Source organism: Sorex araneus, chromosome 8 (genome assembly GCF_027595985.1).
Source record: "Sorex araneus isolate mSorAra2 chromosome 8, mSorAra2.pri, whole genome shotgun sequence".
Classification (NCBI taxonomy): domain Eukaryota; kingdom Metazoa; phylum Chordata; class Mammalia; order Eulipotyphla; family Soricidae; genus Sorex; species Sorex araneus.
Genome location: NC_073309.1, coordinates 40,239,443 through 40,307,919, shown reverse-complemented (window position 1 = coordinate 40,307,919; position 68,477 = coordinate 40,239,443). Strand labels below are relative to the sequence as shown.

At 51.7% G+C, this 68,477-nt stretch overlaps 4 protein-coding genes across 6 annotated transcripts; 2 read left to right on the top strand and 2 right to left on the bottom strand.

Annotated features, from left to right (window-relative positions):
- Positions 1 to 26,752: 26,752 nt before the first annotated feature.
- On the top strand, positions 26,753 to 37,717 carry ATP4A (ATPase H+/K+ transporting subunit alpha). The gene is made up of 21 exons (XM_055145913.1): positions 26,753 to 26,775; positions 26,868 to 26,927; positions 27,193 to 27,396; positions 28,292 to 28,405; positions 28,639 to 28,891; positions 29,076 to 29,362; positions 30,138 to 30,336; positions 30,726 to 30,835; positions 30,915 to 31,049; positions 31,604 to 31,796; positions 32,365 to 32,540; positions 33,544 to 33,680; positions 33,764 to 33,914; positions 34,008 to 34,176; positions 34,282 to 34,436; positions 34,732 to 34,855; positions 35,279 to 35,424; positions 36,698 to 36,831; positions 37,169 to 37,230; positions 37,318 to 37,449; positions 37,627 to 37,717. Exons 1-21 carry the CDS (start codon positions 26,755 to 26,757, stop codon positions 37,653 to 37,655), a joined length of 2,991 nt encoding a protein of 996 aa, XP_055001888.1. The 5' UTR covers positions 26,753 to 26,754; the 3' UTR covers positions 37,656 to 37,717.
- Positions 37,718 to 40,574: 2,857 nt separating this feature from the next.
- On the bottom strand, positions 40,575 to 42,485 carry TMEM147 (transmembrane protein 147). Of its 2 annotated transcripts, XM_004600739.2 has the most exons (7): positions 42,264 to 42,485; positions 42,124 to 42,193; positions 41,515 to 41,574; positions 41,294 to 41,430; positions 41,061 to 41,145; positions 40,858 to 40,979; positions 40,575 to 40,768 (listed from the first exon to the last, which is right to left on the bottom strand). In XM_004600739.2, the coding sequence occupies exons 1-7, from the start codon at positions 42,338 to 42,340 to the stop codon at positions 40,645 to 40,647; spliced, it is 675 nt and encodes a 224-aa protein (XP_004600796.1). In that variant the 5' UTR covers positions 42,341 to 42,485; the 3' UTR covers positions 40,575 to 40,644. The 2 variants fall into 2 exon arrangements, with proteins under 2 accessions (XP_004600796.1, XP_055001511.1); XM_055145536.1 differs by lacking the exons at positions 42,124 to 42,193; positions 42,264 to 42,485 and adding an exon at positions 41,955 to 42,117.
- A 377-nt stretch (positions 42,486 to 42,862) lies between these two features.
- GAPDHS (glyceraldehyde-3-phosphate dehydrogenase, spermatogenic) lies at positions 42,863 to 53,118 on the bottom strand. Its single transcript, XM_004600741.2, has 11 exons — positions 53,052 to 53,118; positions 50,472 to 50,691; positions 49,466 to 49,562; positions 49,128 to 49,234; positions 45,671 to 45,761; positions 45,449 to 45,567; positions 45,025 to 45,106; positions 44,388 to 44,539; positions 44,065 to 44,227; positions 43,036 to 43,133; positions 42,863 to 42,935 (listed from the first exon to the last, which is right to left on the bottom strand). Exons 1-11 carry the CDS (start codon positions 53,116 to 53,118, stop codon positions 42,863 to 42,865), a joined length of 1,269 nt encoding a protein of 422 aa, XP_004600798.2.
- A 5,106-nt stretch (positions 53,119 to 58,224) lies between these two features.
- Positions 58,225 to 63,025, top strand: SBSN (suprabasin). 2 transcript variants are annotated; one of them, XM_004600742.2, is made up of 7 exons: positions 58,225 to 58,882; positions 59,207 to 59,543; positions 59,703 to 60,055; positions 60,206 to 60,505; positions 61,738 to 61,800; positions 61,897 to 61,941; positions 62,934 to 63,025. In XM_004600742.2, the coding sequence occupies exons 1-7, from the start codon at positions 58,226 to 58,228 to the stop codon at positions 62,955 to 62,957; spliced, it is 1,779 nt and encodes a 592-aa protein (XP_004600799.1). In that variant the 5' UTR covers position 58,225; the 3' UTR covers positions 62,958 to 63,025. The 2 variants fall into 2 exon arrangements, with proteins under 2 accessions (XP_004600799.1, XP_055002147.1); XM_055146172.1 differs by lacking the exons at positions 59,207 to 59,543; positions 59,703 to 60,055 and having other exon boundaries at positions 58,225 to 58,654; positions 60,260 to 60,505.
- Positions 63,026 to 68,477: the final 5,452 nt, after the last annotated feature.

Sequence of the window (68,477 nt, the reverse complement as noted above, 5' to 3'; positions counted from 1 at the left end):
ATCCAGCCTTGTAGCACCTTAGGGCAGTGCTGGAGACTTACGGAAAACCGTTGCCAGCGTCTAAGAGAAGAAGCACAGGAGAGAAGCAGAGGGCAGAAGGGTCAGAGTGTTATGAACTGTTTTTATGGGCTGGACCGATAGCACAGCGGGTAGGGCGTTTGCGTTGCACGAGACCGACCCGGTTCGATCCCCAGCATACCACATAGTGCCCCGAGCACCGCTACGAGTAATTTCTGAGTGCAGAGTCAGTAGTAACCCCTGTGCAATGCCGGGTGTAAGCAAAAAATAATAATAATAAAAAGTTTTTACCTTCCTGTGGAAGATGACACCTAAAATTCCGAGCGGAAGGAAAAATATAACTGCCAGGATGGTATAGATTTTATAATCACAGGCATAAAACTGCAGTTCTTCCGGTGACTGCTTCTCTTCTTCGGCCTGGGCCGGCGCTGCTGCTGCTGCAGGCGCTGCTGCTGCTGCAGGCGCTGCTGCTCCTGCAGGAGCTGCAGGCGCTGCAGGCGCTGCGCCCGCTGCGGGGGCGGCAGGTTTTCCTTTTGTGGTGGCATGTTTTGTGGTCGGCTTTGGGGCCATGATCTTTCCATCCAAGCCGAGGAAGACCCAGAATGTCCTGCAAACAGGACCGTGGCCCGACGACGTAGGGGTATTAACTGGAACCCAGAGGTCCCCGGAGGTCAAAGGCCAACTGCTCACAATGGCAAAACCAACACACAAGTTCTGATTGGCTGCCTACGAAAGGGGGTGTGGCATGCATCTCTTGGGGGGACTCCCTCTCCCCCGGCCCGGGTCCTCCAGGTGTAGGGACTTTGATCCTGTCCCCCTTGATCAGGACGAGTTGGAAATTCTAAAATTGAATTGGATCTTCCTCCTTTTGCAGTGAAAGCATCAGTACTAGGGATGCATCGCAAGAACTGTGGGCGGGACTCCCCCACTCTCCCCACCCCCCGAAAACCTGGCGATGAGGATAAGGGAAGGAAAATTCATCATGTCAGTAACTGATTGTAAAATGTTGAACAAAAAACATATAATTCAGTCCACATTGACAGGAGAGAGAGAGAGAGGGAGGGAGGGAGCGAGCGAGAGAGAGAGAGATATGAGAGAGAGAGAGATGAGAGGAGAGAATCATACTACATATTCCTCTACCTTAGTTGGTTAGTTCACTCCTTCAAATGCTTTGTCCCAAAACTCAGTGCATGAATTTCTCTTGAAAGTGATCCCATTCTGAAACATGAGCACAAAAATGTATAAATCTGTAACTGTACCCTCACGGTGATTCACTAATTAAAAAATAAATAAATAAATAAAAATGTATCTGGAAAAAAAAAAGTAAGTGATCCCACTCTGACATGGAGAGTATCATGCTAAGTGAAATGAGTCAGAAAGAGAGGGACAGATATAGAAGGACTGCACTCATTTGTGGAGTATCACTGTATCATTGTATTACTGCCACCCAGTTGCTCATTGATTTGCTTGAGCAGGCGCCAGTAACGTCTCCATTGTGAGACTTGTTGTTACTGTCTTTGGCCTATCGAATACGCCACGGGTAGCTTGCCAGGCTCTGCTGTGCAGGTGAGATACTCTCAGTAGCTTGCCAGGCTCTTTGAGAGGGACAGAGGAATCGAACCGGGGTTGGTCCCGTACAAGGTAAATGCCCTACCTGCTGTGCTATCGTTCAACATAACATGAGACTGACACCCAAGGACAGTAGACACAAGGGCCGGGAAGATTGCTCCATAGTTGGAAGCCTGCCTTATGAGTGGGGGGTAGAAGGCAGTTGGAATAGAAAAAGGATCACTAAGAAAATGAATGTTGGAGGGATCGGTCGGGGTGGGAGATGTGTGCTGAAAGTAGATAAAGGATCAAACATGATAACCTCTCAGTATCTGTATTGAAAACCATAATGCCCAAAAGTAAAGAGAGAGTATGGGGGAAATTGTCTGCCATGGAGGCAGTGGGAGGGTGGGAAAGGGGGCATATACTGGGGAGATTGGTGGTGGGGAATGTGCACTGGTGGAGGGATGGGTGTTTGATCATTATGTGATTGTAACTCAAACATGAAAGCTTGTAATTATATCTCACGGTGATTCAATAAAATAAAAAAAGAAAAAGGAAGTGATTACACTCCTTTTGTGTATGGTCAATGTGTACGCCAATGTGTATGGTCTCTTTAATCAATCTCATTACCTATGCTGTCTTGTTCTTGAATTCTTTCTTACTGGAAAGAACAGAATTTTTCTTTCAAAGATGAGAAACAAGCATTTGGATGGAGACCATTCTTATACATCTTTTGAAGCCACAAATATCTAAAATCTCACCCAAGTCTAGGTTCCATAAGTCCCTTGAGACTCAGGGTGGCAGGGGTTAAATCTCAGGTCAAGTGGACCAAGATGTGGCCTAATTTTGTGAGGACTAGCAAGAGAATTTCTTGCTCAAACAAGTTACTGTCATCTCCCTGAGTCTGATTTTCAGCAAACATTTGATCTTTCTGGTCCACTGCTGTTTAGGAGCCCACCCAGACTTACCTCTTTAGAAAAAATGATGCTTCTAGTGACCTTATCATTTAGGAATTCACAAGGATTTTAGAAGTTCTATGCCAGAAACTGGAGACAGAGACCAAAATAGTATCCAAAATTGGGTTATTTTGTTGTTATTATTATTGAGTTTTGTGTGTTTTTCAGAGAGGACTTCACAAAAGTGCTTTATGAGATATATGATTTCAGGCACTCTCTTCCACTCGATGTCTTATCTTTTTATTTTCTTGTTTTTTGAGTTCTTTTCCAGCCTAAAATGCAGTTCTTAAAAAAGCAGAAGTTTTTAAGCGCAAGAGGTAGTACAGGTAAGACTCTTGCCTTGCATGTGACTGACTCGGGTTGGACTCCTAGCACTGCATCTGCCCCGCTGAACCCAACAGGAGCGATTCAAGAATGATCCCTGAGCACAGAGCCAGGAGTAAGCCCTGAGCAAAGTCAAGTGTGGTTCAAAATCAAACCAAAACCAACAACTAAATGAAACAATACCAAATGCAAAAGTCTTAAATTTGAGGCGGGGGTTGGATCACATCTGGTGTACTCCTGGTTCTGTGCTTAGGGATCATTCCTGGTGAGGTTCAGGGGACCCTTTGCAGAGCTGGGGACTGAGCCCTACGTGCAAGGCAAGAACATTTCCCACTGTACTACTATCTCTCCAGCCCTAGAAGTTCTTAATTTTTAGGAAGCCTGACTTTCTCCTCCTCTTCCTTCCCCTCCTGCAAAATGTTTATTTAAAAAAATTTTCGGTATATGAACAGCGTTCCTCCACTTTGTAGACATTTTTAGTCTCAGCAAAATTTTGTAAATTTTGGTGCATAGATTTTGCATATATTTTGTCAGACTGTGTGATGCTAGGGATGGCATTCCTTTTTTTAAATTTTTAATTGAATCACGGTGGGACACACAGTTGCAGTTATTCATGCTTGGTTTCAGTCATATAATGTTCCAACGCCTGTCCCTTCACCAGTGCACATTTCCCACCATCAATATCCCAGTTTTGCCCCCAACCCCCACAGCAACCTACCTGTCCCTTCCTGAGGGACTTGTTCAACGTGGGTAATTGGGAGAGGGTGCGAGAGTGAAAAGGAGACAGACGCAAGGAGAAAGAGGCAGACACAGACAGACACAAGAATGGGAGCAAGTTCCAACTTTATTTCTCCTAAGCTAGTCTTTTATAATTGATTATATGAGGAAGTGGGCAGAATGGGAGAATAGCAAAGAATGCAAACGTTTAACGAAACTGGATGTGGGCCCTGGTGGCAGTTTCTCTGGGCATTGTTCTGCAACCTTTCCCAATAAGCGGTTGTTCCTAGCTACAGGTCAGTTTGTACTGACATATTGGTTCCCAGGCATAGGTTTCTGGCCGTTCCCAGGCCTGGGTTTCTGGCTATTCCCAGGCATCTACCTTTATGGCAGATACTTCTCTCTCTCTCTCTCTCTCTCTCTCTCTCTCTCTCTTTCTCTCTCCCTCTCTCTCTCTCTCTCTTTCACATTTTCCTTTTAGGCACTGTCATATTTCTTTAACTCCCATATAAGAGAGGCATTCTCTCGGAGAGCTTGGCAAGCTACCCAGAGTATCCTGCCCGCATGGATACAAGATCCCTGTGGCGTATTCAATATGACAAAAACAGTAACAACTCTCACAATGGGGACGTTACTAGTGCCCACTTGAGCAAATTGATGAACAACGGGATGACAGTGACAGTGATAAGAGAGGCATATGGTCATATTTTTTCCTTCAGAGTGATAATTTCCAACTAACATTATCATAGTGGTCACTACTGCATTCTCCCTCATGCTTCGTATCAGTCTTTCTACCATGAACCAGTCCAAGTATAGCATCCGTTAACTCCCACATAAAAGAGGCACGTGGTCATATTTATTTCTATCTAGTCTGTGTTTTGTTTGTATTTTGGGCCACACTCGTGGTGCTCAGGGTTACTCCTGGCTCTGTGTTCTGGAATCACTCCTGGCAGTACTCAGGGGGATATGCTGCTATGGGAATCAAACTGAAATTGATTGCATGTTGAATAAGTGTCTCAATTCTCTTACTATGTCCTGTCTCTGATAATTTCTTTTTTTATAAAATATTTTTCTTCCTCTTTTTTACTTTGGATATATTTTATTGCTATGTCATCACTTTTACTACTATTTTGTTTTGCAACATCTAATCAGCTATTAGTGTAGTTTATTTTTTGTTTTTATTTATTTATTTATTTTGATTTTTGGGTCATACCCGGTGATGCTCAGGGGTGACTTCTGGATCTGCACTCAGGAATCATTCCTGGCATGCTCAGGGGACCATGGGGTGCTAGGAATCTGACCCCGGTTGACCTCATGCAAGGCAAATGCCCTATCCGCTGTGCTATCGCTCCAGCCCTATTTTTTATTTTATTCATTGAAGTTTCCCTTCTATATGTAGAAGTGAAAGTTGGCTATCTTCAAAGTCTTTTTATTATCTCTGCTTCATTTTTAATAAACTTTATTTAAACACCATGGCTTACAAAATTGTTCATAATACTATTGTTTCAGGCATTCATTGTTCCAACACCATCTCACTATCAGGGTGACCTTTCACCCACCATTGTTCCCAGTTTCCCACCCATATCCCCATGCCTGCCCTCTTGGCAGGGACAAAATAATTTGTTTTATATTGCTTTTTACAACAAAATGCCAAATAGAATGACTAAAATAGTTTAGTAAAAGAAAATTTGTGAAAATTGTTATATCTCACAAAGGGGTTACTAAAGTCATTATCTAAAGGCTTACAGAGCTTCTTGTTGCTAGTTGAGCCATATGTATTATTGCTTATCAAGCTTAGTTGGCTTCTATGATACTTTCCCATCTAATTCATTGTGTTTCTATTGGGCTGTCCATATTGTGGAATTCCTTGGAGTTATTGCTCCAGGATCTGTAGAACTGGGACAATTTTTGGTGTACCCCACCACTGTCGAGGGCCCCCCTGAATTTTCAACCCAAAGACCGGTTTACTCATGAGTTCCATAGTCTTGGCTTGCATCTCTTCAGAGATTAGTCTTGACACTGTAAAGCTGGCCATTGTCTACGTGGTGACAATGTGGGATGTTGGTTTAGCTCTCTATTCAGTTTAAACATATGAAATGCAGTTATAGTAATTTTATTATTGCCAACTTCTTTTAATTCTGTGTAAACAAACAAAGAAAATCCAAATAAACACGATCTATCACTAAAGCAAGTGAATTAGCCCCTAGAGCAGGCAGAAAAGTAGGAAAGATTTATGGTAGAAAAAGGGGAGCTTTCAGGGGTGCCTTAAGTGAAACATGTTGTATGGAGAAGCTTCAAGCAGGTTAAATGTGGGACATCTTGTGTAAGAGGGTTAGGGATGCAGTTGGAACTTTCTCTGGTTGGTCTTAAGTTGGAAATGGGGACAAAAATTAGGGAAACTGTTAGGTACTAATCAAGTCCCAATTGTTGTGGCTTATTATTATAGAAGTAATTGGCTTCTTGGGCTGTCTCTAGAGATGTAATATGCCTTCTTACAGGAATTATTTGTAATAGGCTTGCTTAAGATATTTGTAGGGGGTTAGTTTTCTAGACATTTGTTAATAACCAGAGACTTTTTTGTTTTGCCTGTTTACAATATTATTAATAATGGTTTTTCATGAACGCTATTCCAACATCACACCCATTACCAGTCGACCTGTCTCCCTCCCCCAAAGATCCCCACACCTTCTTCCTCTCACCAACTTTTCCCCAACTCAGTGTATGTGTGTCAGTTTCTCCATTATGTTGCCTTTGGATCTTTGTTGCTGCCTCCCTGTGTATCTTTTAGTCCCACACATGAGAGAGATCATTCTGTATCTGTCCTTTTCGTTCAGCCTGACTTCACTCACCATAATATACTCTAGTTATATCCATATTGCTGCAAGTTGTGAGATGAGACTGTTTAATTTTCAAAAAGTTCTTTTATAATTCTGTTAAACTTGATTAACTTCTATGATATGTCTTCAAGTTCACTGATTTTTCTTCTTTCATTTTTAGTATGCTACTGGTGCTGGTTATTAGCCTAATTACAATATTCTCCTGTGTGGGGAATAAGAACCTCAAAGTCAAGATAGTCCCCTAAGTAAAGCAGGTCCAGTTTAGTTTACAGTTAGGGCAGCTACCATGAGCCCAGACAAGAATAGATAGAATACGAGACTACCATGACTTCAATGCTATCCTTTAAAGATGTTTGCAAATTGTTTACCACTTTGTGGATACAGCTATATAAATATCCCAGGCTTTTGTTCTTAATGTACCTGTTAAAGTAACCATGGCTGGGGCTGGAGTGATAGCACAGCGGGTAGGGCGTTTGCCTTGCACGCGGCCGACCCGGGTTCGAATCCCAGCATCCCATATGGTCCCCTGAGCACCGCCAGGGGTGATTCCTGAGTGCATGAGCCAGGAGTGACCCCTGTGCATCACCGGGTGTGACCCAAAAAGCAAAAAAAAATAATAAAGTAATCATGGCTCATGTGTGGGGAACTCGGGAGCAAGGGTGGGGAAGAAACTGTAATCAATAAATAGACAGTTTAGGGGCTGGAGAGGTAGTACAGCATGTAGGACACTTGTGTTGTATTATGGCCAAACCAGATTCGATCCCAGCATCCCATAAGTTCCCCGCCAGCATGGCAGAGCCTGGCAAGGTCCCCGTTGCATATTCGATATGTCAAAAACAGTAACAACACTCTCACAATGGAGATGTTACTGGTGCCCACTTGAGCAAATCGATGAGCAATGGGATGACAGTGATACAACGATACAGTGATAAAGGGCAATGCCTGTTATTAGTGTATTGAATTATGATTATTTTAATAACAATTAGTTATCAAACCATTTTACCAAGTTATTTCAATTATATTGTTTCTACTGTTTTTATTCTCTATGTATATGAATAAGCACTATGTATATTTTCTATAACTTTCATTTTTCCCTTAATTTCTTTTTTATTTTCTAATGGTACTGAATTTAAAATAAAATGTTTAATAGAAGTACTGATAGCAGCCAAAATTAATTGCTTTCTGATCTCAGAAGGGTTATTCTAAATTCCCATCAATAAGTATAATTATTGTTCTATACATTATGATGATATTAAGTTTAGATTAAGAAAATTTTACTTTCATCGGCAGACCAGCAGGAAAACCCAGATATGCGGGAATCCATGACTGAGATCTCCAAGCCTGCTCGGATTGGGACTGGGCCTCCTCCTCTCAGGTCCCCAGTTTTCCAGTAGCTTGGCAGTCACACCCACAAACTGCCCCTGGCGCCATGTAATCTCATCGATGGCCAAGACCCAGAGACTATAAACTAAAGCTCCTGGAAGAGAATGACACAGAATTTCCTGGACATTATATTATATCCATAACAAGCAATACAAAACAAATCATCTAGCTTTGTCTTTTCAGCAGGTTTGAGTGGTGGTGAGACTGGTGTCGAAATATTGAATGTAATCAAAGTAGAGAGAGAGTAGGGGGAAATTGCCACACAAGCCAGGGAAGGGTTGGAACGGGGGTTGAGGGGTGAATACTGGGGATTTTGGTGGTGGAAAGTGTGCACTGGTGAAGGGATGGGTGTTTGATGATTGTATTACCGAAGCTCAAACATGAAAGCTTTGTATCTGTATCTCATGGTGAATAAAAAAAAAGGGGGGGATAATAGTAAAATAATAAAATAAAGTTAACATTCAAAATAGAATAAAAAAAAGTAATGTGGAGTTCATGCCCTATTCAATCAGCTTAATCAATGGCTGAATAAGTAGCAGTACTCCTACATTATTAAAACAAAAAAAAGGAAAATTTTACTTCCAGAGTGTTCTAGTTTTTTTTAGTCATCTATTGCTGTTAAATTTCATTAGGTAAATTCTGTGCATTTAATAAAAAGAACTTATTTCTCCTTTGATATCTGTGGGGGAAATTTTTAGCTGATTTTCAAGTGTAAAACCAATCTTATATTCCTGGGATAAACTCCAATTTGGTCATTTTTATCACTGTCACTGTATCACTGTCATCCCGTTCTTCATTGATTTGCTCTAGCAGGCGCTAGTAACGTCTTCATTTGTCCCTATAGCGTGCTAGTGTAGCCCAATGGCATCTGCTCGCTCCAGGAACACAAAGAGCACGTTGTTGTTACTGTTTTTGGCACATCAAATACATCACGGGTAGCTTGCAGGCTCTGCCGTCATATTTATCATCTTTTAAAATTACCACTGGATTAAATGTCTTTGTATTTGAAAAGATTAAAAAAAATTCCCCCCCCCCCCATGATTGGCCTACTTTGTTTCTTTTCTGTAATGTCCTTGTGAGATTTTTTTTTTGTGGCCATATGCAGCGCTCCTCAGGATTATACTCCTGATTCTGCACTCAGGATTCACTGCTGGCAGGCTCGGGGGGAAACATATTGGTGCCATATGGGGATCAAACCTTAGTGGCCATGTGCAAGGAAACAGCCTTACCGGCTATACTATCTCTCTGCCCCCCCCCGACTTGTGAGATTTTTAATTCAAATTTGTGACTCCTAGTTGAGAAATGTTTCCTTTCCTTTTCTTAGGAACATGTTAGTGTAAATGGGTGAAATGCTTTCTTCGAGAAATTATAATAAGAAATTAGAGGTCAAGCAGTCTAGATCCAAAGTATTCTTTGGGGTCAAATTTTACATTAGAAATTTAATCTATTTTAATACAACTATTTCAAATTTATCTTTTATGCTGTTTCACTTTTCTAGAAAATTGCCATCACCAAATTTAAAAATAATTGGCATAAATTTGCCAGTAATAATAATTTGCATATTTCAATGCAAATTCCACGGAATGATAATTCTCCTTTTAAAATAATTTATTAATTTAAATTGGTAAATTTATTATTTTTTTTTGCTTTTTGGGTCACACCCGGAGATGCACAGGGTTTACTCTTGGCTCTGCACTCAGGAATCACCCCTGGCTGTGCTCAGGGGATCATATGGGATGCTGGGAATCGAACCTGGGTAGGCAAACGCCCTACCCGCTGTGCTATTGCTCCAGCCCCTAAATTTTTATTTTTTGAGGTACTATACATAGCAGTTCTTGGGCTGGCCTTGCTAGGGGGTCATGTGGTGCCAAGAAGTGAACCTAGATCCCCGCACATAGAAGGTCTAGTTCCACTTGAGCCAAATCTCTGGTCTTAGTTTTTATCTTAAAGAAATTATCTGTTTAGGAGCTAGAGCGATAGCACGACGGGTAGGGCGTTTGCCTTGCACGAGGCCGACCTGGGTTCGAGTCCCAGCATCCCATATGGTCCCCTGAGCACCGCCAGGAGTGATTCCTGAGTGCACAGCCAGGAGTAACCCCTGTGCATTGCCAGGTGTGACCCATAAAGAAAAAAAAGAGTTAGAAAAAAAATTATCTGCTTGAAAATCAGCATCAGTAGCAAGTTATTGACAGCAAGCAATATAAAATAATTGGGGGTCTGCTATGGGGGCAGGCTTAAGGGGTGGTTAGGAAAATAGGAGATAATGGGGGAGGGAAGGTATAATGGTGTTGGTACTGGTGTTAGAATATTGGATGCTTGTAACAAATCATCGTGAACAACTTTGTAAACCATAGTGTTTATATAAAGTATAAGGAGAAAATTTACATATGTAGGTTTACCTATTCCACGTAAACTCCAAAATGCATTAATACAGAATTGCTTTAAAAGTGTTATCAATGACAGGTGAGACATGGTTATTACCATAATGAGACCCAAGCATAAAATAAAATATACTTTAGATTCTAGAGTTGAAAACATGGATATGTAACTGAGAATAGGCATTTTATTATATTGTATGTGGTTTTGACCTATATAAATAAAACATTAAATTTAAATTTTTATTTAATTTTTCATTTAAATTTCTTGTTTAAGTGTTCTTATTTATGTAGGTTGAAATCATATAGTAATCACTTATTGGCTCCCACTGATTTATTTTTTGATCATTCTATTTGCCAGTTCTTAACATTTTGTTGGAAAAAGCAAAATAAAGTACATTTGTATGTGGCAAAGGGGGCAGGTTGAGATTGAGAGAGAAACTGGGGATATTGGAGGAAAGGTTACACTGGTGGTATTGGAACTCTAAACGCTTGAAACAATTGCATAATGAACAACTTTGCAAATCACAGTGTTTTTAATAAAAATTAATTTAAAGGCATGAGCATGAGGGGCAGGAGTGATAACAGTGGGTAGGGTGTTGCCTTGCATGCGGCCAGCCCAGCTTGTATCGCCAACATTCCATATGTTCCCACACTTCAAGCACCACCAGGAGTGATTCCTGAGTACAGAGCCAGAAACAATCTTGAGCATTGCCAGGTGTGGTCCTAAAACAAACAAACAAACAAAAAACAACCAAATTGAAAAAAAATCAGCCTCATTAAAGAATGATTGGCTTACAGTATTACGTGTCCGCTTTAAGGTTACAGTAACATTTATAGATATAGTTGTGTGATAACCACCACAGTGGAAAAATAGAGAATAGCAAATCTTTGAACAACACAGGTTTGAAATGCACAGGTCTACTTAGCAAGGAATTTTCCTCCCCAAGAAATGTATTTGGTCCTCCATAGCTGCAGATTCTGCATTCATGGATTTGGTCAAATGTGGGTGTCAGACATGGACAACCAAAGGGAAGGAACTTGAATATTCACTGATTTGGCATCTCTGGAGTTTCTTAACACAGTCCATCACGATGTGCAGGAGAAGACTGATGTTAAGTGTGGGAGGAGCTGAAGTTTTATAGGAGTTTTGGAGTAGGGCATGGGAGTTGGCACTCTTAATAGCTCTAGGATCAACTGTATTTTCATAATCACTGTAGATTCCCTTGTGCCCCTCCCTGTTAACATGCTTTTCTAGTTCACAGTCCAGCTAATCACTATCCATCTTCCTGTGGTTGTAGATTAAATTTGGATGTTAACATTTAATTTTTTTCAAGTAACAAGTATTAAAATTTTGTTACACACACAATTCAATTTTTAAATTTTCAATGAAATGGCTCTAAAATAAAAAAAACTGGTCAGTGAATTTTATATTGAAATAAAACAGAATAAAAAAATTGGGGGCAAAACTGAACAATATTTATTAAATAAAGTTACTTTTAAAAATTCTAGCCTACCACAACACCTAATCAGAGAGAGAGAACAAAAGGGAATTCCCTGCCATAGTGGCAGGGTGGGGTGGGGGGAGACGGGACTGGGGAGGGGGGGAGGGATGTTGGGTTTACTGGTGGTGGAGAATGGGCACTGGTGAAGGGATGGGTTATCGAACTTTGTATGGGGGAAACATGAGCACAAAGATGTATGGATCTGTAACTGTACCCTCATGATGACTCTCTAATTAAAAATAAACTAATAAAAAAAATTCTAGCCTATTTGTCTAATATTGTAGTCCAGAAAAACTTCTAGAATTTTTAATGTAATCAGTTTAGGCCACTGGATTATACTAAACCTAATTGAATACAGTAAATGGATCTTATTAAACAGCAACTGTCACTATCACTGTCATTAAACAGCAACTATGTATCAGAAATACAAAGAAAATTTATACATTCCATATATTCCTCTGGATTTTTCAATGTCTTTGATGCCGAGTGGCTAGTAAATGAAATATTGTAGAACCATGAAATAAAAACCACATGTTAAGATCTAGGTACTTCAACTGAGGCAGTAGCTTAAACAAAGGAAGTTCTCTGGGACTTTTCTTCTACGAATAAAGAGGCATGACTTATCAAATAAAAGGACAGAGTCAAATTATAACAAAAATCACACTTTAGAGAACACTTTTAAAATGTCACCATTGAAAAGCAGGTATTTGGGGCTGGAGTGACAGCGCAGCGGGTTGGGTGTTTGCCTTGCACATGGCAAACCTGAGTTCGATTCCCAGTATTCCATATGGTTCCCTGAGCACGCCAGGAGTAATTACTGAGTGCATGAGCCAGAAGTAACCCCTGTGCATTGCTGGGTGTGACGAAAAAAAAAAAGAAGAAGATATTTAACAACCGACTCAATTTTTTTCCCCAGAGGAATAAAATGGAATACAGAGACAATAGAATATATAAAATATCTAGATATAGTTCAAAGCTATTTAACAAAGAAGAATTAGGACAATATAATCATGATTTAAAAAAGTCAAAGATCAGCCCTGATTTGATTTAAATATTGAATCGAGCAAATGATGTAATGTTAAATATGCAGATAACAAATTAATAGTGTGAACTAGCAAAATAAAAAGATTCTATTTTAAAATACCAAGTATAGATTTTAGAACTGAAAAATACAATATCTGACACTCTTTAAGCTTAACAGAATGGAGATAACATTGAGTCAGTAAACTTGAAAGTGAAGTCCCCATGATTATTATGATTATGATTGTTTTCTCCCACAGTGAGTGTTTTTTAGGTATCTTACTATATTCAGGGCTTTTTTTCCTTCTTTTATAGAAATCTATTAAGTAATTCTTGGAAGGCTGGTTTACTGAATGATGAATTCTTTCTCACTGTTTGAAAAACTCATCATTCCTCCTTCAGATATTAGTGATAAGACCAGGGGCTGGAGTCCCCTGTGGACTAATCCAATCAAAAGATAGGGGAGGGCCAGGAAATAGCTTCTCTATTCATTGAACTCCCTCATGGCAGAGCCTGGCAAGCTACCCGTGGCATATTTGATATACCAAAAACAGTAACATGTCTCCAATGGAGACGTTAGACGTTGTGCCCGCTAGAGCAAATCCATGAGCAACTGGGATGACAGTGATACAGTGACAGTGATTCATTGAACCAATCAGAAGTCACGCTCAAAGCCCCTCCCCCATAGGAGAAGAGCCAATCACAATACCCAAGGAAAAGCAGCTTCAGAGGCGGAATGAACAAAGAGAGGCCATGCCTTGGTGAGGTCACTACCCTAGTAACCTAGAGGAAAGGTTTAAACCCAAATAAGTCGGATGACTAACCAGCGAAAGTGGAGGGGGGATGACTTAAAAGGGGTGAAAAGAGGCTAATATTAGGATTGGATGATGTTTAACACAAATACAAGTTCATAAAACTAGGGAGAGCTGTGAGGGGTAGGGAGTGGAGTATGGGCAGGAAAAGGGTGTGGTGCAAAGGGATGTGAATGGTAGGTGGGCCAAGAGAGACGTAAGGGCATGAGGAGACTGAGGGAATTCTAAGGGTGTTATGGGGAGGCTGAGAAGGCTTAGTGGCATCCGGGGTGAGGCTCTAGGGATGGGGAAGATGTTAGCAGGAAAGGGAGAGATTATGGGAACAGGGAGATGTCTTTGAAAAGCTCGGATGTGATTTGGGGGATGCTAGGCAATTTTGTGGGTAGGGAGCGGACTGAGGGACAGGGATGGGGACTATGGAGCTCCCCAGAGAGTGCTACAGAACTGGGAGACGGTGAATAAAAAAGACCTGCCGAGGACCTCTGAGAAAGTCAGTAAGGCATTCAAGGCGATGAGGCGTTCGGGAGAGCTCAACCTTATCAAAAGAGGTGATGGGACTGCAAAAGTTTTGTGGAGACTGTGGCACACAACGGAGTCTCTTCAGCCCAGCCCCAGCCATTGGCTGTCACCTCTCTCTGGTTGCTATCCGCAGACCCTGCCTCTGTCTCCGGTGCTGACCTGAAGCCGATAGCTGCAGCTTCCTAGGCTCCACTGGTCTCCAGCTGTCCTGTGATGCCTGCCGAGACCCTGGCAGATTCTCCTGTGGAGGACTTCCTGTCTCTGTCCATCATATCCCTCCTCTGCTGTTTCCCCTTTGGGATTCCTGCCCTCATTTTCTCTATCAGGGTGAGGTACAGTCCCTTGTTCTCTTGCCAGGTCCCTTCTCCAGGGATGGAGTCACCTCAGGGGCACCCCTTTCCCCACTAATCCAACTCTTCCCTCCTTTGTCCTTTTCTTTGACGAGCTCCAGTTTTCTCCCAGGGACCACCTTGTCCTTCCTCGTTGCTTTCCTAATTTCTCAGGGGAACCTCCCCTTTTGTCACCCCTTAGGGATCATACTGCTCCCCTCATGTCCCACCACTCCGCTGCTTCTCTGGAGCCCATATTTTTAGTTATTTTTTAGAAATTTATTTATTTTTTTAATTAGTGAGTCACCGTGAGGGTACAGTTACAGATTCACACATTTTCGTGCTTGTTTTTAGTTATTTTTTCCTATATTACTTTTACTGATTGAGGCTCTGTGATTTACACTACTGTTAACAGCATTTATGTGCAGGTTTCCCATGCACATAATTCCAACACCACATCACATCCACCACATACCTCCGCTAAGGACCCCGGCGGTCGGCCCCCACCTTTGGACCTCCCCCTAAGTCAGTTGTGTGGATCAATTCTTCCATTGTGTTGCCTTTGGCCCTTTGTTACTACCTTGACGTGTATCTTGATGTATGAGAAAGACCATTCTGTATCTCTCCATTTCTTTATGAATATCTTCACTCAACATGATTTCTACTTGTTCCATCCGTTCACAGCAACTTGCATAATTTTTTTTCTTTCTCAGAGCTGCATAGTATTTGATTGTGGATATATACACCACAACATCTTTTTTATTGTTTGAGGTTTTTTTGGCCATACCTGGTGGTGCTTAGGGGTTACTCCTGGCTCTGGGCTCAGGAATTATACCTGGCAGTTCTCAGAGAACCACATAGGTGTCAGGGATCAAGTCCAGGTTGGCTGCATGCAATATAAGTTCCCTACTGCTGTTACTATTGCTCTCTCTATGTATATATTGAGTTTTTCATATGTATATGTGTATGTGTATATATATGTATATATATTCGGCTTTGGTTTTGGCCTTTTGGGTCACACCCAGTGATGCTTAGGGGTTAGTTGCTCCTGGTTCTGCAGTCGGGAATTACTCCTGATGGTGCTTGGGAGACCATATGGGATGCCAGGGATTGAACCCAGGTTGGCTGCATGCAAGGCAAATGCCCTACCAGCTGTACTATTGCCCCGGCCCCGAGTTTTTCCCATATTTGAGTATTGTAAAAAGTGTGGTAATGAATGTAGGTGTGCTTATGCAAATGAATGTTTTTGTATTTAGGGTATTGATGCCGAGAAGTAGTATCTCTGGGTCATATATGACCTCTGTTCCTACGGTTTGAAGAGATCTTCATATTGCTTCTTTTCTGGTTCATATGGCTGAACCAGATAACATTCCTAGGAACTCCTGTTTTTATTACACTGATCCTTTGTCCTCTTCTCCTCTTCCTGATCTTTATTCTTCTTGATTGGAAGGGCCAAACTTCTGACTGACCGAGGGCCTAGTTTCTTCTTAAAGGGAACACTCTGGCTTCTCTTTACCCCTTTAAGGACCTTTGCTTCCCTGGGTCACCTCCTCCATTTACACTCCTTTCCAGAGGACACTCCCACCAATCTGTTTCCCCTCTCCACAGACCCGGGATGCCAACAACTATGGAGACAGAATCAGGGCACAGAGGAATTCCAACATGGCCTTGGCTATGTGCATCACAAGTATCATCCTTGGACTGCTGTTCATGTTATTCACCTTTTCAGTCCACTTGACCTGGTAACAGATGCTTTCTCACCCAGAAGACCTTGAGGATGACGTGGGTCCATTTCCTCTCTCCATCAAGTTCCTTTGCTGTCCCAGGATGGAGGGGCAATGACGGAGAACCCCTCTTGCTCCTTGCAGGCCTTTGAACTCCAATTCTATTGCCTAGGCAAAAATCACTCCTGTTTAGGCACCTTGAGGATAATAAACCATATGTGGAGAGTTCTGCCTTCTGGGTGATTCTTCTTTTTCTCTCTGTGTGAGTTCCCTTAGTGTTCATTTGTTTATCTGGTCAACATCCCTGGAGCACCAGCTGTGGGCCGGGTGCTATGCTCAACCCAGGAATACTGCAATTGAACAAGACAGAACAGAATCTTTCCTCACATCATTCCTGAGAAAAGAAGGAACTAGACAAGTCAAAAGCAAATAAGATAATTCCAGGTAAGTGTGAGTAAGGAAATTGGGGGGCCATAACAGTCATTCGTGGGTGCTACTGGAGTTGGGGTTTGGCTGAGAGTTGTGAAAATCTCAGCAGATGAAACATTAAGGCCAAGGGCTCTGGAAAGGTAGCAGAAAGAGGGAGGGAAGGAGGGAAGGAAGGAGGGAGAGAGAGAGGAGAGAGAGAGAGAAAGGGAGAAAGGGAGAAAGAGAGGGATAGGGACAGGGAGGAAGGGAGGATGAGTGCTGGGGAGAGGACAGTGGTCACCATAAGAAGGTGCTTGTATTTTCACTTTGAAGGTTTACCCAGAGGGTCCACTGGTTATTCTTAGTCAACTGAGCCAGAGGTTCAGTGTAAGGGTCCAAGGATGAGATGCTCCTTGGATTCTGCAGTACCAGGGACTACCTGGGCCACCCTAGGGCATTCTAGGGCCTCATGGCCACACCCAGCAGTGCTAAGGGGGCCTCCGGGCTACATCCAGAAACACTTGGAGGAGCATGTGGTGCCGAGATTCAAACTGGGTCAGCTGCATGCGAGGCCTGTGCCCTAACTGTTCTCTCCCCTTGCCTTAGGTATCTGGACTTTTAGTGTGAAGGGAAGGCGTAAGAAGACTGAGCCAAAGGAGTGAAGTGATGCAATCTGTATCTTTGAAAGTCTGTTGGAGCAGAGGGGAAATTTGGGAATTGAATGAGCACCTGTGAGAGTTATTCAGGGCTGGCCTGAATCTGCAGTGTCTGATCCAGCAGGGGAAATGCTTGGTTCTCATTTTGAGGTTTGAAGATCAGGAACGATTTCTTGTTCAACACTGCAGAGGAACTGATACCATTTTCCTGCCTCTACCACATCCCCAGAGATAGAAGCCGACTCAGGCTGAGCCAGCTCTATCTTCCTTATGACTCAGTTATTGGGCTGGTTTGTTTTGACACCCTTTCATCTCCTCTTTCTGTGCTTTTATCTGCAAAGAGAGATTCTCAGTCTGACTTTCCAACTCAGTAGTGTCCATACACTCCATTCCCCATCTTTTGTTCTGTATTTCAGCTATACTTTGCTGCTATGTATTAGCAAGGTTTCTAAGGATCTCTTATTTGTTATTTGATGTTGCTAAGATATTCTTTCATCTCTTTAAGTGCACTGAACACAATTAGTTCAAATTCTTGCCCACCCTATCCCAATAACTTGTCTTCAGAGAATATGCATGTTGAACTCTAAATTTGGGAAATATTAGTTAGAATTTCTATATTTATGGCAGAGAAGAATCAAGGTGAGGTCTGCAAGAACAGGTAAATTTTAGGATCTGGGGGATGAATAAGCATCAACAAGGAGCACAGAACTTTAGTTCTGGCTTTATAAAAGCTGTGATAAAACAACAACATACGTGTCCATTGGTGAATTGGTGAATCCCTCTCTCCCTTTCTCTTTCTTCCCTCCCCACTGGAATATTATTGTGGCATTAAAGGTAAAATCGTTCTACTTGGGATAACATAGATGGATCTTGAAGGCATTATGTTAAGTGAAATAAGTAAGATAAAGGCATGTATACTGTGTGAGCTCACCTATATGTAGAATCTCAAAGCAACAAAAACAAACTCAGAAAGGGGCTGGAGAGCTAGTACAGTGGGCAGGATGCTTGCCTTGCATGCAGCAGACCCGATTCTGGTCCCTGGCACTTCATATGGTCCCCAGAACACCACCAGCCACCAGGAGAAATTTCTGAGTGCAGAGCCAAGAGTATACTTTGAGCACCTGAAGGTGGTAAAAGACCAAACACGATGGCCTCTCTATATCTGTATTGCAAACCATAATGCCCAAAAGGAGCAGGAGAGAGAGAGAGTCAGAGAGAGAGGCAGAAACAGAGAGAGAGAGAAAGTGTCTGTTATAGAGGCAGATTGGGGTTGGTGGCAGGAAGAATTCGGGGGGATAGGGGTGGCAGGCAATGTACACTGGTGGAGGGATGGGTGTTGGAACATTGTATGACTGGAATTTGTTTATGTAACTGGATCTCAAGCTGATAAATTTTTAAAAATTACACAAAAATGTAGAGGCTATGAAGTACTGTTTTAAAATGTCTTATTTGCAACTTCTTCATGTTATCAATGAAATCAAGCATAAAATTTTAAAATATTAAAATATAATCTCGCCCTTATACCATATTTTCAAGGAAGACTTCATATATTTTTGCTTGATTTTGCTTGATTTGTAGTTGTTGAACTCAGTTATAAGAAAAATAATATAGTTTTGAACTTCAACAATGAATCTTAAGTAGCACTATAGCACTGTCGTCCCATTGTTCATTGATTTGCTCGAGTGGGCACCAGTAACAAGAAGTCTCACAATGGAAATGTTATTGGTGCCCGCTCGAGAATCTTAAGTAATAGCCATAAATTAAACTTTGAATAGTTCCTATTTAGTTTGGTAAGCAAAATTTCAAAGTAATAATTTGGACTAAATTACTTGTTTTCTAGATATTAATGTTCCCATTAAATTATTCTCCATTTAAAAAAATTATACTTTTATCATGTCCTGTATGTATCTCAGTGCTTGGAATATATTCAAAATCTTGTTTGTATTTATAAAACATTCACTTATAATATGATTAGAAGCATAAACAGTGAAATCTTCATTTTAAAATCCTTTACTACATATATATTTAATCTCACAGTACTGACACAACTTTCCATCACCTCTCTCCTTAAATGGGCTAACTTGGGGACAAAAACCAACCAACCAAACAAAAAACCCCTGAGCACTGTCCAGTGTGGCCCCAGAATAAAACAAGAACAGAAAAACAAACTCAGAAAGAGATTCAGACTTTTTCTGAGTTTAACATAGGAGACCAAAAGGTAGAGGAGGTTGGAATTGGAGGAAGGCAACCAAGAGGTACAAACATGCAGTTATAAAGTAAATCAGAACTCGGATGCAATGCACATCGTGAACAGCAATTCTGCATGAGGGAGGAAATCCCAAGAGTTTCCGACCACAAGAACAGTTTCCCCATTTTTGGTTATTCATTTTTATTGTATCTATAAAAGAAGATGAATCATAGTTGGACCTATTCTGGTCTTCACTTCACAATACACATAAACCAACCCCTAGTCAGGTGTGCCTTTCTGGATAAAATGGGAGGGGGACGGGAGGGAATTTAAGGTGGGATTGGGTGGATTTGCTTTGTTGCTTTGATGTTGGGATTTAGAAAGCCTTCTCTGGGATTCTGGGGTCCTCTTCAGCCTCAGTGGCCGGGAACTCTGCTGCTGTTTCCTCTATCCCAGGCAGCAGATTGAAAGAAGAGGCTGTTCTTAGGCATTTAGAATGCAGTCTCAGGACCAGCAGCATGAACACAGGAACCATTGAACACTTGGGAGTTACTTAGCAAAGCAAATTCATTGGCTCTTCCTCAGAGGCACTAATTTTGCTTTTTTTTTGGGGGGGTGGGGTGGGGAAAGAGAGACCATATAATTAGAGTGCTTGCCTTGTAGACATGAGGCTCCATATTTGATTCCCTGCACCATTCCATATGTAGACTGCAATTCAGTGGCACTTTAATTTTTTTGGTTTGCTTTGGTTTGGGGCCACACCTGGAGATGCTCAGAGATCACTCCTGGTGGGGTCCAGGGGACCAGATGGGGTGCCTGGGTTCAAACCCAGGTGGGCCATGTGCAAGGCAAATATCTTTTCTGTGATACAATTGCTCCAGCTGGCAGTGCTTGGGGGTACCATATGGGGTGTTGGCCGAGTACAAGGCAAATCTAACCCCCTGTACTATCTCTCTGGTGCAAAGCCATTAAATATTTTTTGTAGGAATGCAGCTCAAGGAACAAGGCTTAGGGCAAGAGAGAGGGCTTGACCTGCACGCAGCCACCCCAGATTCGATCCCTGGCACCCCATATGGTCCCCTGAACCCCCCTAGGAAGATTCCTGAGCACAGAACCAGGAGTATGCCCTGAGCACCATCAGGTGTGGCCCTGAAACAAAAGCAAACCCCAGACCCCAGCACGGCCGCTAGTGAGAAGGCACGAGAGCGCCCTCTATAGTCTCTCTGACTCCCTTGGAGTGAAAGTTTCCCTTGATTTTTGTACCTGACTTTGTGTCCCCTTGCATCTATCTGGCTCTGTGTGTTTTCTTGGCATCCTGTGTTTTTGGTGAGCAAAGAACCTCACTACAGGTTCTGAGAGCGCTCACAGGGCGTGCAGCCCTGACACTGCATGTCCCTCCAGGCACCACGAGGTGGAGCCCTGGAACCCCCACCTCTAGCACTACTAGGGTGGCTAGTAGTGCCCCCAGCTGAGTCTGAGCAGCATTGATTAGCATTAAACTGGCTGGAGGGTCACTGGGCGTGATTCCAGAGCCCTACTAGCACTGTCTGAGTGCCCCCTCTCCCCGTGCCTTCACATCATTTTTGTGTAGGAACAATGGTCCACGGCAGTATTTGTGATTATCATGGATGCTGCAGAGTGCCCTGGGTTTAGATTGAGCCGTTCAATGAAAGCTGCTTGCTGTTACGAGGGATGAAGTCATGAAATTTGCTTACAAATGGATAAACATGGAGAGTATCATGCTAAGTGAAATGAGTCAGAAAGAGAGGGACAGACATAGGGGGACTGCACTCGTTTGCAGAGTGTAGGGTAGCATCACATGAGGCTGACACCCAAGGACTGTAGATACAAGGGCCAGGGGGATTGCCCCATAGGTGGAAGACTGCTTCATGAGCAGAGGGGAGAAGGCAGATGGAACAGAGAAGGGATCACTAAGAAAATGATGGCTGGAGGAACCAGTTGGGATGGGAGATGCATGCCGAAAGTAGATGATGAACCAAGCATGATGACCTCTCAGTGTCTGTGTTGCAAGCTATAATGTCCAAAAGTAGAGAGAGAGTATGGGGAATATTGTCTGCCATGGAGGCAGGGGAGGGTGGGAAAGGGGGGGCATACCGGGGATATTGGTGGTGGGGAATGTGCACTGGTGGAGGGATGGGTGTTTGATCATTGTGAGATTATAACCCAAACATGAAAGCTTGTAACTATCTCACGGTGATTCAATAAAATTAAAAAAAAAAATTTAAAAAGTAAAAAAAAGAAAAAAGAAAGCTGCTTCTCTGTTTGCACCTCTGGACATTAAGGATACATCAATCAAAATCAAACAGGAAATAACATCTACACACACACACACACACACACACACACACACACACACACACCCAGAGCTCATATTCTACCTGGGGGATTCAGAAAGCACACAAACCTCCCAATAAATAAGAAGAACTGAGAACTGTATACAGTCTATAAGAAGGTAATTGTTGCTCTGAAGAAAAACGTGGAGGTTCCAGTGGAGAGGGAGGGGCCGGAGGAAGTGTGGGTGCCCACAGCCTCATGCCAGCTGTAGGAGCAGGGAAAGGCCAGCTCCCTGCCTGCCCAGCTCCTGGCTTCAGTCTTCCCTGGGGTCATTGTGGGGCCAGGGGGTGACCTGCTCAAGAGGCGAAGGACGTTGCTGACTCCACTATCTTATCAGGGAGACCTAACACGAAAGTCACGGTTACAAAGAGTTCTTTCACTCAGCAAACACTCCCGGAGGCCAGCTTGGGGCGGTCCTAGACTGGGCGCCACAGGGCACACGGTGACAGACAGCCTGGATCCTGCCCTCCTGGGTTCGGGGGCGGAGGGGGGGGGCGGAGATAGAATGTCACCAAATAGTGACTGCCAGGAGAGGTAGGGCCTGTGATAGAGGAATTATGGTTCAGGGGGTGAGGACTGAGCGTTCAGGATTGGAGACAGGAAAATGTAGGAACTCCTGGGAGCCCTGGAGTTTCCTAACCTAGTCAGGTGGTGGTCTGGGAAGGCTTCCTGGAGGAAGGGACATGTACAGTAAAACAAGAAAGGAGAGAACAGTTGGAAAAGGGGAAGAGGTAGGGTAAGAGATTGAAGCCAAGACAAGTGCAGGAATCAAGGTCAGGGAAGAAAATGTTGGGCAGACAGAAGGCTGGGTGAGCTGCCTCTGAGAGTGCAATGGGCAGGGACACACCAAACAAAGGTGGTTGAAACATCGGAGGTGACCCTCTGGCTCCTGGTAGGGCACCAGGCCTTGTGGGTGTTCAAATTCCCGTCACACCCACTGCCTACCAGCCATCGCGTCAGGGCTGCGCACACTCTCCCAGAAATGGAACCATGGATGGTTCTCAAAAGTCTCCAGGGATCCCACGCTCAGAGAAAGTTCGCGTCAAGTGGGAAAGGGGCCTTGTGGCATTCTGACATTCGTGTGAGAAGTCTTGGCCGCCAGAAGCTCCAGAGGCATTACTCAGCCTGCAATACCATTGTCCAGCCCACCAGCCAGGGTGCTTGAGAGGTTGCTTCCTCCAGAACCTGCTAGGCTCGGGGGTGGGGGGGAGGGCTGAGGTCCATGTCCACTCCCCAGAGATGGGCTTAGAATTGCTTGGACGCACCTGCCACCACCCCACCACCACCACCACCACCCACCCACCCCCACACACACACAAAGAACTAGACCTTGAAAAGACTTAAAGGTTGTATGTCACTGGGGCAGGGGTTAAAAATATTCACCCATCAATGCATGGGGCACTGCGCAGTCAGCAAGGGCAAGGCTAAAGGCTGGGCTGGGAGTGGCGGAGTTAGCTCCCTGTCAGGGGGTTGGGTTTGGGGGTGCTGCTTTGTCTCTAATCACTGCACGGCTGAGTGCTGGCCCTGGCTGCATCTGCAAAAACATCTCCGTGAAGCCCCCCGGTCATCCCTATGTCCCCTTGCAGTTCCCCAATGTCCACTCGTTCTGGTCTGCTTAAAGCCTCAGAAATGAGGCATTTCCCTTCCCCGCCCTGCTCTTCTCTCGACCTCTCTGCTCTGTTCCTGCTCGAAGCCCACGAACCCCTCGAATCTCATCCTGAGGGGCCATCGGCAAATTCCAATTGCAGGAAATCTTGCAAAGAAATGGTCCAGGGCAGCATGTGGGGTGCTTGCCTTGCACGTGGCTACCAGGGTTCAAATCCCTGGTACCCATATGTTTCCCTGAGCACTTCCAAGAGTAATTCCTGAATGCAGAGCTAGGAGTAACTGCTGAGCATTCCCAGGTGTGACCCAAAACCCCCAGAAGAGGAAAGGAAAGGCAGATGGAGGTTCTTCCAAAGGGGGTGGGGTCAAAAAAAGACCAGGAGAGCATGAGGCCAGGGACACTCAGGAGACAGGACAACTAAATGCAGATTCTGCTCCTGGATTGGATGCTGGGCCGAAGAAAAGGACAGGACTGGACACTGGGAAACCTAAACCATGTCACAATTGAGTTTCTGATTTGGGCTGCTTGGACAGAGGGGCCTTATGTTTGACGGTGGCCTTCTTTGTGGGAGAAACGCGCCGCATCTCAGGGATCAGGAAGCAATCCAGCCTCCCATGTCTCAGCAGCCAAGCCCAATGTTGAAAACACTTTGTCTGGTTGGGTATCTCTCTGTGCAAAGGTAGTATAAGTGCGAGGTTTAAGTGGCGGGGAAGCCAGGGCCCATTTTACCCTCCCTGTGTTTTGTAGGTCTGAAATACTGAAGATAAAATGTTGAGCGTGAACATGAACTAATGAAACCGCTGGGCCTGGAGATGGCTCAGGGGCAGAGCACCTGCTGGGTGAGCAGAGGCAGAGAGTTCGATCCCCAGTGCCACTCCAGCACTCCAGGCTTGTTACTGAATATCCCCAGACTCAGGGTGTCTGAGTTTTCAGTTCCGAAAGCAGTTGTGCTCACTGAGCCAGGTCTGAGGTCCTGGCAACAAACACAACCTCTGTAGGATGGCAAGACTATCTCCAAACAAACAAAAATAAAATGCAAGTCGGGTTGAGAGAAGCAGAGTAAAGCGAGGTGAGCAGAGAGGGCGCAAAAAGACGGAGGTTAGTAAAAGTGAGGAGCTATAGTACAGCTTGAGGGCATTTGTCTTGCACGCAGCCATGCTGGGTTTAGCCTCCCGCACCCCATATGGTCCTTAGAGCCTTCCAGGAGTGATCCCTGAGCACCAACTCAGGGGTAAGCTATGAGCACTGCTGGGGATGGCCCAAGCCCACATTCCATCAAAAAAATTGAGATCTGGATGGAGATCTACCTTTGAAAAAAATACATTTTTTATTCTAACCCCATGATTTACCAAGTCGTTCATAACACAGTTCTTTCAGGCATTGTTTCAACACCAATCCCACCACCCGTGGGACCTGCCCTTCACCAGTGTTCCCAGTTTCCCACCCACCACCCCAGCCTGCCCCTTCACAGGCACAGATTTACTTCCTACTGTTTGTCACAACACAGCGGCAAATGGAATCATCAAAACCGATCAACAAGAGTCAGTTTGTGATAGTTGTCGTGTCTCACAGTGGTGTTACTAGAGTCAGTGTCTGAGGCTCTTCTGCGTTGGTTAGTGGCTGGTCGAGCTTCTTGTGTGAGTGTCCAGCCTCACTGAGCTTGCTGGGCTCCTGTGCAACGTTTCCATCAGATCTGCCGTGATCCGACGGGGCTGACAGCACTAGGAAATTTTCAGGCACTATAGATCTGAAACAATTCGGTGGCTTGGCAGTTTGATGAGGTTCAGCTGTGAAGCTGGACCGTTTCTGTGTCGAAGGGTTTGGGGGTGGGCTGCTGTGCTTCAGGCAGAATGGGGAATTTTCCCACCCCCACTCTGAGAAGGCCCCAGAGTTCTCAGCCCAGACCAGTCTACCTGGGAAGATTCAGTGGTGTGGGGTTCTTCTGAAAATGTCACTGGGCCGTTTCTCTGCCAGCAAGATGACAGGAGTGAGTGGGGGCTGCTGGGTTTTCCTAAGAGGTGCCATTTGAACACTTGAAGGAGGGAAGAAGAAAACCTATCTCAAGGAATGAACCAGGAGCTGGCAGTACAAGTGCAAAGGCCCTGGGGCAAGATTTCAGAAGTTAAGACGGGAGAAGGGTGTCAGCAGCTCTTGTGGGCCAGAACGTGAAGTTTATGCTGCTCTGTGGGGGAAGCCCTTGGAAGCAGAAGAGTAACACCAGCTGCTGTGTTTCGGGTTTTGTTTTGGGTGCGAGGATGGAAGCCAGGGCCCCGCTCTACTACTGACTCATCTCTGTCCTGACACCACGTGGAGAAAAGCCCCTGAGTGGATCCACGGCAGGCTGGGGGTGGGCAGCAGGGTGGGTGCAGGGAGGAGCTCAGGCTGCCCGTGGCTTTGACCTTCCCAGGTGACCTGCTCTGAGAAGGACATCGCCATGGCAATGACGCATCTGCAGGGGCCACATGAGATGCTTCTGCTCCAGTGGACCCAGCAAGAGAGAGCAGGATCCCCGTTCTACCACCCACCCTTCCCTGCTGTCTGCAGAGGTCCCTGACCGGAGGTTGTAATAGGGATTCCCAGACCTCAGACCTGGCATGAATCGCCAAGCTTGAACCAGGGACTTTGGACATGGCCTTTCACCAGCTGGCCCGATGTTCACACCTGGGCAGATCGAGTGGGGACAGGGGTTTTCTTGAGACCGTTGTTGGATCTAGGTGGACACAGGGTCCACCAGGCCTCAGATGCTCTCTCTGCACAGTGGGAATGGCAGGACGTCCTTTCTGGCCGAGGGGTGGGTTTCAAGGACTCACGAGCTCACACGTGTGGTGACCCCAGCACCCATGTGGCACCCCTGCTGTGAAATGTGGTGTTTCCATGGACGGTTCTCTGCAAGCCTGGCTCCTGGGTTGGAGCCCTGGCCCAGACACTCGGCAACACACACTGTCCTCCTGGGACCTTGGTGTCCTCTGTCGGGGAGCCAAGGAGATGTGCGGCCACAGCCTGCTGTGAGGAGCCATCTGTCCATGTGTTCGCTCCATCTGTTGGATTTTCCCGTAGTTCCCTGAGCTCAGTGACAGGTAGAGATGGGGTCTTAGGTAACCCAGTGGGGAATACCTAAGCTACCCAGGCCTGGAGGTCACCCCAAGGAGCCCCATAATCAGTTGTAATCAGGGCAAGCCTGCTCCACCTCCTCCCTCTCTGATATATTAGGGCTGGTCCAGGCCCCAGGCTCTGTCTCGGCCAAGGAGGGGCGGTGGCAACCGGCACCATGGGGAAGACAGTGAGTGGGGCTGAGGGTCCCGGAGGCCGGGGCTGGAGGTTGGAGGCAGGGGTTCCGGGGTGCCCTAATGCCTCCCCCATTCCCAGGACAATTACGAGCTGTCCTCAGTGGAGCTGGGCTCCGGTGGGAAGACAGGCAAGATGAACAAGAAGAGCGGCGGTGGGGGCAAGAGGAAGGATAAGCTGGAGAACATGAAGAAGGAAATGGAAATTGTGAGCACGGCCTGGGGGGCTCAGGGCGGAGGTGGCAGGGGCTTGCATGAGACCCTGACAGTGACAGCTCGTGTCCTGCCCCCAACATGTAGAATGACCACCAGCTGTCAGTGACCGAGCTGGAGCAGAAATATAAGACCAGTGCCACCAAGGTAAGCTGGATGGAAGTTGGGGGCAGAGAGGGGCAGGGGAGAGGCGGGAGGAGGGAGGCATGGAAGGGGAAGGGCAAGACAGAGAGAGGGAGAGAGCCAGATGGAAGTAGAGAGAGAAAGGGGCAGGAAAGACCAAGAGGAGGGGACAGATAAGAGGAAGGAGGGGATGGGGAGGGGGCCAGAGGGGAGTACCCCCACTCCCGTCCTCAGCTGCAGGGTAGGGGAGAGGAGGGCCCTGCAGCTTCTCCCATGACCCCCTCCACAGGGCCTTTCTGCACGCCTGGCGGCTGAGCTACTGGTGCGGGATGGACCCAATGCCCTGCGGCCACCCAAGGGCACCCCAGAATATGTCAAGTTTGCACGACAGCTGGCTGGTGGCTTGCAGTGCCTTATGTGGGTGGCCGCTGCCATCTGCCTCATTGCCTTCGCCATTCAGGCCAGTGAGGGTGACCTCACGACTGATGACAATGTGAGTGGGGTTGGGGGTGGATGGAGTGGCAGTGGTGGGCGGAGGGGGGCAGGCCCATGCGACCCAGGGGACCAAGGACACTGAATAAACCTCAGAACATGGGGTGGGGGGCAGCTACAGCATCAGGGAACTGGATCACTGGAGGAGGAAGGGCACTGGGCTCCAGGTCACCAGGGCACAGGGGACAGAATGGAGGACATAGGCGGGGCTCCAGATAGAGACTCAAGAAACAAGGGCGAGAGGATAAGGGATAGACCAAGGGCACTGGGGACACTGGCACGCAAACATAGGACACGAGGGCACAGAGAGCTATAAAGACGTCACACAGAATGGAAGCATGAGTGAGATGCAGGGTGGGAGGACCCGGGTGTCAATACAAGGATGTGGGGGAAGTAATGGACAGGGGACACGGGGCTGGGGAGATGCTGGGTGTGGGGCCTTGGAATGTGGAACTGGGTCACGAGGGCAGAATCCAAAACAACAGATCTACAGTACAAATGCACACGGACGTGGGGACTTGAGGGCACAGGAAATTCTGGGCACGGGGAGCCATAGGGCAACACAGACTTTGAAACACAGACTTTGAAACTCCGATGTAAAACTTGGGGGCAGCGGGCAAAGGGGATCCAGATGACCACAGTCAAGGGTGACATAGGGCATGGAACAGAGCATATGGGGACAAGCAGGATGAGGGATTCAGGGGTCAGGGAGCAGGTCTGGAGACCTGGCACCAGGAGAGCGAGGACACAGGACACTGGATGGGGATTGGGGTCATAGGGAATTGTGCATGAAGTTTCCTAGCTGCGTGTGACAAATGACAGAAGTGACCTTATGACCATGATGGGCACAGGGAGCTGGAGTCCACTCCTCAGCCCAGTCCTGCCACTCTCTGTAGCTCTATCTAGCCCTGGCCCTGATCGCTGTGGTTGTGGTCACCGGCTGCTTCGGCTACTACCAGGAGTTCAAGAGCACCAACATCATTGCCAGCTTCAAGAACCTTGTGCCCCAGGTGGGTCCCCTAGGCCACATCAAGTTCCAGAGACTCCACACCCCCAAGCAGGGCCCCCAGCAGTTCTCTGGGGCTCCTCCCATCACCCAGAGTCTCCACCCTTCCCTGAAGGTCCTCAACCCTCCCCAGCTCCCTCCTGCCCAGTCTTTTGCCCCTTTGCACTCACCGACTCCCCCCGACCCCACTTTAATTCTGCTGCTAATTCTGCTAATTCTTAAACCTACCACCCACAGCAAGCAACGGTGATCAGAGATGGGGACAAGTTCCAGATCAATGCGGACCAGCTGGTGGTAGGTGACCTGGTGGAGATGAAAGGTGGGGACCGCGTGCCCGCCGACATCCGCATCCTGCAGGCCCAGGGCTGCAAGGTGGACAACTCCTCACTGACCGGCGAGTCCGAGCCGCAGACCCGCTCCCCCGAGTGCACCCACGAGAGCCCCCTGGAGACCCGAAACATTGCCTTCTTCTCTACCATGTGCCTCGAGGGTCGGTGTCCCCCACACGCCCTCCCAGCCCCCTCAGAGCCCCAGCTGCCTCCCCGCTTTCCTCCTGCCCCTTCCGGAAACACATTCCCCTCCCTCACTTCCCACGCCTGCCACCCCTTCCAGTCCTGTGGGCTCCCTGCCTTCCCGCTGCCTCCTGCCCTTCTACCGCAGCCCCCCTGAGCCACCCTCTGGGTCTACTGCAGGCACAGCACAGGGCCTGGTGGTGAATACGGGGGATCGCACCATCATCGGGCGTATCGCCTCCTTGGCATCGGGGGTGGAAAATGAAAAGACGCCCATTGCCATCGAGATCGAACACTTTGTGGACATCATCGCAGGCCTGGCCATCCTCTTTGGGGCCACGTTTTTTGTGGTGGCCATGTGCATCGGCTATACCTTCCTGCGGGCCATGGTCTTCTTCATGGCCATTGTGGTCGCCTATGTGCCGGAGGGGCTGCTGGCCACTGTCACTGTGAGTGGGGAATGTGGAGGAGGGCTATGAAACTGAGGGTCTCCCTGGCTGTGGGTCCCTCCAGGCCACCTCCGGTCATCTCTTAACTGATCATCTCCTCAGTCCCTCTCCCATCTCTCCACCCCCCTTCCCACCAGCTATTCTCCCCTCTGCTCCCCATCTCCCTGTTTCTCTGACCATTCCAAGATGACTCGGGCTGAAGCGATAGTACAGCGGGTAGGGTGTTTGCCTTGCATGCAGTGGAGCCGAGTTCTATCCCCGGCATCCCATATGGTTCCTCCAGCACCGCCAATAGTAATTCCTGTGCGCAGAGCCAGGAGTAACCCCTGAGCATTGCTGGGTGTGACCCAAAAAGCAATAAATAAATCAATAAATAAAATAAAATAAACAAGATGACTCTGGATCCCACCTGGCCACACCTCCAGGATCCAGTGTTGGTGCTGAGCTCGGTGTGGACGGCCTTCTGTTGTTCAGCCCAGGACCCGCCCCAGAGGAGGCTCGGAGACTGCTGGCCTTCTCTGAGGGGCCATGCTGACCAGAGAACTTCAGCTGGCACTGATGGGGAGGGGTCTATGTATAGTCCCTCGGTTTGGAGAGACATGGCAAGTGGAAAGAACAGGCAGGACAAAAGCCAGAAGGCAGGAAAGCTGGAATGCCGAGTCCACACTGGGTTGCCCCTGTGAGGAAAGCCCTGTGCGGGAAGAGGAGGGAAGTGAGGCGGAAGCAAGGACGAGTCTCCACGGCTGTCTCAGTTCCCCCCCCCCCACTTCTCCAGGTCTGCCTGTCCCTGACAGCCAAGCGACTGGCCAGCAAGAACTGTGTGGTCAAAAACCTGGAAGCGGTGGAGACACTGGGCTCCACGTCGGTGATCTGCTCTGACAAGACAGGGACCCTCACTCAGAACCGCATGACAGTGTCCCATCTGTGGTTTGACAACCACATCCACACGGCCGACACCACAGAGGACCAATCAGGTAGGGAATCAACGGAGATCTGACCAATCAAGAGGGGGGTGGGCGGAGATAGAGGCAACTTGACCAATCAAGTGGGTAGTGGGCGAAGAAGGGCGCTCCCTGGACGCAGAAGGGAATCCCCAACCTCTTTTCCCACTGGGAAGAGTGCAGGGTACTGGGTCCTGCGAGGAGGCTAAGCCCATGGGATCTGTCCTCACAGGGGGCCAGAGGCTAGTACTGGAGAGAAGGTTCCGCTCCTGGGTATGAGGGGGTGGTTAGGGTCCCACTCAGCGGAGGGAATCTGTCCCAAGTCTAAGGTGAGGGGTAGGGTCTGCTAATGAGAGAGTCGCTCTGATCTGGGGCCCACAAGGAGGCCCCTCGCGGCCCCAACCTGAACGCCCGGCCCCCAGGTCAGACCTTTGACCAGTCCTCGGAGACGTGGCGGGCGCTGTGCCGCGTGCTCACCCTGTGCAACCGCGCTGCCTTCAAGTCCGGCCAGGACTCGGTGCCCGTGCCCAAGGTGAGGGCTGGGGGGCCGCGACGGAGCCTGGGAATCTGGTGCAGCCGCGCTTGCCCCTAACGCTGAACCCCACCTCCAGCGCATAGTGATCGGGGACGCGTCCGAGACAGCTTTGCTCAAGTTCTCCGAGCTGACTCTGGGCAACGCCATGGGCTACCGCGACCGCTTTCCCAAAGTCTGCGAGATCCCCTTCAACTCCACCAACAAGTTTCAGGTCTGCAGCCCCAGGAGCCCTCCCCAGAGGCTGGCCCTGCCCATTGCAAGCCGGGCTCATAGGACGGCTAGGCCCCCGCTGCGCAAGGCTTCGCTGCCCCTCAGTAGCCCATCCCAGTCCCCCATGTCCCACGTATCTTGACTATGGTCTCTTAGTGCTCATGCTCTCCGAGAGTCCTTACCGACCAGGCCTTCCTTGGGCGGAGTAATTAGGAATTCAGAGCTCACCACCAGCCCAACTCTAGACCCTTCCTCCATGGCTTTCCTGGGCCCAGACCTTAAGGAGGACCCTAATCCTGCCCCAACTTCCAGCTTCTACCAAGGGGCCCCTCTCCTCACGAAGGTCCAGTTCCAAGCAGCGCCCTGCCCCGTCAGTCCCGCCCACCAAAGCCCCGCCCCTCCCGGTGACCACACCCACAGCGCGGTGTTTTGTCCCGCCAGCCCCACCCATCAAAGCCCCGCCTCTCCCCCTGGTGGCCACGCCCACAGCGCGGTGTCCTGCTGGGTCAGCCCCACCCCACCCCAAATGCCACACTCTGTCCTCCTGACCCGCAGCTGTCCATCCACACCCTGGACGACCCCCGGGATCAGCGGCACCTGCTGGTGATGAAGGGTGCCCCCGAGCGTGTTCTAGAGCGCTGTAGCTCCATCCTCATCAAGGGCCAGGAGCTGCCGCTGGACGAACAATGGCGTGAAGCCTTCCAGACTGCCTACCTCAGCCTGGGCGGCCTGGGCGAACGCGTGCTGGGTGAGAGCCCCCAAGACTCCGGCACCGCTGTGCCAGGAGGAGCTCAAGCTCTGCCCAGCCTTCCTGGCCCAGTCCTGACCTTGATCGCTCACATTCCTGCTTGGCAGCTGGCACAGTCCTGACCCCTGACTCCTGAATTCCCACAATTACTCCAGTTCCTCCCCACCCCTCCCATCTTTACTCCTTCGGACATCCCCATCTTCACCTGGTGGGTGTACCCTCTATTATCCCAGGTCTTGCTTTCCGTTCCACCTTTCAGCAGTCACTTCTTGACCCTTTTGCTTTCACTGTCCCTGCTTCAATATGAGACATCCCAATCCTTGCCTCACCTCTCACCCAACTTTTGTTCTGATAACTCCTGCCTCAACCCTAGAAGCTTCTTTCACTTTAGTTGCTTAGGTCCCTTCTCTGGGGAGGCTGGGTCTGAGATGTATTTGATGAATGGGCACCAAGGGCTCAGCTCAGTGTCAGGCACCCATTGTATTGGGACCTGGGCATTTCACTAACCTCCTGGGTTTACTTTGGGAGGGTCCCCAGGACTCCTCTCAGATTGTACTGTCCTCTGCAGGCTTCTGCCAGCTCTACCTGAATGAGAAGGACTACCCACCTGGCTTTTCCTTCGATGTGGATGCCATGAACTTTCCAACTAGTGAACTGTGCTTTGCGGGACTCGTATCCATGATTGACCCACCCCGGGCCACCGTCCCTGATGCTGTGCTCAAATGCCGCACAGCAGGCATCCGGGTATGACCCTGGGAAGAGGAACAGGCAGGGACAGGAGCAGGGTGGGCAGTCGTGGGGGTGAAGAACCGGGGCAGAAACCCTCCTACCAATGTCTTGAACTGAAAAGAAAAGTTCTGGTTTGGAGAATGAAATACTTCTGGAGGATGACCTGTTCCTTGTCATCAAGAACTCGCCCTTTTCCATGCCTCAGTTCTGCTTTTCTCTCTGGTGGCTTTATTCTCAAGCTGTCCTTTCATTTTGAGGGGCAAAAGTGACCGCCCCCTACCCCATAGCTTTAACTTACATCCCACCCCTTGCTAGCCCCTTTTGCAATTGTAGGAGATTGGTTCACGTGTTCTCCCCTGAACCAGTCACTGTGGCAGGGGATGGATCACCTTGATTGAATTGTTCTAGGCTGACTTGTCCAGTCTGGGCCAAGGACCTCATGTCAATGTTGGCGGAGGGGTGGGTCCGCAAAGACACACAGGGATGGGGGAGCCAATGCTGAGCCAACAACACCTGGACACTAGCACATTCTCTAAGGCCCTAACAGGATCCAGTCTGGGTCCTGGTACCTTCCTGAGCTCAGTCCTTCACTTCCTTTTTGCTCCTCTCTGGTCATGCTGGCTGCCCTGCTCTTCTCCCATGATTCAGGCCCATTTGTCCTTCAGGTCCTTGCAGTGGCTATTTTCTCTGACGGGAACACTCTTCTCTCAGAGTTCCACAGGGCCAGCTGTATCTGCACACACTTAAAATTGCCTTGTTTCCCAACTGACACTTTGTCTACTAAGTCCCTCCTGGAATGCTAGAGTGTTCATTTCTTTTTTCCATTTATTCGGTTTAGAATGTCAGCTCTACTAAAGATTCTTGTGTCTTTTTCCTCGCAGTGGCCCAGGCACATAGTTAGCAGGCATGATGGGAGAATAAATTAAAGCGCCTATCAGCAAACGCTCACAGGGTGGAAAGGAAGATTGGGCTGATTTGATTGGTCAAGGGTCTGTTGGTTCCCTGATTCCTCCTACAGGTGATTATGGTGACAGGTGACCACCCCATCACCGCTAAGGCCATTGCAGCCAGTGTGGGTATCATCTCTGAAGGCAGCGAGACTGTGGAGGACATTGCTGCTCGCCTCCGGGTGCCCGTGGACCAAGTCAACCGGAAGTAAGCCCCCCTCAGCCAGCCCTACAGTTCTGCCCACAGCCCAGGCAGACTGAGGCTCCAGCAATGTCCCCCACCTACTTCAGGGATGCTCGCGCCTGTGTGATCAATGGAATGCAGCTGAAGGATATGGACCCATCAGAGCTGGTGGAGGCCCTGCGCACACACCCGGAGATGGTGTTCGCACGCACCAGTCCCCAGCAGAAGCTGGTGATTGTGGAGAGCTGCCAGCGACTGGTGCGGGGCCTGCCCAGGAGGGTGGGCAGATGGGCGGGGCAGGCCCTGGCTGGTCTCCAGTTGCTCATCAGTCTCCGCACCCTCTCCCTGCAGGGGGCAATCGTGGCTGTGACGGGGGATGGTGTGAATGACTCCCCAGCCTTGAAGAAGGCAGACATTGGCGTGGCCATGGGCATTGCCGGCTCGGATGCTGCCAAGAACGCAGCTGACATGATCTTGCTGGATGACAACTTCGCTTCCATTGTGACTGGCGTGGAGCAGGGTCCGGGCTAGATCAGCGATGGGCGGGGATGTAGGGGCTGTGCTGGCACAGGGGGAGAAAGGAAGTGGGCTGGGCAGAGGCTGAAGTGTTTGCTGTGTCTCGTAGGCCGATTGATCTTTGACAACCTGAAAAAGTCTATTGCCTACACCCTGACCAAGAACATCCCTGAGCTGACGCCCTACCTCATTTACATCACCGTCAGCGTGCCCCTGCCACTCGGCTGCATCACCATCCTCTTCATTGAGCTTTGCACGGACATCGTGAGTCCACAGCCCGGACACTTGCAGGGACAGGGGCTCAGAGGGGAGGGAGTAGACGAGGGAGCCAGCAGGCAGTTGGAACCCTCTGTGAGACAGAGGCAGACAATCTGACCAAGAGGGAAACTGTGGCCACATGGACTGGACAACACTGTTGGCAGAGGCCAGTCAGACTGATGGGTCCTGGTTGTGGTCACTGCTGGTGTTTCCCCCAGTGTTATTTCCGCCCTGCCCGTGGGCTAGGAGGGGAGGGGACACTGGCAAACTCTTAGCCCCAGTTCCTTCTGTTCCTGGTCAGTTCCCATCCGTGTCCCTGGCATATGAGAGGGCTGAGAGCGACATCATGCATCTGCGTCCACGGAACCCTCGGCGTGACCGACTGGTCAACGAGCCCCTGGCAGCCTACTCGTACTTCCAGATCGGTGGGTGTGCGCTGTCAGCTGGTCTTTGCAGGAGGCTGATCTGCTGCAGGGTCTCTAGGATGGGCTGGCTCTGCATTCCTGTGTTTGCATGCGACCCTGGGGCTCTGTCACTCCAGGTCCCCATCTTTGCATGATGGCCTCTGTGTCCCTTCTTCTGTCCCTGTTGTCTAGTTGTCTAGGACCTTCTCTCCCTATGGCTGGCTGTGTCCTTCTCTCTCTCTCTCTCTCTCTCTCTCTCTCTCTCTCTCTCTCTTTCTCTCTCTGTCTCTGTCTCTTCTGTCCCTGTCTATCTCTTTTGGAGTCTTGTCTTGGCCTCTATCTCCATGTTGCTACTCTGTGCCCTAGTCTCTTCCCCTGGGCCCTGGCTTCCCTGCAGCTCTGTGACTTTATCTACCTCCTGGTGTCTCCTTGCCTGTACCCCAGGTGCCATCCAGTCCTTTGCTGGCTTCACCGACTACTTCACGGCCATGGCCCAGGAGGGCTGGTTCCCGTTGCTGTGTGTGGGGTTGCGGCCACAGTGGGAGGATCATCACCTGCAAGATCTGCAGGACAGCTATGGCCAGGAGTGGGTGAGTCAGCCCTGACAGGTCCCCATCACCCACTCAGTTCCAGGGCCACCTTCCTAGCATGTGGTTTCCACATTCTCCTCCATGGGTGACTCAACTCTCAGCCAGGGTCTTCCAGGCCTGGGGTCCTGGGGTCTGCAGCCTTTCCCACCAAACTCCTGTACAGGGCTCCAACTACAGAGCGCGCCCTCCCAGCCTTCGGGCAGTGACAGCCTGTGCACAGGGACCAGGCTTTTGCCTGTTATCCGCCCTGCAGCACCCATCACAGAGTAGGGGCCTTTGTGGGCACTTTGATTGCTTGGAGTACAGAGAGGCTGATTGGCCCACGGGCGTGTTTTATTTGTTCCCTAGTTACAGATCAGGATATCCCCCTGCCCCCAGGCTAGAATTTCCCTGCCCCCTTCCCCCTGCCCCCTTAAGCATGGACTGTGGGGTAAAGCAAGCTGACCTTTTATTTTTTTTTAATTTTTTTATTTTTGGGATCACACCTGGCGATGCACAGGGGTTACTCCTGGCTCTGCACTCAGGAATTACTCCTGGCGGTGATCAGGGGACCATATGGGATGCTGGGAATCGAACCCGGGTTGGCTGCGTGCAAGGCAAACGCCCTACCCGCTGTACTATCACTCCAGCCCGCAAGCTGACCTTAAAGCCAGACTGCCTGGTCTCGTGGTCTGCCAGTGTTCATCGCTGTGTGACCCTGGGCATGTTGCTTGGCTTCTCTCTGCCTTCCCACCTAAAATGCTATGCATTAATGTCAGCCTTAGTGGTTTTCAGTGGCTCCAGGACAGTAGCAACAGCACCTGGGAACCTGGGTCCAGACCCTTCTAGTAATCAGTCCTCTGGGGATTCTGATGCCCGCCCAAGTTGGGGATTAGTGGATCTTGTGGGGTTATGGGGAGGTTTTACGAGATGAGACAGGAGCACAGGGCGCCTGGAAGGTTGTGCCCCCTCCACCCCATACCTGGCTGTGGCTGAAGACATGGGCTGAATGGGGCTGTACCGCGAGGCCTGTCTGGTCCACTTCACTGTGTTGACCATCTGCCCCCATCCCGGAGTTGCTGGACTCGGGCCTTGTTCCCTTGCCAAGACACCCTCCTCCTCCATTCACTGTGGGAGCAGCAGGCCTGCCCGGCTTGCCCAGCCACTGACACCCCTGCACCCTGGGGTCTGCAGCTCCCCAGACCACTGCCAGAGAAAGCACTGCGGGGTTTGTGGGCCCAGGCTGTGCTGGCCGCTCTGGCTCAGGCTGCTTCTGTTCCCTCCCGACGCCCAGACATTTGGGCAGCGCCTGTACCAGCAGTACACCTGCTACACTGTGTTCTTCATCAGCATCGAGATGTGCCAGATCGCTGACGTCCTCATCCGCAAGACCCGCCGCCTCTCGGCCTTCCAACAAGGCTTCTTCAGGTATCCAGGGCCCGCCACCCGCTGGGTCCTGCTCCCATCTCCCATCAGACCCTGACCAGCAAACCCGGGATGTGCGGGAGCCAGGTGCTAACTCTCCTCTTGGTGCCAACCAGTAGCTTTCAGCAGGTGCCTCAGCTGGGGCCCCCAGGGTCACCCGCTAAGGGTAGAAGCCCCCAGGGCCAGGCGTTTCCGTGGGAGAGGGCGTATGTTTTAGAACCTCTTCATGCTGCTCACCCCTAACCTCCTCTGCCCCAGCACCCCGATTCCCATCTGGTCTCCAACTCAGTGGCCTCTCTTGGCTCTGAGTGCCAACCTGTCCATCCTGTCCCACCTGCAGGAACAAGATCCTGGTGATCGCCATCGTGTTCCAGGTCTGCATCGGCTGCTTCCTCTGCTACTGCCCCGGAATGCCCAACATCTTCAACTTCATGCCCATCCGGTGAGGGTCGAGTGGTGTGAGCTGAGGGCTGGGCTTGAGGGACACAGCCTTTGGGGATGGCCTTTATCTTGCCACCTCTGCCCTCAGGTACCAGTGGTGGCTTGTCCCCATGCCCTTTGGCCTCCTCATCTTCGTCTATGATGAAATCCGGAAACTCGGAGTTCGCTGCTGCCCAGGGAGTGAGTGTGGATCCTGGGGGGAGGGGTGTGGAGCTGAGATGTTCTCAGGGTGACTTGCTCCCACCTTTGACATTTGGCCCTCCTTAGCAAACCACCACTGACCCACCACTGACCTCCAAGGGCCTGGCCCCTGCCCTGACCACTCCTCCCTAGCACTGAACTGCCTCTCTTCCCTAGGTTGGTGGGACCAGGAACTCTACTACTAGAGGGATCGTGGCCACACAGGACTCCTGGGCCCCTCTGGACAGTCACTGGAACATCTGAACCATCAAGAGGCCCGGTTGCACCCGTCTGCCCGAGTCCAGGCACATCAGCTTCCAGGGCCCCCGCCCACCTCCCTCCCCCATGCACAGGGCCCAGACTCTGAGCATCAGTTCCTAGGCCCTCCTCTGAGCTGGCCTTAGGGGAGCAAGTGGCGGGGGAGATGGTGGTGGGGCTGCTGACAGGGTGGAGCTAGCAGCTTCCCTGGTGTGGGTATTTCCTTTGGGGGCTGTTAAAGCCACCTGTGTCCTGAGGATAGCAATAAAGCAGCTCAAGGTACTGTCTTCAGCTCTTTACCAGTCGCTTCGATGTCACAAGCTAGTTTTCAGGGATGTAGCCCCAGATCCCAGAACACTGTCTGGTGCATAATGGGGTCTCTGTAAATGTTGGGGGGGGGGGGATGGACAGTGAATGTCTTTCCTACGGTTGCAGCATTTAAAGGCAAGAGGTGCCTTTAGTCAGAATCACCTCCGATTCTTCTCCCTCTCAAGAGGCTGAGACACAGGGTACCAGAACCCCTTTTACACTGAGCCCCCGGGTACCTCATGGCAGCTTGCTCATGGATTCTCCTCCCTGGGCCCCCTGGAACCTCATGACAGTTCTCAGTATCTCCCTGAGCCCCCAGACTCTCAAAGGGCATCCCCCTGAGCCCCCAGGTACCTCACGGCAGCTCTCAGGGCGTCCCCCATCCCAGTTCACTACTTAGTTCCTAGCCAACCTAGAGGTTGCTCACAGGTTCTTCTTCCCCTCAACTGGTTACTCAACTCTCCAGCCTTGGTCCCTCCACCAGTGGCCTGTCAGGGCCCCAGACTTTTCCTGGCCCCAGTCCCTTAGTCCACTATATTTTCCTTTTTTTAAAAAATTTTATTGAATCACTGTGATAGTTACAAGCTTTCATGTTTGGGTTACAATCACATAATGATCAAACACCCATCCCTCCACCAGTGCACATTCTCCACCACCAATATCCCCGGTACACGGCCCCCTTTCCCACCCTCTCCCGCCTCCATGGCAGACAACATTCCCCATACTCTCTCTCTACTTTTGGGCATGATAGCTTGCAACACAAACACTGAGAGGTCATCATGTTTGGTCCATTATCTACTTTTGGCACAGATCTCCCATCCCAACTGATTCCTCCAGCCATCATTTTCTTAGTGATCCCTTCTCTATTCCATCTGCCTATGAAACAGGCTTCCAGCTATGGGGCAATCCTCCTGTCTCGTGTATCTACTGTCCTTGGTGTCAGTCTCATGTGTTGTTATTCTATACTCCACAAATGAGTGCAGTCCTTCTATATCTGTCCCTCTCTTTCTGACTCATTTCACTTAGCATGATACTCTCCATGTCTATCCATTTATAAGCAAATTTCATGACTTCATCTCCCCTAAGTGCACTATATTTTCTGAGATTCATACTTGTCTCAGCTCTCATAGCATGTTCCCAAAAACCTGCTCCCATGCACTTTTCATCAGTGTGGTCCCTTCTCCCAAGGAGATGGGCAAGCCCTCTAGGACACAAGCCACAAATCTGTCCCCCAGGCCTGGTTTCCTTCCCTGTTACCTCCTACTGATAAAATAGTCTCTGCCATCCCACCGTCCTGCTGTCTGTTCTCAGTCTCCCCACCCAGTGGCCAAGGTCTTCCTAAACCCCAGTCTGAGCCTATTCTCTCCCACCTTCCATGGCACCCCGCCGAGCCGACCTTCAGAGCTTATCACTAGGCCCCATTCCTCCTGAGTTTCCCCACAACACGCCCTCCAGGTATCAGCTCTTATACCCTTAGGTGGATGAGTCAGTTCCCCCACACCCCCTTCCCAGTTTCCCATCAGACCCCCAACCCCACTCTCCCCTGGGGTAGTTGCTCTGCAGTTCAGCCCCAACCCACCATTCATATCTCTGAAGTTCAGGAACGCCAAGATTATTTCCCAGACAGCTGCCCGGCAGCAAGGAGCCAGCATCAGCAAACTGCTTAAGTCACGAGCACAGACCTCATTGGTCCTGAGTGGTCAGCGCTGAGGGCCCTGGGGTAAGGGTGCAGGAAAGGCAAGGCCACCCAAGGGTGCCCCATCTCCTTCCTTCTCACATCCAAATCAGGGTGACTAGTCAACTACTCCTCTACCCCCTCCACTTCTGCGACACCCTGTAAGGGCAGTGGGCAGGGCTGGATAGCACTGCCCAGGTCAGGTTTCCTCTAGAGCAGGGCTGTGCCTGGTGCTTTCCTAGAGCACAGGCATCCTGTGGCAAGACCTCGATGACAACATGGTCGAGGGGAGTGGGCTAATGCCCTTCCCTCTGGGGGCTCCCCTGTGAATGCCAAAGCTGGGGAGCACCCTCCTGGGGAGGCAGGCTGTGCCTTCAGAGCCCTGCTTCTGACACACATGCACACTGGTGGGTCCAATTTCTCTGCCTTTGGCACAGCCGACTGTGTGCTCTGCTGCTTGGACTGATCTGACGGGTCACAGACTGAGTCGGGGCACCAAGGAGCTCGGAGTCGCACAAGTTGGAGCCCCAGTGCCAGTAATGACTTCAGCCACTGCTGGGTTGTCGAGATGGGAGGGGTGGGTGACAAAGCAGGGGATTCTAGATGGGTCCCTTTGGCTGCCACACAAAGGGAAAATTGGAGAACAAGGTGACCAGTCAGGAAGGGTTTATAAGGATGAGGGTGAGCTTGAGCCTCTGAACAGAAGCCCCAAGAACCCTCCGCTGGATCCCAGTGTTCCGTTCCCAGAGTCACTACTATAAGGGCAGCACAAGCTCTCGGTAGGCCCCAGGGGGAAACAAGAAACAGGCACGGCTAGCTGGCCCGTATGTCTACCAGGCTCCAGAGCCAGAATAAGAGCCGACAGAGAAAGTGAGGCAGAAACAACTTTCCAAATACTGTTTACTTCACAGAAACCTGGAGATGGGGAGACGTGGCTACCTGGGAGGTCACGTCTAGGAGTGCACATTCACGACGGCGACATACAGGGCCAGAGTGCTAAGGGCCAGCAGCCCTGTCACCACTGCTCGGGCCAGAAGAGCCGTCCAGCTGCCCAGGGAAAAGAGGTGGACGAAAGTCCTGTGGGGCAGGAATACCACAGTGAGGGAGGCCAACAGCTAAGCAGCTCCGACCCACACCCCTCCCGCCACAAACCCCACCCAGCTCACTCCATGACAAAGGCCTTGTAGACACTGAGGAACATGAGGAGGACGACAGCTGGCCGGAAAGTGTGGTACAGGTCGTAGCGGGTAATCATCCAGACCTGGGCTGATGCCACGATGTAATGAACCTGGAGGGAAGCAAGATGTCATGGCCAAGTCCGGGGGGGGGGGGGGCAGACAGGGGCAAAAGGCATGCTGGGAACGCGTACCAGACTGATGTTGGAGTCAATGCTCATTTGGATATACTTCCAGTCAAACTCAATGCCTCGGGCGCCAACCCAGAGGGGGATGCAGCTGAGGAAGACAAAGGGAGGAACTTTCAGCCTCCCTTCCCCACCCCCCCACGCCCCAGATCCCTGATATTGTGCCCCTGCCCTCCAGCACCCCTCCGGAATCCAGGGGTCCTGGCTCAGGAATCTGGGCTCCAGGTGGCTGCACACACCGGGACATAATGAGCTCAGCAGTGGCCCAGCCCAGGGCAGCAACCATGATCTTGTATTCCCCCTTGCCGGCATTCCGGGACATGACAAGGTTGAGGCCTATTAGGTCTGCCACGTCCACACTGGCCTTCATAAACTCCTGTGGGTCAGATTGAAACCTGAGTCAGCCCTGGTGCTGGGAGCCCCACTCCAGTCATTCACTTTCCCTGCCTGACACACTCACCCCAATAAAGTCATAGATGCCGCCTTCCCAGGTGGGAAAGAAAGTGGCCAGGAACAGCATCTGCAAGACAGACAGCAGAGAGGTCAGCTCAAGGTCAGGGATCAACCACGTGGGTTTTGTGGGAGTAAGCACCTACTTAAGGAAAAGACCTTGGCGTTCCGGGGCCCCTTGGGGGTGGGGAGCACCAGATAGGGGCTTGGGGAGTTAGAGCGGGTGGGACCCTGTCTCCCAATAACTTGGGGAGATAAGAGGGCGGGAGCCTAGTACCCGCGGGGGGCGTGGGCTGTGGCGATCGCGGGGAGTCGGGGATCAGGTCTAGGCTGTGGCCGCAGCTCCCGTGCTGGCTCTCGGGAACTCCTGAACTGCACCCAAACCCCTCCTAACTAGAGTTACGTGTCCTCAATCTCACTAAAAGAGCTATGCAAAAGTGGCTTCAAGACCTCTCCTCCTGAGGTGGCACTCCTTCCAAAGCCGTCTTCTCTGGGCCTTCGGGAGCGTCCCTACGCCGAGTCCCGAGGGCAGGGCGGCCCAGGGGGGATCCGGGCGGGGCCGGAGCCCTGGGTCTGGCGAGCGCGGGGGCCAGTCGCATGGCGTCCGGGCGGCCCTCACCTTGCACAGCTGCACGAAGAGGTAGGTGACCCCGGCCTGGACGCATTTCCAGAAGGCGTTGTACTCGGACCTGCAGGAGCGGGGCGGTGAGGCGATGGCCCGGGCCCCCCTTCCCCGCCCCGCGGCCGCCCCGCACTCACAGGCCGCTGCACTTGTAGGTGATGAAGTAGGGAAAGTAGGCCAGGGCGAAGCAGTTCCCGAAGTGGAACAGCGTCATGGCGCCGGCCTCGCGGGCCACCGGCGCGGCGGCGTTTCGGAGCGCGGTGTCTCTGCGTCCGCCGGGCCTCGGAGCCCCTGCCCGGGCCTGGAGCCCACCTGCCTCCGCCGCGACGCGCGCGGCCTTCTGGGAGCCGGACTCCCGGCGCCGAGAGATGACGTACTAAAAGCCGGGGCGGAGCCGGGGGCGGGGCAGGTCTCCCCAGCCGCCCGAGGCCCCGCCCACTGACCCACGTGGTCCTGGGCCCCAGGTGCAGCCGAGGGGCGCGGCTTCGAGTCTCCGCCCTGGTGCTTGCAGGTACGGGCTATGCTTTAAAGTCAAGTGGGCTGTGAACCTGGATCGGACCCCGTTGTGGCCGGCGCAGAGAGACGGGGGCGCAGGAGTGGTACTCCGGGTTTTTATTTCACCGTTGGCTAGCGGCGCAGGACCCTCACAGTTGGAACCTTATTCTAACCCAAGGCGGGCTGTCTGAGAAACAACGGGACATACCGCCTGGGAACATGGGAAAGCGAAAGACGGGTTTCACTTGTCTTTTCTGAACATGTACTTGATGAGGTCCACCACCCGGTGACTGTAACCATATTCATTATCGTACCTGGAGGAGCGTAGGAGAGGGAGCGATTAGAAATTCCCCGGCCACCACCCTCAGTGTCCCTGTGCATTCTCCGTCCCTCTCGCTCCCCTTTCCCCTTTACCAGGAAATGAGCTTTACGAAATTGTCGTTGAGGGCCATGCTAGCCTTCGCATCGAAGATGGAAGAGTGGGTATCGCTGAGGAAGTCCGTGGACACTACCTGGGATCAGAATGGCAGAGCTCAATATAGGGTCAGAGCCAGGAGGACCCCAGAAGCTTGGGCTCTGATTTTTAGAAACAGTTGACTGTCCGTTAGCCCATGCTGAGGGGACAAGGTTTGGAAAAGCCGATGGCAGCTGGGTTCTGGGGGACTTGCCCAAGGACACAGATCACAGACACCCTAAAGGTGCACAGATAGCCCCTAATTCCTGGGACTATTGTGGGCCCTGGGAATAGATTGGCATAGAGGGTCCCTGGGAGAGGGGTGTGCTAAATCTGGGGATGGAAGATCTAGGAGGATCTGGTCAACTCAGGCACTCACACAGGGTCTAAGGTACAAGGGACAGCAGACAGAGGCCCCTAGGGTGTGTCTTGGTGGGAATGAAGGCCATGGGAGGGTTTTCAGAAGTGAAGGCGATTTCACTGAAGCCAGAGAGCCTGGTAGCTGTGCGAGGGCCAGCCATAAGGATACTTAGGGGGGCAAGAGAAGGATGACTGCCATCTCGCATGCTTGGCCGAGTGAGTGTTATGGAGCAGGCACCAGCCTTTGGCCACTAAACACGGCTGCACAGCTGCTGTGTGCCAGACCTGGAAGGCAGCCGGTGCTCTGGGAGTGAGAAGAGCTTCCAAGTCTCACTGTCCTGGAGTACAGCGACTGGCAGGGTCATAGGTAGCTTCGAGGTAAAGGTGTGAGTGAGGAAAGGGGCCTCAAAAACAAAAAATGACACCCCCCTCCCCAAACCCCCATCTTACGGAGGAGGGAGGTGGATCTGTAGAGACCTGGGGGAGGAGAAAGGCCTCCCACCCTGGGGGACAGCTTCCAGATGGCAGGACAGTACAGAAACTCTACGCTCCTATTTGGCCCATTGCCTGCCATGGCTTGGTTAACAGAAGTCTTGCTCCCTCCCTGGCACCCACTCCTCAGCACCTACCTCATCCTCTGTATAGTCCAGGATGCCTTTCAAGGACCCATTGGCTGCTGAGCGTATGGCGTCCTTGATGGTGGACAATGAGGCAGGATGGGCCAGGCGGCAGGTCAGGTCCACAACGGACACATCTGGAGTTGGCACCCGGAATGCCATTCCTGTCAGCTTTCTAGAGGACCATATATGAGGCTGAGAGTCAGAACCAGGGACTTGGTCCATGTGACCCTCCCTCTGCGCTCCCCTCCGTAGACACCCTGAAAAGGACAAGGGGCCAGTCCGGTCCTCCTGTGGCATGCCCCCCACCCAGCTTGCAGCCTCCTTGCTCGTACCCTTTGAGTTCAGGGATGACTTTGCCCACAGCTTTGGCAGCCCCTGTGGAGGCAGGTATGATGTTCTGGTGGGCACCCCGGCCATCGCGCCAGGCCTTTTTCGATGGCCCGTCCACAGTCTTCTGCGTAGCGGTGTAGGAATGAATTGTCGTCTTGGGAAGAAGAGGGCTGAGTGAGGCTTTCCTGTGCTTTTTTTCCTAAGTCTTGGGAGGGGGTGACCCAGGTATGGAAGCTTGTAGGGCAGCCATCACGGGCTACTTGGCCAGCAGGTACAGGCCAGGGGCCAGCCTTGCTTGAGTCAAACAATGTCTTAAAAGATGTTATCAGGGGGGCTGGAGTGATAGCACAGAGGGTAGACCATTTGCTTTGCACATGGCTGACCCAGGTTCAATTCCCAGCATCCCATATGGTCCCCCAAGCACTGCCAGGAGTCATTCCTGAGTGCAGAGCCAGGAGCAACCCCTGAGCATTGCTGGGTGTGACCCAAAAAGAAAAAATAAAAGACGTTACCCGGCAGGCCTCCCCTCCTGAAACTCATCTCTGGTAATGCCACACACTGCACACATTCCAGGGAGAAAGTGGGGTTCTGCTCATCCCACTCTTGCCCCAGCTCACCATCAGCCTTCCCACAACTTACCATCAGGCCTTCCACGATCCCAAATCTCTCGTGGATGACCTTGCTGAGGGGAGCCAGGCAGTTGGTGGTACAGGAGGCGTTGCTGAAACAGCCCAGGAATGCAAGGGTAGCGTGAGGCGAGTCACCCAGCGCCCTGCCACCCTTCTCTCTCTCGGGGTATGCAACCAGGCCTGGTTTGGTGGAAAATCAAGATCTGGGCGGGGGGATACCTTCTAAGTCAAAGAGGTGCCAGAGGTGTTTCTGGGGGAAGTCTTCCCATTGGGGGCTCTAGAAGTCAAGTATTTCTAAAGGCTAGTTTGTGGAGGGGGCACACGCTCCATGGGGGAGAAGCCCAGGGTGGGTTGTGGAGGGGTCCTTGAAGCTGACCCCCCACAAACAGGCTGTGAGTTCTCTGGGCACCACCCCCTTCCCCATGGCCCCTTACCTGACAATTCTCATGGATTCTGGGTCATACTCCTGTTCATTCACCCCCATGACAAATGTGGGTGCATCTGGGGAGGGAGCGCTGATGACCACCCTCTGGGCACCTCCATTGAGGTGTTCCTAGGGAGGTGGCACAGATGTCAGGGCGTGCTGCAGGTGCCCCGGACCCACCCCCACCAGTCACGGCACTCCCCCTACCCTCCCCCCCAACACACACACTCACCGAAGCGTCTTTTAAGCTTAGGTACACGCCCGTGGACTCCACCACGTAGGGGCTTCCCACAGACTTCCAGGGGATGTCGATGGGCTTCATGCTGTGGATGGGGTTGCAGGTCTGTTTCACGGTCGGCCCTGCCTCCACAGTCCCATCTTCATAGTCTGTGGCCATAACCCTGTCCCTCTGCTCTGAATCCCTAACATTGCCCAGATGGGTTCGACCCTCCTCTTCTTGCCTCGTTTCAGGAACCTGCCCGCAGGCTGCCTTTCTCAAACACCTTGGCCTTGCAGTACCTTGGCACAGGCCTCAGCCTTCATGACTGGGGCCTCGGTCCTTAGGGACCATCCCTGGATGTAAAGCCAGGGGGAGCTTTTCTACAGCAGCTGCCTTGACTGGAGGCAGTCAAAGGAGGGTGAGGCCTGCCCAAGGCTTCTGGTCCCCAACCCTGCCACCCTGGCACAGCCCTCCTGCCCCTCTTGTCCCTCTCCCACCAGTGGTTGGGGCCAGGAAAGTCCCCAAGGGGTCCTTGGAGAGCTGGTCTGAGGCCAGCCTGGCATCTGTGACTGTTGGTTGTATTTGGAAAAGAAGAGAGGTTATTTCCCACTTGATCGAGATTTCGTTTCACTTAGCACTTTTAGCAAAAGCATGTATTAGAAAACCATCAGGGAGCTGCAGCGATAGCACAGCGGGTAGGGCATTTGATTTGCACATGGCCGAGCCAGGTTCGATTCCCAGCATCCCATATGGTCCCCTGAGCACCGCCAGGAATAATTCCTGAGTGCAGAGCCAGGAGTAAACCCTGTGCATCACTGGGTATGACCCAAAAAGAAAAAAAAAAAACCATCATGGGCCAGAGTGATAGCACTGAGGGATTGAGGGCAGGGTGCTCGCCTTGCACGTGGCCAACCCGGGTTCTATTCCCATATGATCCCCTGAGCTTGTCAGGAGTGATCCCTGAGTGCAAAGCCAGGAAGCCAGGAGTAAGTCCTGAGCATGGCCAGGTGTGCTTCATGCCCTCCCCCCAAGCCAAAAACAACAACAAAGAACATATTAAATAACAAGGCATTGATTTTTTTTCTTTTTGGGTCACGCCTGGTGATGCACAGGGGCTACTCCTGGCTCTGCACTCAGGAATTACCCCTGGCGGTGCTCAGGGGACCATATGGGATGCTGGGAATTGAACCCAGGTTGATCGCATGCAAGGTAAACGCCCTACCCACTGTGCTATTGCTCCAGCCCCAAGGCATTGATCTTGTATGTGGCCAATCTGGGTTCAATCCCTGGAATTCCTTCATGCTCCACCAAGCCTGTCAGGGATGATCCCCGAGTGCAGAGCCAGGAGTAAGCCCTGAGACTGCCAGGTGTGGCCCCCAAATCAAAACAAACAAAAAACCCCCAAACAAAAATATCCCCAAAACATTAAGTACTGCTGTTTTTTGTTGGGGTTTCAAACAAGCCCTGATAAATGGCCGGGCTGTGTTCTAGCCTTTTCCCTCAGAGGTCGAACAGAGGTGCAGTATGTGTTTCTGTGATTCACATCTGCTGTGTCTTCTGGAGCTGTGTTTCTCAGCGATATTCTGACCTTGGACCCCCTTCCATACTTGCTTCTTTCTGTAATTTCCCTCCCCCACCCCATTTATACATTTTTAAACCCATTTTAAAAAAACTTTTCATCATTAGGCCCTTGGAATATCCTGTGGGTTCAGAGGGGTCCTGTTGTCCTTGGTTGAGAAATACTATTCTAGAGTCTTACTTTTCTGTTTAGTTTTGGGCCCCACCTGGCAGGGGGAACCATATGAGGTACTGGGGACTGAACCCAGGTTCGCTGTGTGCAGGGAAAACACCTTCCTATCTTCCTATCTCTTGCCTGAACTTGGCTTCTTAAACTATGGGTCAAAAGCAGCATCTCCAATGATCACTGTCCCCAGTCCCTACCTGCCACTTCCCTTTCCCATCACACACAGGGCCTGGGAGGTCAGGGAGCTGTTCTGAGGAGTGTGGAAGGCCCCAGGTCTTGTCTGGGGCTGCAGGAGGTCAGCCAGCTCATGGAAGTAGGGGTAGGTGCTGGATGGTTGGCAGTGGGCAAGGTGTTCCTTGTGTTCCTTATAAATATGTCCACTGCTATTTCTGTTTATACATTTGTGACTTTGGGAGGGTGGGGAGTAAGAATATGGGGAGACAAAAGGAGAGAGGGACAGAGAGACAGAGAGAGAGAGAAGAAAAGTGCCTGCTATAGAGGCAGGCTGGGGCATGGGGGATGGGGGTGATGGGAGGGAAACTGGGGACACTGGTGGTGAGAAATGTACACTGGTGGAGGGATAGGTGTTGGGACACTGAATGACTGAAATCTAATCATGAACAGCTTTGTAAGGGTCTATCTCACAGTGATTCAATAAAAATAATTTGAAAAATCTGAAAAATGTCACTGTTTTCTTGAAAGATAAAAGAGCAAAAACTTAATAATAAATCATCATTTGCTCTTACATTGGAAATATGCTTCAGGAAATATGTTCCTCAAAATGTGATTCCCTGTTCTCTTTTCCTATACAACTCTTATAACTGTGCAGCCTAGGTGGTTGTTTGGGTCATGAGTCTGCCATTACTCAGGATACTAGCCCATTAATAAACATATTTTCCCTCATCAAAAAAAATATGTGGAGGTGACTATGGAGTATATTAAACAGCTGGTGCTACTGCTTGATTTCAAGATTCTGAACTTGTTCAAGTGCAAGAGTGTCTCTCAGTCAGACATTTTCATGGTCCCATGTAGGCAGAGCTGACTCAGGACCCAAGCTCAGAGGCCTTGTGTGGCCCAAGAACCAGTAAGGCCAAGGTGTGTGTGTGTGTGTGTGTGTGTGTGTGTGTGTGTGTGTGTGTGTGTGTGTGTGCAGAATGCTGAGGGGATGAGGGAGTGGCCATCAGGTGGAAGCCATCGGGAGACTGAGGGAGGGGAACCACCAAATCCACTTGATGTTTTTAAGGGGCTGCTGGCCTGGAATCTAGTGCCTGTTGCTGGTTTGATGGCAAAAAATATTTTTCTTTTTTGCTTTTTGGGTCACACTCGGTGTTGCACAGGGGTTACTTCTGGCTCTGCACTCAGGAATTACTCCTGGCGGTGCTCAGGGAACCATATGGGATGCTGGGGATTAAACCCAGGTCATCCGCATGCAAGGCAAATGCCCTACCCACTATGCTATCACTCCAGCCCCGCAAAACTATTTATTGGGAAGGGAGATGAGGTGGTTTGGGGATCGGAGGGGAATCAAACTGGGGTTTAGACGTACTGAGTGTCCGGCCTGTGAGAAAGCATGCCATTGTGAGTGCATCATTCCACACACATGCTTCTCCATCCTCAGAGGACGCCCCCCCCCCAGCAGTGAACCCTACCTGGGAGTGATGAACCCCAGATGATCAGCCAGAACCCTGTGCTCCACATCTCTCTGGCACATTCAGCTGCCCTTACCTCTGGAAGACACTGATCTCCATGTCATCCACCATCAGATACCCGTTCTTGTACTGCACATTCCCCTTGTACCGGCGGTGGGTGGAGTCGTACTTGAACATGTACACCTGAGGGACACAGAGGCTTCTGAGCATTCTAGGGGGGCAGGTGCAGGGCAGCGAGCACCTGTGTGCAATCCCCACCTTGAAGGTGGGGTTTGAACCCAGGTTGTCCACTTGTAAGGCAAATGCCCTCCCTGCTGTGCTATCGCTCCCCACATCCCTGATGGGACCCTTTCCTAGAGCTCCCCTGAACTCCTCACTGGCCCCAGTGGATCCTGCCCCTTCTCTGCCGCTCACCATGTATTCGGGGTCAATGAAGGGGTCATTCACGGCCACCACCTTCACACCCTTCTCTATGCAAGCTCGAAGGACCAGGCGGCCGATGCGTCCAAATCTGTGCGGGGACAAGGGGACATGAGGTTTGTTTTCACAGTCTTCCCCCGCCTTGGACAAAGGACAGGACAAGAGAGAAGAGGGGGGAGCTGAGGGGAGATCACTCAAGGGGGAGAAGGCAAGGCCACACTACCTGCCACCACGCCACAGCTGCTTCTGCTTCCCCAGCCCAGCTGCCCAGCCCCGAGCCTCAGCCTTAGAACTGGAGGGACCTTCAAGAACGCAGGTCAGAGGATGTCCTCTGGCCTCGACCATCTCTGTTCATCCCTGTATCACTGTCACTGTCATCCCATTGCTCATTGATTTGCTCGAGCAGGCACCAGTAACGTCTCCATTGTGAGACTTAGTTACTGTTTTTTGGCATATGGAATATGCCATGGGTAGCTTGCCAGGCTCTGCCATGTGGGCGGGATATTCTCGATAACTTGCTGGGCTCTCCAAGAGGGGCGGAGGAATTGAACCCGGGTTGGCCACATGCAAGGCAAACACCCTACCCGCTGTGCTAACGCTTCAGCCCTTCTGTTCATCAGGAAAATCTAATCCAAGCCCCTTTCCATGACCTACCAGGCTCCAAAGCTTCCCTCTCCTTCCGGCTGGCTCCACTCCAGACGGACTGACCACCTGCCTGTCCTCAGCATACTCAGCTGCCACCTCCCATGCAGTGTTGTAGTGGCTGCTCAGGGCCTCCCTTCCCAGAAGCCTCCATGACTCCCCTGGCTAACACGGTCCTCTACAGTCTTATCACACCCCCCAGGTCCCATGTTGTTTTCAGCACGCACCACCTAACTGCTGGTCCTCAACCTTGGTTTATCTTCCCGTCCAGACTAGCAGTGGTCTGAGGGCAGACCCTCCACCTCCCACCCCACCCGCTGCCCCAACCAGAAACATCCTAAGACCAGGGGCCACTCACCCATTGATGCCGACAGTGAGTTTCTTGGAAGGAGGTGGTGGAGGAGGGGGAGGCGGTGGTGGGGGCGGTGGAGGAGGAGGAGGAGGAGGAGGAGGAGGAGGAGGAGGTGGCGGCTCATCCTCTTTGAAGGGCTCCGGCTCTGGCTCTGACTCCGGGGAAGGCGGAGGCTCGATCTTGGGCTCCGGAGGGGGTGGTTGGGGCAGGGGTGGTGATCTGGTTACTGTGGGGAGGGGAATAACAGGGTGGCAAAGAACTGTACCATCCTTGAGACTGAACACTCAACCTGCAAGAGCTGCTAGTGGCCAACCACCTTGAGCTCCGGGTTTGCTAAAGCATCCTGGCCTGCAGAATAAGCAGGGCGTGGCCCTGCCTCCAGCCAGCATCTCCACCTGCACGTCCAGGGCTCAGTTCACAGGCATATAAGGATCTCCCACAGTGGTTACTCACTGCCCCTCCACAGACCTGAGCTCCGGGCAGTGCCCCTCCTTGGCTGTGGAAAGGCTGAAGACCACTGCTTCCAATCAGCAGCACCTCGTAATCACCCAAACAGAATTTAACACCTTGGCAGCCCGAGTCCTGCCCTCGAGGTTTAGTATGATGTCATCGTCAGGGTTGAGGCCTGACCTTCTATCATATTATTAGGAGTATTCGACAGACAAGAGGAATTGAAGGTGCTCTTCAAGGGATTCCAATTAGGAGAGTCTGGGAACCTCTTCTTTAAGCTCAGTACCAGTGCCCCATTCCTGAGAGCCTCTGCATTTTTAGTAATTGCTTGGTGTGGGGCACTGGATGTCAGCCCTGGTTTGACCACCTGCTAGCTGTGTGGTCTCAACCAAGTTGATGAACTTCTCTGGTCTGTTTTCAGGTATCAAATCTGAGTGGCTGAAGGACTCAGGTGAGACGGAAATACAGGCTCACCAGGAGAGAATCGAATGGGAGAAAACTGGCTGAATTCTAAGAGTGTGACAACGGAGAGAGACAGGCATTGGCAAGAGGCAGGAAGACGTGGGAGCTGCTTTTGGCGCCAAAATCACTGGCACCAGGTGGTGAAGAGCTAAATAAACTTGGATTTTGATGCCAAGGGGAGAGGGGTTAGGGAGCTTTGGGGGAGCTGGGGTGATCGGGCTACTGACACCTCCTAGACTCTACCTGCCGGGTCACTTGCCTTCCCCCACCCATCCTCCGGACGCCTTGCCTGCCTTTGTATCCTGACTTAGATATTTTGTGTGCAAGAAAACCCCGTGTTAAACTCTATTTTTATTTCTGTCACCAAGAGCAAGTGCCAGTGGTTCCATCTCCCCAGCCTTTCTTGGCTGCCACAGGTCATGTGTCCTGAAGGGGCCGTGGATATTGCTGGCAACCACAGACGCTCAGAAAGGTGTTAACATTTATGAATGGCAGCCACCCTGTGGTTATCAATAGAACCTTAATGGGGTAGTTCTTGTTCCTGGGAGTTTTCTTTCTGTTACCACCAAACTGGGCGATCTGTCCGTGTACGCTGGGAGCAGAGATCTGAGCCCGGTTAGGCCAATCTTTCAAAAAAAATTGTGTGTGTGTGTGTGTGTGTGTGTGTGTGTGTGTGTGTGTGTGTGTGTATGGGAGTGGGGTCTAAGGGCTGGAATAAAGCTGTACCGGGAAGGAGCTCGTGATGGAGCAAGAGCAGCTGGGAGGTGAAACAAGGTCATGAGTGCCCTCTCTCCCAATTACAGTGCCACTCCCATTTCCTGGATGCCACCAAGGTCTGGGGGCCTGTTGAGCGCTTCACGTGCACCAGCTCATGGAATCCCCTGGGGCAGGTTCTGTAAATCCTGTGAGGGGCAACCCAGACTTCAGGTGACCTCAGGCAACGGGTTTAAGTTTCAGCGCCCCAACCCGAGTCTGCAGGATGACCACCCCGCCCCCGCACTCCGCTTCCTGGGAGGCCGCCCAGGCCCCGCCCACCTCCCAGCACCGCCCACAGCCCAAAGGCCCCACCCACAGACAGCACCACGCCCAAAGGCCCCGCCCACAACTCGGGTCCATGGCTCCGCCCACGGCCCCGCCCTCCCCGCAGCGTCCAGGATCCTGGAATATTTGACATTGGGAGACCTAGGGAAATGGTTTGCTTAAAGGGGGGGGGGGGGGGGATAAACATCGTAACCATGAGTGTACACCCGAGAGGTGATTGGTAGGTGGCAAGTGTCCTCGTTGTGTGCAATACTGCAGTACAGTGAGGTGCGGGACCAGCGAGGGTCAATTTGATGTGAAACCAAGCTTGTGGAGGTGCATTAACAATTATCAGGTCTGCCCAGACAGAAAGGCTCCTTCATACCACGGTCTTCTCGAGGCTCCAGCCCGGGAGCCCCTGGCGCCACCCTTTCACCGTGCTCTCAGTCCAGTCCCAAGGTGGGGCCTTTCCTGCCCCCTCTCCCTGCCCCCAACTCTAGAATCCACTCAGGACATCGCGGGATGGGCAGACGGAGGGGCTGGAGGAAGGGCTAGAGGGGAGCCCTCCCCCGCATCCGAGAAGGTGCACGTGTGCTCCCGCTTCCGCAAGAGGGGCGCTCCCAGCCCTCCCTTTCTCCCCCATCGCTGCCTCACCCCGGCAAGGCTGGCGGAACAGCTGGACGACGGTAACATTGGTGAGTATGACATCTCGTTTCGGCATGGTCTCCTAAGTCTTCATCGTCCTGTGATGTTAACTGAGATGCAGAGCTAACTGCTGCGGTGAGAGAGAGAGAGAGAGAGAGAGAGAGGGAGAGAGAGGGAGAGAGAAAGAGAGAGCGCCTTGCTGTGATATCATTGACTCTGGGGACGTCACAGTGCGTCAGTGTCTGAAGTGACGTCACAATGTTGGTTCTCCCGCCTGGGTGGTGGTGGAAATTGTTACATGATGCTTCCCTGCGCCCTACTCCTGAGGGCACGCGCTAGCATTTAGTGTGGAATCCAAGGGTTTCCTTTGGTTTGTTCTTGCTTCTGTCTCCCTTGGCATGGGGGCTCGGGGCTGGTCCTTGACCTCCCTCTGGACAGTTACCCTAACTCTTCTTTTTTGCCCAGAATGCCCCGCCCTGTCTTTTTGAAATGCCGCCTTGCAGGAGAGGCTCTCCTGACTGGCATCCAGGTTCTCTAGTTGCTGGGTCACTTGTCCCCCAACCCATTCTCTGGAAGCCTTGTCTGCCTTTGTATTCTGCCTTAGATGTTTTGTGTGCAAGAAAACCCTGGGTTAAATTCTATTTTCATTTCTCTCATAGCCCCACCCTTCTGCCCCACTTCTACTGAAATGTTTTCTTATTTATGTATTTATTTATATATTTATTTTTTCTGATGGTTTGCCCAGTAGTCTAAGGCCCTGAGAAGGTCAAGGCCTTTGTCTAACCCCTGGGAAGGCCGAGGCCTTGCCCCCCTTTATCACTTTGCCTTCCATTGACCAGAGGAATGTGTAACATGGAGGTGTCCCCTCTATAAATAACGTTGGTTTGCATTAATAAAGGTCATCTTTATTAATTCATAAAGGGTTTCTTCTGATTCCCAACATCCAAGCAGCCGCCAAGTCCCAGCCTCTCACTACCCCCCGCCCCCCCCTTCTCCCCATGGCCTTCTGTTGTTGCTGGTCTTCATCTAGTTATTTGTTCACTGCCCACTTCTGAAACTGTAAAACACCCTCACTCCCATACAACCCCCCCCCTCAGCTAGCATTCCGGTCAGTTTTATTTACCAGCAGCCTCCAGCCCCTAGAACTCAGCCTAGTACAGAGCAGAGACCCGGAAGGACAAACGGACACTTGGGTCCCCCTCCCTACCGCACAGGGATGGGGGTGGGGGCTGGCTTGCCATCTTGACTCACAGGCACTTTTCCCTGCAGGGGCAGGTGACACATGACTATGACCAAGGTTGAAGGAGTGGTGGTTTGATCCAAGAAGGAGTCATCCTGGAGAGAGGTGTGGAATAAGGAGAGAGGATGACATAACCTCTTCCTTCCCAGAACCTCCATGGGAACTCAGTTTGTCAACACCTGTGCTGGGTGGCGGGTGTTGGGGGGTGGGGATTGGCAGGGGGGCGGTGAGTTGAGTGCCCAGCTTGTGTGGCTCTGGAGAGGTGGGTCGAAGCATATGAGGCTCTTGGTGAATTAAGACCAACTAGTTGCATGAAGGGGCACACACTGGACAATATATGTCCCCTTTGATAATGTTTGCTAATGGGGGGAGACCGTGTCAATGAAACCAGGATGGAAAAGGTCTGGCTTTGTATAGCTTTGCAGCAATAGATTTGAAAAACTAGGTGTGGGTCGGAGTGATAGTTCGGTAAGGTGTTTGCCTTGCACGCGCCCTATCCAGATTCCATCCCCGGCATCCCATATGGTCCCCTGAGCACTGCCAGAAGTGATTCCTGAGTACAGAGCCAGGAGTAATGCCTGAGTATTACCAGGTGTAGCCACAAAACGAAAGAAAGAAAGAGAGAAAGAGAAAGAGAGAAAGAAGAAAGAGAAAAAGAACGGAAGGAAGGAAGAAAGAAAGAAAGAAAGAAAGAAAGAAAGAAAGAAAGAAAGAAAGAAGGAAAGAAAGAAAGAAAAGAAAACCTAGGTGCAGTCAGCTGTTTTTCAAAATAGAGGTAAAGGATTAAAACTGTCAGAAAAAAGGAAACAGCGAACATGAATAGGAAACAAGTGAGGAAAGGAATAGAACGAGCCAACTAAAGCATGAACTCTCATCTCCCGGAGGCAGATTCAGAGCCAGGCGGATTTTGAGACAGGCCAAAGCAGTGGGAGCTGACCACTGAGTCTCAGGGACAGTCCCTGACACACAGGCTGGCTAGGGGCCTGAGCTCCAAGCTGGCGAGCTCCAGGAGGGTGAGTATTTCCTCTGTCTTTCAAACTTTTCCCCTGTTGCCAGCACTGGAACCCCAGGCATCGCACATACACGGTAGGTGCTCCAGCACTCAGCAACACCCACAACTTTAGAGATCGCCTCCTCCTTGCCTGGGGGTGCCTTGGGGGAGAGCTGGGATGGTTGGGCTACTTACTGATACCACCTAGACTTGTAGAGGATGGCAAGGGACAATTCCAGGCCTACCTGGTGCATGGAGAGTTCCAGATCAAATTCAGATGGGAACGGAGCAGCGAGAAGAAGGCAGGGTGGGATGGGGCAAGAGGGAGGTCCGAGTCCATTGCTAAAGGAGAAACTCGCCACTGAGGCTCACCACTCCCCCTCCCCACCCAGCAATCTCAGCGCCTGGGAAACACCCTCATTTAGGCTCTGGACATGGGCAGAATCACCACACCTGAGGTTGCCCAGAGATTTGGCTGCGTTCCTGGAGTGTGAAACTGGGACCAGTCAGTGAGCTAAAGCTTAGTGCCCTGGCACCGTGAGTCACCCCCACCGGCACAGCCTCGACAGGGCAGCAGCAGTCTCGGGCCCTGGGCCAGGAGGAGCCAAGTGTCCAGCGCCGGGGTGGGGCACTGGGTCCTCCAAGGGGAGTGGGCCTTGTTTGAGCAAAAGCTGGAAACACGTGCGGATTCTCACCACACCTGGCACCCACACGCATACCTCTGCCACCCCCGCTCGCTCACACCCTGTGCATTCCTTTCTGCCTGGCCTTCCCACCAGCGATCCCACCTCCACCCCCTCTCTCCCCTTGGCGCCCAAACCCAAATATCTTCACCCCTCTCCACGGCCCCCCTCCCCACAACACCCAGCTGTGTCCACCCGCTGCCTCTCATTGTTCTGGTTTCAGCCTCCTTCTGAATTCGCTCCAGAGAGAGAGAGAGAGAGAGAGAGAGAGAGAGAGAGAGAGAGAGAGAGAGAGGTCCTGCCCTCTGCCCTCCTGAATCCCCGCTTCATGCCCTGCCCCTCTCTCAGTCATCACCCCCTCCCACCCAGGCCACTAGGCTTCCACTTGGCCCTTTAGGGTGGGATGTCGGAAGCCCAAGGGGAGGAGGGCGGGCAGGATGAGCTCCTGGCCCCCATCCCAGGTCTGCCCCGGGTCTTCCGCCCCTCCCCAGGGCTGCCTCAACCGGCTTTTCAGGAGACACTGCGTCCTGTCCCAGCTCATGGCAATCAGACCCCTGCCCTCGCCCAGGGGCTGGGAGGCGGGAGGCCCGGGTTCATTCTGCGATCCTCCCCGAGGGGCCCAGGCAGCTCTGGAGACGGGACAGGTCCTACTTCCTCACCCTCGATAGCTCAGGCCCGGACTCTCTGCCCTGGATTTCTTCTAATCCATCTGTGCAACCTCTCAGGTTTTATTGTCCCTCCCCCCACCTAAAGTTCAAGGAGCTGGGACCGGGCAGTGGCCAGCACCGCTCAAGGCCCTGTTCTCTGAAAGCTTCCAGTCTGGGAGACTGGACAGATGAGAAAACAACAGCAACAACAAAATTTGGGATCATTGTTTGGGGTCATGGGAGTTGGAAAAGTTAGAAAAACAAAAGGATGATGCTACAGAGCATAACAGCGGGAGGCTAGGGCAGGTTTTGAGGTTTGATTTGTTTATTTGTTTTTGTTTTTTCTGTCACACCCAGCAGTGCTCAGGGCTTGCTCCTGTCTCAGGGATCACTCCTTGGCAAGGGGCTTGACTCAGGGAACCCTATGGGATGCTGAGGATTGAACCTGGGTCGGCTTCATGCAAGGCAAGCATCCTACCCACTGTACTATCTCTCTGCTCCCCCCCCTTTTTTTTTTTTTTTTGCTTTTTGGGTCACTCCTGGCATTGCACAGGGGTTACTCCCGGCTCATGCACTCAAGAATCACTCCTGGTGGCGCTCAGGGTACCATATGGGATGCTGGGAATTGAACCCGGGTCGGCCGTGTGCAAGGCAAATGCCTTACCCGCTGTGATATCACTCCAGCCCCTCTGGACCCAAATTTTGAGTTTTTTCTTTGTGTGTGTATGTGTGTGTGTGGGGGGGGGGCTTTTTTTTTTTTTTTGGCCGCACCTGGTAGTGCTCAGGACTTACTCTTAGCACTGTGCTCAGGGGTCACTCCTCGCTGAGCTCAAAGGACCTTATGGAGTGCCAGGGATTGAACCTGGGTTGGAGACAGGCAAGACACGCACCTTATCTGCGTACCATCACCTGGACCGCAAGTTTTGAGTGTTTTGAGAGGGTAACATTGAGCCAAGAACAGAATGAGTGACCATGGAGAGGACATGAGACCGGCAAGGGCAAAGGCCAGAAGGTAGGAAAGAGCTGAATGGGATGAAGGCGCTGGAAGAAGGTCCAAGTGGCTGGGCATTGTATGATGCAGGGCGGTTTGTGGCTGCATGTACGTATGTTCATGTGTGAGTGCGGCCAAGACCCATAAGAAGCTGGCCAGACGCCATCCTTGATCCCTCCTGGGGGCACCTTCCATCTTTCGAGACTCTGTTTGCTGAAGGAACTGGCTCCTTGGAGCTCCTGAGCGGGAAGCGCGGGAGAGGCAGGGTCCCAGGGATTGGTGACTGGAGCTGGGCTGGGAGAGAGGCGTGAGCGCGGTGGGGGAGTGAGTGAGGAATGAGTGAGGAGGTGGTTGGCAGGGCAGAATCTGGGTCCTGGGGTGGAGGTCCCGAGCTGAGAGGGAGCCCGATGCCATGTGAGCCTTCTCCGGCTATGACTCACCCCCTCTTCCTCCTCCTCTCCGTTGCTCAACCCCAAATCTCCCTGGGAAACGCCTCCCTGACTGGAGACCCAGTCAGTGCCTCACAGGGGTAATTGAGTCATGCGGGGTGGAGAGAGGGGGGCAGGTAGGGGATAAATAGTAGCCCTGCTTCCCTGGCTGCTCTCTGCAGCTTCCCTCCCTCCCCAACAACATGCGTCTCAACAGTTGGGTCGGTTCCTGCTCCCTCCTATTGCTCCTGGTCACCCTGCCTGCATGGGCGGCCAAAGATGACCCCCTGGAGAAGGTCATTGAAGGGATCAACCGAGGGCTAAGCAGTGCAGAGAGAGAAGTGGGCAAAGCCCTGGAAGGCATCAATAATGGAATCACTCAAGCTGGAAGAGAAGTGGAGAAGGTTTTTAATGGACTTGGCAACATGGGGAGCCAGACTGGCAAGGAGCTGGACAAGGGAGTCCAGGGGCTCAACCACGGCTTGGACAAGGTAGCTCATGGGATCAACAATGGTGCCGGACAAGCAGGAAAGGAAGCAGAGAAGTTTGCGCATGGGGTCAACAACGCCGCTGGACAGGTTGGGAAGGAGTCAGACAGAGTCATTCAGGGAGTCCACCATGGGGTCAACCAGGTGGGAAATGAGGCAGGGAGGTTTGGCCAGGGGGTCCACCATGCTTTTGGGCAGGCTGGGAACGAAGCAGATAAGTTAGGTCATGGGGTCCATCATGCTTTTGGGCAGGCTGGGAACGAGGCAGGAAGGTTAGGTCAGGGGGCCCACCATGCCATAGGGCAGGCCGGGAACGAGGCAGGGAGGTTAGGCCAGGGGGCCCACCATGCTTTGGGACAAGCTGGGAACGAGGCAGGGAGGTTAGGCCAGGGGGCTCACCATGCTTTTGGACAGGCCGGGAACCAGGCAGATAAGTTAGGTCAGGGGGTCCACCATGCTTTTGGACAGGCCGGGAACCAGGCAGATAAGTTAGGTCAGGGGGTCCACCATGCTTTTGGGCAGGCCGGGAACCAGGCAGATAAATTGGGTCAGGGTGCCCACCATGCTTTTGGGCAGGCCGGGAACCAGGCAGATAAGTTAGGTCAGGGTGCCCACCATGCTTTTGGGCAGGCCGGGAACCAGGCAGATAAATTGGGTCAGGGCGCCCACCATGCTTTTGGGCAGGCCGGGAACCAGGCAGATAAATTGGGTCAGGGCGCCCACCATGCTTTTGGGCAGGCCGGGAACCAGGCAGATAAATTGGGTCAGGGCGCCCACCATGCTTTTGGGCAGGCCGGGAACCAGGCAGATAAATTGGGTCAGGGCGCCCACCATGCTTTTGGGCAGGCCGGGAACCAGGCAGATAAGTTAGGTCAGGGCGCCCACCATGCTTTTGGGCAGGCTGGGAACCAGGCAGATAAGTTCGGTCAGGGTGCCCACCATGCTTTTGGGCAGGCCGGGAACCAGGCAGATAAATTAGGTCAGGGTGCCCACCATGCTTTTGGACAGGCTGGGAACGAGGCAGGGAGGTTTGGCCAGGGAGGCTCCATCCACCCTGCCACTTGGCAGGCTGGGAAGGATGCAGGTCAGGGCGCCCACCATGCTGCTGGCCAGATCGGGAAGGGGGCAGAGAACATAGGCCAGGGGATCCACCATGCCGCTGGGCAATCTGGGGAGGACGCTGGTAAATTAGGTCAGGGGATCCACCACTCTGCTGGCCAGATCGGGAAGGGGGCAGAGAACATAGGCCAGGGCGTGCACCATGCCGCTGGGAAGCCCGGGAAGGAGGCAGAGCATGTAGGTCAGGGGATCCACCACGCGGCAGAGCAGGCGGGGAAGGAGGCCGAGCACATCGGGCAGGGGGTCCACCACGCCTCCGAGCAGGCTGGGAACGAGGGGGGCAGGGTGATCCAGGGCGCCTACCACGGGGTGAACCAGGCCGGGAAGGAGATGGAATCCTTCAGCTCGGACATTCATTATGCTTCCGGGCAGGCCGGGAAGGAGGGAGACAAATTAGTCCAAGGGGTCCACCCTGGGGTCAGCCAGGCCGGGAAAGAGTGGGAGCACTTTGGCCAGGGGGCCCACCAGGGAGCCAATGAGGCCTGGAAGGAGGCAGAGAGGTTGGGTCAGGGGGTCCACCATGCTGCCGGGCAGGCTGGGAAGGAGGTGCAGGGGTGGTCCCATGGAGTGAGCCAGGCCGGGAAGGAGGGGGAGCGGCTCGGCCAGGGAGTTCACCATGCCGTTGAACAGGCCGGAAAGGAAGCAGACAAGGTGGTGCAAGGGGTCCACGAAGGGGTCAACCAGGCCGGGAAGGAGGCAGAGAAACTTGGCCAAGGGTTCAACCACGCTGCTGGCCAGGCTGGAAAGGAGGCGGAGAAACTTGGCCAAGGTGTCCACCAGGCTGCTGGCCAGGCCGGGAAGGAGGCGGACAGGTTGCAGCAGAATGTTCATAATGGGGTCAACCAAGCCGGCAAGGAGGCCAACCAGCTGCTGAATGTAGGTGAACAGGGGTGGGGTACCGCGGAGGGGGGTGGGCGGAGGGAGAAGTCCCCCCCGCCGGGGACTTCTGGGGAGTCCGCAGAGCCTTCGTCCCGCACGAAGCTCGAGCACCTCTGCCCTGCCTCCTCAGAGAGGACCCGGATGACGCCTTCTCGCCCACAGCGCCCTCTATACGGTCTTGGGGATGGGCCCTGTCCCACCCTTGGTCGGAGAGTGTGTGTGTGGGGTCTAATAAGAGGATTGCAGAACCTTCCGGGTACAGGAAAGCGTTCCTGACTGCGGGGGCTCTGGGTGCCCCGTCAGAGGGAGGCATGAGGAACGAGGGCTGAAGGATGAGGCCAGCTGGGCCTCGCTCGGGGAGATAAGCCCTGATCAGGGCATTGATTAAGCTTCATGACAAGCCTCAGAGGTAGTCGGAGTGAGGATGTGCCTCCCCGATCCTCGGAGAAGGGGACCCAGGCCCTGGCAGGGTTGGGGGCCGGCAGCTCTGGCGAGAAGCAGGCCCAGCTTCTTTTTTCTCATCTGCTGCTCACTGCTGCATCAGAGAGGGTCAGGAGGGGGTGTGGGGGGGCAAGGGAGCGGGTTGGTGGGGGGGCTGGCCTCTGCTTATGAGTGGGAGCAGGGCCCGGAGGCAGGAGAACAGGTGCCCAGCAGGGGCTGGGGGAGAGGAGAAGGCTGACTCCTGCCCACCTCAAGGTGATCTCCGCCCCTCCCTCCCCCTACCCCCACCATCCAAGGACTGACCCAAGGCCCCTGCTCTTAGTCACGCAGGTGCCAGGCAGGGGGCAGAGACTGTGGATGTGGGGTGATGATGGAGGGTGGGCAGAGAGGGCTGGGGGCTCCGGGCCGGACCGCAGGATCTCTGTAGAGGCCAGAAGAATGTGGCTTGTCACTGTGTCCATGGCCGGCGGCAGCCAGAGGCCTGTGGGGGAGCTGCCGAGAGGGCTGAGGGCAGGGGCTGGCCCAAGGTAGGGGCGAGGCTTGAGTGTGTGTTGAGGGGTCAGGGCTGAGGCCAAGCACTACCCTGGTACTTACACGTGTCAGGGCCTGCACGTGCCTGGCCCTGGAGCCAGTGCAGGGGAATGGGGAGGGGGCTCTCGTCGGGGGGACCAGCGTCCTTCTGGGCTTTTCTCCCTCTCTCTCACAGAACTGAGAGGGGAGCCCCATCACCCTAGAGTAGAGGCCTGAGGGCCGCGGGTCTGTCGTGACAGTTTGTGCTTGGTCCACAGGGCGGTCATCACGGCGGGTCCACCGGCCAGCACGGAGGGGCCGGAACTACATTAACATCTGGAGTAAGTCTCGGGGTGCCGGGTGGATGTGGGGGCGGGAAGGATGACGAGGGTCGGGGGGACAGACAGGAGTAACAGTTTCCTATCCTTCAATTCCAGGCTTCGGTCAACAAGCCCTTCATCAACTTTCCAGCTCTGTGGAGGGTGAGTGCATCTGGGGCCCATCTGTTCTGTTCTGGTCCACCCTGGCCCCCTCCTTTCCCACGACCTGTTCATAGACAACACGCTGCGCACCCCCTGCAGCCCTCCACCCACATGCCCCGCCTTCCCTCCCCTCACTTGGACGACAAGTCAGGAGAGAGACACCGCCAGGCCTGCAGCCCTTGAGGGCTCGGGGAGGGATGCGCAGTCCCCCTCTCTCCTGGCCTTGCCCCTCCACTCCCTCCTGCCTCTACCCACTGGGAAACCCCAGCTGCCCGGTGCGGGGGCCTGTCAAGCTGACCTCTTCCTAGTTGGCCCCCACTGACCCTTGAATAAACTCCTGGGGTCTCTGCATCCCCCTGGGTCCTAACTCTCTGTGTCAAGCACCTCAGTTTCCCCTGGCAGAGGAGGAGGAGGAGGAGGGGGAGGAGGAGGAGGAGGAGGAGGGGGAGGAGGAGGAGGAGGAGGAGGAGGAGGAGGCCTGTGGTCTGTTTATGGTCCCCAGAGACTCACTCCCTTTCCTTCTTGGACGCTCTGGGGGCAGGGAATTCTCAGAGGCAAAACTCACAAGGCTTCCTGGTTTCTGCAGAGGCCCCCGGGCGCCTCCACATTCTCCCGAGATTAGATATCGCTTTCCTTAAGAGAGGGTGCCAGGGAGATTCCACAGGAATCAGGCCTGCCCGTCTCGCAGAATCAAGCACCCCAGTTTGATTCCCTGAAACCACATGGCCCCTAGGCACCAACACCCATTTTTGGGTCTAATCACTGGGCCAATCTGCCCCAGTCAAGTTGAGATGGGGAGTGGATTCCTATTTGGAAAGCGCCCCTAATTTTTTTTTTTTTTATCATGATAGTCCCGTGGAACCAAGCATTTCTTGGGCCCTGGTGGTCCGGCTCCCTCTCCTGTGTCTAGGGGGTGTGGGGGCTGCGATCCCACTTTCCTGTCAGCCAACCCTGTGTCACATACACTCTCTCTCTCTCCCTCTCTCTTTCAGAGCGTCGCCAACATCATTCCCTAGGCTGAGCGCTGGCCTTGCCGGACAGACGGACTTTGTTCTCTCAGCTGAAATAACCATGACTGACCGGGACGGGGGTGGGGGTGGGGACCGAATCCTGGGAACCCTGACGGGGGCTGTGGTGAGATTTGTGAATAAACGTGACCACTGGACTCTCTTGTCATGGTCCGCTCTGCTCTCTCAGGAGGGGTGGGTGCAGGGTGGGTGGGGGGCGTTAGTCTTCTCTCGAAAAGGATCTGGGGTGTCTGGGGCTGAGCGGTGGGGCTGAAGAGAAGGAAGCGGGGTGGGATGAGGAACGGGGTGGGATGAGGAAAGCTGCAGTCGGCAGTGAAGACCCTTCTCGGCACTGGGAGCAGCAGGAAAGCCCCTTTGAGCCCATTGTGGGGGCAGAAGAAAGGAAGGAAGGAAGCAGATGGTTGAGCCCAGTGGATAGCATCTTCAGCCGGGGGTGTGGCCCCCCAGGAGCAACAATGGCAGCTTGTAGTGTTGAGCAACGATTGTGCGCGGGCTCCTGTGGGGCGCCTGACATGCCGTCACCTCCGCCCAACCACCCGGTTAGGTGAGTTAGGCCAAGAACAGAGGAGGCTCCCGCACGTGAAGAAACATGAGTTTTGAGAGTCAGGAGAGAGAGAGAGAGAGAGAGAGAGAGAGAGAGAGAGAGAGAGAGAGAGAGAGAGAGAGAGAGAGAGAGAGAGGAGAGAGAGAGAGAGAGAGAGAGAGAGAGAGAGAGAGAGAGAGGAGAGAGAGAGAGAGAGAGAGGAGAGAGAGAGAGAGAGAGAGAGAGAGAGAGAGAGAGAGAGAGAGAGAGAAACTCTGCACCACACAGGATCGTGTTTAGGATACAAGAGAGATGCAGGAGGGAGGCCCTGGAGGGAAGGCGCCCTGGTGACAGGAGGGACAGTCTCTGTACATGAAGGTCACACAGACCCAGCGTTTATGCTCATTGCTGAGGTCTGTGGATGACTCGAAGACCAGAGGAGCCGTGAGAACAGCTGACGCTTAGCGAACACTTCGTAGGTTCTAGGCATGGCAGGAAATGCTGCCCAGATCCCGGGGTCTCCCTTGAGCAAAGGCCAAAGTCCCCTTAGGACAGCCATGGCCTGTATGAGGAAACAGGCTCAGCAGGGCTGGAGAATGTAACCCATGGGACAGCAGCAGGCCTGCGTCCTGACAGGACTTGGCCTTTCACTGTGGCCTCTCATATCCCTAGAACATGCCAAGCATGGGCTGAAGGTGTTTAGGCCAGGACTGTGTGCCTGGAGGTGGCTGACTTCTCCAGAAAGGGGAAATCGCTTCCTCATAATTTTCTGCCAGAGTATGACAAACATGGCTTTCAGCTTCCAAACCCTAGCTCCCAGTGGTGTGACTGCAAATAAGAGGAAGTGTTCCTGCTATTTGGGAATTCACAAGCATAAAGGGAGAGAAGGCATGGAAAGAGACTGTAAAATAAGTCCAAAGCAAGGCTCCTGAAAAACCAATGTCACGCCAGGGAGGACAGGGACGGGCCTACAGGTGCGTCAGGAAGCCAGTGTGTCTGACCCTGGAGTCGGCTTGATTGTAGGATACTGTCATCCCCATCACATACGTTCCTTCCCTCCTGTTGCAATATCTCGAGAAGATTCCAAGCACACCAGAGATGAAGGAATTTGGGGTGAAAACCCGCACACCCTCCATTGACGATGCTACATTTACCTTTCACTCCACTTGTCTTATCACACCTTCATCTGTCTTAACAGATTTCTGTGGCATTGCCAAGTAAACTACATTCTAATAAACAGAACCATTTACTCCCCTGAACATGTAGCACTGTAGCACTGTCATCCCCTTGTTCATTGATTTGCTCGAGTGGGCACCACTAACATCTCCATTGTGAGACTTGTTACTATGTTTGGCATATCGAATATGCCATGGGTAGCTTGCCAGGCTCTGCTGTGTGGGCAGGATATTGGTAGCTTGCCAGGCTTTCGGAGAGGGATGGAGGAATCGAACCTGGGTTGGCCACGTGCAAGGCAAACGCCCTACCCACTGATTGGTTTATTCTGTATGAGACCTATTTCCCTGGGGGCTAGAGGGGGTCCCTTCTGACAAGGAAGTATCTAGATTCTTCCCTGTAGCCCAACTTTCAATGATATTGTTTGTTAACACGTTTTCTTGCTGGGCTTTCTCAGGGATCTTGATGGGGGAGGGTGGGGCTCTGTTCTGGGAGGTATCTGGGAAAGAACTTGGTCAGCCTTGAGGGTAGGTAAGGACCTGCCTGCAGGCCTACTGTGTGGTCCCTCTGTCCCCCAGTCTCCAGCCTCTATGTCCCCATGTGGACTCCTCCCATCAGATCCAGGAGACCTGGACACCTCTGTCCTTCTCTCTCACGATGTGCTGGGCTTTTTCTTTGTAGATCTGATGACAACTGGGAGTTAATATATTTGTTTGTATGTCTTGTATCAACATTCTCCCAAGACTTAGAGGTCAAGGTCAAGATTTCGGGACAATGCTAATATTGGCACACATCTGGCACTGGGGGGTGGTGGCCTCAGGCTTTAGTAGATGCGGGAGAGACCACAGAACAGGTGTGAGCTAGAACTGGGCCCCTGGGCCTTACACAGAACTGGACTGGGGAGCCCCGGGGGATCCAGGGTTGACTGGTGCCTATGTGCAAGAACAGGGAGTGGAGTTTGGGTGGGAACCTCACGGCTGTCATTTATTGGGTGCTTACTAAGTCTGTGCTCTGCACATAAGGATGTGATTCATTTCATTCTCAGAACCACCCCCTTGGGGCGGGTACCATGATTATTCTTCTCCAAGGTGAGCATAGCGAGACCCAGAGACCAGAGAGATGCCCAAGGCCACCCAGCTCAGTGTGGTGACTGCCAGGCTCTGCTCTAGAGCCTGTCTCTGCTGGTCATCTGGGCTGCTGTGGGGGAAGGAGGAGGAGGGGGAGGAGGGGAAGAAGGAGGAGGAAAAGGAAGGGGAGGAACAGGAGGGGGAACTTCCAAATAAGTCCTTTAGGCTGGGGGATAGCTCAAGTGATGGAGTATATGCCTAGAATGTGTGGGGCCCTGAGTTGGGGCCCTGAGCCATGAGCACAGCACCCCTCCCAGATCACAGCACCCCCAAGTTCTGCTGGATAAGAGAACTGAGTCATCAGGCCCACACCATGAAACTTGGCCCTGTGCGCACCACTGGGGGTGACCCATGTGAAAAAATACTAACATGTATTTATTGTTAGTAAGTGACATATTTGCTGTTTGGGGGCCACACTCTGGCATTACTCAGGGACCTCTCCTGGCGATGGTCAGAGAACCGTATGTGGCACCGGGAATGGAGCTTGGGGTGGCTACTTGCAAGGCAAGCACCTTAGCCAGCTTACTTTCTCTCCATCTGCCTGCAATCAATCTTTATTTTTAAAGCTAAGTGGTAGTGTTCACGCCTCACCCATGTGGCTTTAGTCCCTGGTACTGTACCACCAACCAAGCAAGAGTGCCTGACTTTTCTCAGTCTGATGCCTGAATTGCTAAGTTCAAGTGATCATTTATGAAGGCCTTTAATGCTTCAGAACATTCACTATAGAGTCGATTTCATTTCTCAGCTGTATATACAATGAAGCTTAATGCCATGTCTACACAATAAGCCCAGAGAGATAGTACAGCAGGTAGGGTGCTTGCTTTGCACACAGTAGAGCCATGTTTGTAGACCGGGTTTCATCCCCAGGGTCCTGAGTCTGCCAGAAATGACACCTGAGTGCAGTGCCAGGATTAAGCCCTGAGCACAACTGGGTGTGTCCCCCAAAAAACACAAAACAACAAAAACCTTCCGTCTAGACAACACCTGTACATGAATGTTCATGGCAGAATTATTCACAAGAACCGAGAACTGAAAGCAACTCCGAGTTCTTTTTGTTAGGAGGATCAGCACAGCGGGTTTATTTGAGGGAAGGGGACGTCATTCCACCACAAATAGGAATCAACGCAGCAGGGAGAGGGTACAGGGGACTGGGAGGACTGGCCGCTCCGGGGAGGAACGCTCACGTAGGGCCACAGGTGTCTGATTCCATGTCTACAAAGTGCGTAGAAGCGGAAAGGGACAGAGAGCAACTAATTGCCAGGGATTAAGAGGAGAGGGAGCGGGAGTGAGCGCCTCTGGGGAAAATGATGAAAATGAGAGCGGGGCGGTGACGGCAAACTCTGCTGAAAACCACGGAGTCATTTTCCTTCAGCCGGTGACGAGAAGATGTGTGCTTTAGATCCTAATAAACTTTCCCCCCCCCCTATTTTTGCTTTGTTTTGCTTTGGGGGCCATACCCAGAAGTGCTCAGGGCTTACATCTAGCTTCGAGCAATCAATCACTCCTAGTGGGACTCGAGGAGGGGCAGAGAATATGGGGTGCAGAGAACTGAACCTGGGTCAGGAGATCAAACCTGGATTGGCCTTATGCTCTGTACTATCTCTCCAGCCCTTTGTCTTTATTTTGGGAGCCACACTGAGTGGTGCACAGGCTCATGTAGGTGCCCCTGGTTCTGTGCTCAGGGATCACTCTGGTAGGGTTCAAGAGGATATAGATGGTGTTGGGAAGAAACCTGGGCTGGCTGTAAGGTGAGCATCTTACCTGCTAAGCTACGTCGCTAGCTCCAAACTGTTTTTTTGTTTGTTTGTTTTGGGGCCATACTAGGTGCTGCTCAGGGATGACTCTTGGCTCTGTGCTCAATCCTGGCAGTGATTGAGGGACCATATGAGATGCTGGGGATCAAAGTCGGGTTGGTCATGTGCAAAGCCACATGGGGTGCCAGGGACCAAACCTGGGTGGGCCCATGTAAGGCAAGTGCCCTACCTGCTATACTACCTCTCTGGACCCCCATATGCACTATAGCACTGTTGTCCCATTATTCATCAATTTGCTCGAGCGGGCACCAGTAACGTCTCCATTGAGAGACTTGTTACTGTTTTTGGCATATCGAATACGCTGCGGGTAGCTTGCCGTGTGGGCAGGATATTCTCAGCTTGCTGGGCGACCCAAGAGGGACGGAGGAATCAAACCCAGGTTGGCCGCATGCAAGGCAAACACCCTACCCGCTGTGCTATTGCTCCAGCCCCAACCCCCCTATATATATTTTTTTAATTTAAATTTAATTTTTTTCTTTTTGCATCATACCCAGCAGTACTCAGGCAGTACTTATTCCTGGCTCTGCACTCAGGGATCATTCCTGGTGTGGTCGAGGGGACCCTGTAGAGTGCTGGGGATAGAATTTGGGTTGGCTGCATGTAAGGCAAATGCTTTATGCCCTGTGCTATTGCTCCTGACCTCCCAAACAATATTTTTAATGAGAAAAACAAGTTTCTGCCTTTGGTACTTGTGGAAGGGGCGTGTGTGTGTGTGTGTGTGTGTGTGTGTGTGTGTGTAAACTAAATAATCTGTTAACAGTACAACCGCTCCACCTCCAAGACTCTTAGCACCTCTAGGCTTCTATATGCTCCTGTGTACCATGTGCTGTTCTCTGCTCTTTGCCTCTGGCACTCCTCATGTTCACTGCTG

Bases quoted from the DNA above. Each gene is read 5' to 3' on its own strand.
- ATP4A (XM_055145913.1), top strand. From the start codon at position 26,755: ATGAAGAAGGAAATGGAAATT. The intron at 29,363-30,137 runs GTGAGTGGGGAA...CCACTTCTCCAG, and splicing joins GGCTGCTGGCCACTGTCACT to GTCTGCCTGTCCCTGACAGC. The intron at 31,050-31,603 runs GTCTGCAGCCCC...CCTGACCCGCAG, and splicing joins ACTCCACCAACAAGTTTCAG to CTGTCCATCCACACCCTGGA.
- TMEM147 (XM_004600739.2), bottom strand. From the start codon at position 42,340: ATGACGCTGTTCCACTTCGGGAACTGCTTCGCCCTGGCCTACTTTCCC. The intron at 41,146-41,293 runs GTGTGTGCAGCC...TGTCTTCCTCAG, and splicing joins GCTGAGCTCATTATGTCCCG to CTGCATCCCCCTCTGGGTTG. The intron at 40,769-40,857 runs GTGAGCTGGGTG...CCTGCCCCACAG, and splicing joins TACAAGGCCTTTGTCATGGA to GACTTTCGTCCACCTCTTTT.
- GAPDHS (XM_004600741.2), bottom strand. From the start codon at position 53,118: ATGCCGAAACGAGATGTCATACTCACCAATGTTACCGTCGTCCAGCTG. The intron at 49,235-49,465 runs GTGAGCGGCAGA...TGTGTCCCTCAG, and splicing joins TCATTGACCCCGAATACATG to GTGTACATGTTCAAGTACGA. The intron at 45,568-45,670 runs GTGAGTGTGTGT...CCACCTCCCTAG, and splicing joins TAAGCTTAAAAGACGCTTCG to GAACACCTCAATGGAGGTGC.
- SBSN (XM_004600742.2), top strand. From the start codon at position 58,226: ATGCGTCTCAACAGTTGGGTCGGTTCCTGCTCCCTCCTATTGCTCCTG. The intron at 58,883-59,206 runs GCAGGGAGGTTA...GCCGGGAACCAG, and splicing joins TGGGACAAGCTGGGAACGAG to GCAGATAAATTGGGTCAGGG. The intron at 59,544-59,702 runs GCCAGGGAGGCT...CTGGTAAATTAG, and splicing joins GAACGAGGCAGGGAGGTTTG to GTCAGGGGATCCACCACTCT.